This window comes from Solea senegalensis, linkage group LG6 (genome assembly GCF_019176455.1).
Source record: "Solea senegalensis isolate Sse05_10M linkage group LG6, IFAPA_SoseM_1, whole genome shotgun sequence".
NCBI lineage: Eukaryota > Metazoa > Chordata > Actinopteri > Pleuronectiformes > Soleidae > Solea > Solea senegalensis.
The window spans coordinates 1,735,332-1,807,420 of record NC_058026.1 but is presented as its reverse complement, the minus strand read 5'-3'; the positions used below and the strand labels follow the sequence as shown (position 1 = coordinate 1,807,420).

The 72,089-nt window shown below is 38.8% G+C and overlaps 13 non-coding genes across 13 annotated transcripts; 10 read left to right on the top strand and 3 right to left on the bottom strand.

The window, feature by feature from the left end:
* The first annotated feature begins 28,268 nt into the window (after nucleotides 1–28,268).
* Nucleotides 28,269–28,350, top strand: trnas-gcu. Its single transcript has one exon. It is a non-coding gene; the product is annotated as a tRNA-Ser (tRNA).
* Nucleotides 28,351–28,796: 446 nt separating this feature from the next.
* trnas-gcu lies at nucleotides 28,797–28,878 on the top strand. Its single transcript has one exon. It is a non-coding gene; the product is annotated as a tRNA-Ser (tRNA).
* Nucleotides 28,879–29,616: 738 nt separating this feature from the next.
* On the top strand, nucleotides 29,617–29,698 carry trnas-gcu. Its single transcript has one exon. It is a non-coding gene; the product is annotated as a tRNA-Ser (tRNA).
* A 260-nt stretch (nucleotides 29,699–29,958) lies between these two features.
* trnas-gcu lies at nucleotides 29,959–30,040 on the top strand. The gene has a single exon. It is a non-coding gene; the product is annotated as a tRNA-Ser (tRNA).
* Nucleotides 30,041–32,960: 2,920 nt separating this feature from the next.
* On the top strand, nucleotides 32,961–33,042 carry trnas-gcu. The gene has a single exon. It is a non-coding gene; the product is annotated as a tRNA-Ser (tRNA).
* A 251-nt stretch (nucleotides 33,043–33,293) lies between these two features.
* On the top strand, nucleotides 33,294–33,375 carry trnas-gcu. Its single transcript has one exon. It is a non-coding gene; the product is annotated as a tRNA-Ser (tRNA).
* A 288-nt stretch (nucleotides 33,376–33,663) lies between these two features.
* Nucleotides 33,664–33,745, top strand: trnas-gcu. Its single transcript has one exon. It is a non-coding gene; the product is annotated as a tRNA-Ser (tRNA).
* Nucleotides 33,746–34,336: 591 nt separating this feature from the next.
* Nucleotides 34,337–34,418, top strand: trnas-gcu. The gene has a single exon. It is a non-coding gene; the product is annotated as a tRNA-Ser (tRNA).
* A 392-nt stretch (nucleotides 34,419–34,810) lies between these two features.
* Nucleotides 34,811–34,892, top strand: trnas-acu. Its single transcript has one exon. It is a non-coding gene; the product is annotated as a tRNA-Ser (tRNA).
* A 17,172-nt stretch (nucleotides 34,893–52,064) lies between these two features.
* Nucleotides 52,065–52,146, bottom strand: trnas-gcu. Its single transcript has one exon. It is a non-coding gene; the product is annotated as a tRNA-Ser (tRNA).
* A 3,539-nt stretch (nucleotides 52,147–55,685) lies between these two features.
* On the top strand, nucleotides 55,686–55,767 carry trnas-gcu. The gene has a single exon. It is a non-coding gene; the product is annotated as a tRNA-Ser (tRNA).
* Nucleotides 55,768–57,337: 1,570 nt separating this feature from the next.
* trnas-gcu lies at nucleotides 57,338–57,419 on the bottom strand. Its single transcript has one exon. It is a non-coding gene; the product is annotated as a tRNA-Ser (tRNA).
* Nucleotides 57,420–65,132: 7,713 nt separating this feature from the next.
* Nucleotides 65,133–65,213, bottom strand: trnas-gcu. The gene has a single exon. It is a non-coding gene; the product is annotated as a tRNA-Ser (tRNA).
* Between the last annotated feature and the right edge of the window lie 6,876 nt (nucleotides 65,214–72,089).

Here is a 72,089-nt window from a genome sequence, read left to right as displayed (position 1 = left end):
GCAAATCTGAGGCTTGGTGGGTACAAAGGATGCATGGGATTGAGCCAAAGAAAGACACTTCTGACTTTAGAGCAGGACAATCCTGAAACATATGAGCCGTGAAGATCTCAACGCCAACAAGTCATCAAGCAGCCTGATCATGGCAGCCTTAAACAATACCAGGAAAGCGTCACATGTACCCATTCCTTTGCATTTCTCATCCAATGTCAAAGTCGGCTGTGCAGACACTAATATTCTGAGTGAGTCACCTGCCAAGTTTGAAGCCGGTCAAGGAAACTTTTGGACAGATACACGTTTCACAGATAAATACACGGACATCTCTTGCATTTCTTATCCTAACAAAGTCAAAGTCATCACTGCACACACTGGTATGTTCTTTTAACAAAGAGTATTTCTTCTTCTTCTTCTTCTTCTTCCAATAAGTTCTGGCAGGCTGTACACTTAGAGGTGCAATGCTGCCTTCAACAATTTATTAACAAAGGACGGTGAGGACGTCGTTTGTCTCCATTCATTTTTTCAAATGTGAGATGGGGCAGAAGTGGCTCGTTTAGTGATATATCTCTCACAGTTCTACCCGAAAAGTTGGCACTGCACACATTGGTGCCCTTTGTGAGTCACCTGCCAAGTTTGCAGTCTGTCAAGCAAACAATTATCTGATTAACAGATGGGCAGACAATCCTTGCATTAACAGAGAGACGCTGCACTGAATGCTATGTGGTACGATACCATCACAGTGTGTCTTTGCACGGACGAGTGCTGTTATCTTGTTGTTTACAAGGCTGTTACTGTGTGTGTTGTTTGCTGACTATGTGCGGTAGAAATGCATTCCCCCCCCGAAGAGAAAACAGTCCAAGAAAAAAAACAAAAAACCACCAGATTCATACTGTACTTAAAGGAAATCACCTCACTGGCTGCTTTTCCTGTTTGTTTGTCTCGGTTGTGTTTCCCGGCTAATGTCTGCTCCTGCCTTCTGTTTAGTTGCAGAGGAACAACAACAACACAGCTCAGCCACTGGAACGGTGATGTTTTTGCATAACCCATTACTGGCCACGACGATGCCTTCCAGCACGAGACACACATATGACAGCACTTAAGAGTCCTATTTATTTGTACTCACATTTATGAAAACAGAAGAGTAATTTGGTGTATGTATTATGCATGGTGCTGTAAATACACTTTTGCTCGCCTGTTTGTCTGACTCCATTATTTCATTGGCCAGCTGCGGGTTTCATTGGACGCATTCAGGGAGGAGAACGAACAGTTATCTCCCGAATGACTTTGATTTTTCACGACGTACGCGGGCCGTCTGACGCAGGTTAAAAGCACATTTGTGAACACAGCTGAGGCTCCATTCACACATGTCATGGATGTATTAGTTGTGATTTGTGAGGTCATTGCTTGTGTTTCCATACAGGAACATGTATAGCATGTTGCGATGACACAATATTAACTTAATGTACCTCACTTAAGTGACATGTCTTCTGTTGTTCTCTGGTACTTACCAAGATATTTCTCCACTTTTAACTTGTCAACCTTGTTTTATTTATGGTCATTATTTCTTATAAATCACAGTTTTTGCCATGTCTATATTTCACAGTTAAATTTGACATATTTTATCTTTTGCCAATATTGTTATTCTAATTCTAAAAGGAGCAAAAGTAACAATACAATTCTTTATTGTGCTATAGTTACACTGGCTCAACTACACTTGAAATACGTTCTGTAACCAGTTGGAGTACAACCTGTAGGACATTCAGCTAAATGAATACATACCACAAAAGCAAGTTTAAAATAAGCTGTATTAACCTATGCTAACTATAGACTGTATATCCTTTTCTCTCTTTTGAATTGTTGAGAAAATAGTCATCAATCAACTACTAGATGAGGACTTTCAGTCAGGGTTTGGAGGTGATGCAAGATCATTGAGGCAAACCTCAGGTTGAAGCCCACATAGTGTCTACTCAACACGCTTAGAACCTCGCCAGAGCAGGATAAGTCACATTATGATTATATTTGTTCATTTCAATTAAAAACAACTAATGCATGGATAATCTTACATGTAATCGTTTTCCCTGTTGTGTTGCTAATATGAAAACACAAGCTCCTTAGCATAATAAGGCTGCATTCTGCTGTCTTAAGTGTAACGAATGATGCACTGTGAACATTAGTCTTCATTTCCATAAAACATAAACTGTCCACTTTCATTAGAAACACTGACGACACACACACACACTGACCATATTCAGCCGACAGTAAACTGAAGGTTGCATAAGCTCTCCTGCTGTACGAGCACTTGCACTTTTATTTTTTTGTGTGAGAGCAATTATTTCTAAAGAAATGAAGTCGTCATGTTGTTATTTCACCTCTTTTTCTCTTTAGATGATCAGGATTTCCACCTGGGGACCATTATTATCGTCATGAAATGTTCCGGCCAACAAAAGGCTGTGCTTTTCCCCTCCATTTGAAGGCTTTGTAGTTGAGCTAACGTGGGCGTCGCCCAGCCTGAAATAAACCTAAAAGCAACAGGAAGTTGGAGATTTCACTTACTGTTGCCAAATTTCTATCATCTCAGGCCAGTCTGACCTTTCTCCTCTGACCTCTGCTTTAACAAGGCATTTTCTCCTCAGAACTGCAGCTCACGACATATATATATATATATATATATGTATATACACATATATATAAATAAATGATCCTGGTGCTCGATTTTAAATTCTCGTCTACTTTTTTTCTTTTTCAGCCTTGTGTGTGTGTGTGTGTCTGTAACGACATTGCGATGATCCATCTCATGAAGTGTGATGTCCTTCTAAAGAGACCCGAGCCTGTGTAGTGTCAGCGAAACAACTCCATGTTATGAAAGGACACTAATCCCCTCGTGGACACTTTTATTCTGTTAATCTCATCGATCTGTGACCCCTCGTGTTCTCACACACACACACACACACACACACACACACACACACACATGCCGTGTCTCGGCATTTACTACAATTTTCTACTGGATACAAGTGTTTCTGCAGAGAGAGAGAGAGAAATAATGGCAGTAATAGCAGAGAGATGAAACCAGTGCTGCACAGTGTATTTAGAGAGGATTTAGCTCTTAATTCAGACAAGCTGATGAGTTCACTTTGTCTCCTGCTTCAGTGTTTAGCTTCTTTGTTGCTCTGAAATGAGCCTGTGGCGTGTTTGTCTGCAGGCGACAAAACAACATTTTACTTACATTAAACACATCTGACGTATACTCATGATATGAGTAAATACACTGACATAAAGGTCCTTGAATCCTGTCCGTTTTCTCGTTGTCGTTATCTTTGCATGAAATCTGTTTCCTTCTTGTGTGCAGTATTTACTGGACTTGTGTTTTTTTGACTGCGTGAAACACTTTGGGTTCAATTTTGTGCATTCAATTTGCTTTACAAACACAATTATCATTATTATTATCATTATTATTATAATATACTATTATTTTTATTATAGAACCAGAAACATTCCATATGCTATTATATTTAGATTGTGTGCCATATAACACATTGACAATATAAGACTTTAGTGAGATTACATGGGTAAAATCTACATATATATATACAGTATATACAATATTTATTTAGCAGTTTTACTCTCTGATGTGTGGTGGTTCTCTCTGAAGATGAGAAGCCAGAACACAGAGCAAATATAAAGTTTAACCTGCAGATTCTTTCTTTCTTTTTCTCTGCCATGAAAATGAAATGTGATTTTCTGAGAGTGACTGAGGTTCGATGGAAGTGACTTTGGCTTCGTCTCATGCTGTTCTCCTACATTACAGTGTCAGGCTGCTGGACTCCTGTCTGTGTGGCTAATCACATCCATGAGAAACAGCCACATCGTCTGACAGAGCGCGCACACACACACACACACACACACACACGCAGAGTTGGGTCAGCTATTGCATGGTTTGCTTATTACTACCTTACACCCAGGAAGAGAGCAAGAGCCGAAGGCAATACCTACAAGGAGATCACACTGGAAAATGACCACAGGCAACAGAGCTACCAGAAAATATGTGAGTGTGTTTGTGTTTTGTTTTTTTCACCCTGTGAGGACCTTTCCCGGCATAAACACTGACCTTGTCAGGACCTGTAGTCCTCATGGAGATTAAAAAAACCTGGTCCTATTCAAGCAGAACCTCAATTCTGAGGAACTGGAAGAGGTTAGGACTAAGATTTGAATTGTGGTTAAGGATAAGGTTAAGGTTAGGGATGAACTGGTTATGGTTAAGTTAAGTGGTTATGGTTATTTAGTGTCCTACAGCTGTGTTTTTGTTTTGTTAGTTAAACAGCAACACCTGCCAAAAACTACACAATCTAATTGCCTTAAAATGTCCATTGATGATTTAAAGTTTCATTTCTCACAAAATGTTCAGCTTTAGTTGCAGATAAATTAATATAAAACTCAAATATATGCATTTGTTTCTCTCTCTCTCTATATATATATATATAGATAGATAGATACATATATATACACATATATCTATATATCTATATATAGATACATATATATACACATATATATAGATACATATATATATATATACACACATATATATATATATATACACATACATATATATATATATATATATATATATATATATATATATATATATATATATATATATATATATATACACACACACACACATATATATGTACATATACATATTATGGCATGTCATTCATGAAATTAAGTTAAGAATATATTAAATGAAAATCTGAAAGCACATTGAATATATAGAGGAAGTCTAAATGTTTATGTATAAAGAAAGTCTTTATACATGTCCCCCCCCGGGACATCGTCCATAGAAAGTTCAATATCATGCATAAATGTTTGTCCTAATTTAAATGCTCACTCTCTGCATAACAACATTATTATTATTAGTAGTAGTATAATAATAAGTGTATCTCAAGCATGTACACAGTGTGTGAGTGCATGAATACAGCGTGGGCACAGCTTTCAAATGGGGGAGAAAAAAAAAACATGTTACTTTCAATCCAGAAATTGCCAATCACACACACTCGCACTCGCACATTAAAGTGGGCAAACACAGAAGGACCTGCAGCAGGAGTTCATTTATAGGTCCTTCTGCCTCTCAAACCAATCTGCTTTCCTCTTGTACTTTCCTCTCTCTCTGTGTCTGTCTGTCTGTCTGTCTGTGTGGTGGTCAGTGTTGTGTGAAATGAGGAAACATGACAGCTGCTGCTGTATCCTCACCAAAACACAGCGCACACCTGTGCACACACACACGCGCCCGCGCTCTGTCCACCGCGTGTACAGGTAAGTGTAACTCAGCAGTGACAACACTGCAGCAGCAGCAGCACGTCAGACTTTTAAGATCATTAAATCTCAGCGACGTTCCCCTCAGAAAAGAAAGACACAGCAGACTCACATCACAGAGCCCCAATTATGTTTCCCCTGCACTGCTCTGCTTTTTGCTTTACAGTGTGTGTCAAATGTTTGCTTGTTTGTTTTTTCCCCTGCACTTAAAAGGCAGATATTGTTAACTGTGTACGTTCAGTCAATAAAAACATGTGTTAAATTATAAATAAGGGATGTTTTTTTTAAAGAAGGAGTGATGGCAAAATGGATATACATACATATATGCATATATCTGCAACTAAAGGTGAGGATTTTGGAGGAAATGGAAGTCTGAAAGACTTCAGTTGGCCAAATCAAACTTAAATGGACATATATATATATATATATACACACATACATATACATATATACATATACATATATATATATATATATATATATATATATATACATACATATATATACACATTTAAATTCATCATCAATTTGGTTGTAAAAGAGTGAGCTTTACTTAGTCAGGCGAAAAGATAAAGGAAATTAAATTCTTTCACATGCTTCACTTAAAAATATGACATATACGTAGTTTGCTGCTGACTAAGTAACGTCACATTTCTTAGCTTAATCACTTAAATAAAGACACACTGTGGAATTCACAAGATTGGACTTGAAATAATGAAGTTATTTGAAACAGATATTCCTAGAAACCTATCGTCAAGTACACGACTAAAGTAAATCCTAGAGTGGGGTTTACGTGAACAATTAAATTGGACATATGTGTGAGTATATTTCACATAAAAATATGACTTTGAACAATATAAAATAACTTGTTTGCTGTGTATTCAGATTGCTGCTTAAATAAATAAGTCACGTCACATTTGTTTGCAGAACTTAAATTAAAAAGCTCTTTGGAAACTACAACACTATATTTAACGTGTTTGAAATAGTACATTTTGAAGTAAATTGGAGTTGAAGTAACAACACTTTTAACTTAAAAGAAAGTTATTTGAAATAGTAACTCTTAGATATAATGTACCTAAAAAATACAATAATACAATATAATATAATCTGCTGCATAAGTAGACTGGACTTTTTTTAGCCTAATGAGTGATTATATCACTATAAATATTTGTAAATAAAATGCAAATTAACTAATTTGTTTGTTCATTTTTTCCAAGTAAAGTCAATTAATTGATATTTATACTGTACACAGGTTTATAAAAATATGTTCTGAATGTATCTAGCTGCCTGGTTTCTTATTTTCTATTTTAATTCTGTTTTGTTTTTGGTTTTTTTAAATGTACACATATAACATTTTAAAAAGGACACAGTTTGAAAATCAATGTGTTTTTACATCATAAAAAGAAACATCTGTCTTTCCATGGGTTTGAGTTTGATTTCCTGTCATGAGAAAATAATGAGATTGCAGAAATACACATCTCACCATCACAGTCTGGCAGCTTCATGACCTTTGACAGTCACACTAACAAGAACAGTAAGAATAGAAATACTGGAGCAGGAAAGACGACAAATCCTCACAACCAGTGTCTCTCTCTCATTTACTGTCAGTGGAAACCAAACTCATTTTTAATTCCTGCATATTAACGACAACATTTCTAGATTATTTTTCTGCTGAAATTTGGAGGAGGTGGAGACAACAGCATCAGAATCCATGAGAGAAAAAAAACTAGGATAATCTCAAATTCAGTCCATACCAGTGGATCAGGGTTAAAGGTCAGCTGACTTTAATGTTGTAATATGATGAGGTTGGAGACTTTTATGACTGCTTTGCATCTTGTTTCCTTCACAACTGATGCATCAACGATCTTTAGATTCCATAAAAAAAATATCATCTGCCAGAGTTTGGATTAGAAGTTTAGACGATTGACGATGAATCAAACAATATTTTTCTATAATTTCTACGCCGACATAACTGCAGCTCTGAACAAAGCTACAGCAAGATGTTTCATTTCTGTTCAGTGTCTGAGTTAAAACGACATATTTATTAATGTGTTGATGTATTACAACTTCAATAACAAGGATCTGTAGATAGTTTTTGACTAGTTCAGGTTCACATAAGCTACTGTATGGCCCAAACCATGGGGTGGATTCTCCAGAGTGTGCATCTTGAACTGTAAATGTTGGCAAAATGCGTCATGGAGTAGCGGCTTGGGCTGTCCCATTTCAAATTCGGCCAATGAATGCATCCAACATAGTTAAGGATCCACCCAACAAATCCTCGTCACTTCCATCTACTTCTTGGCGAGTGAGGTTCACTACTACTAGCATATACAAGCTATGTGCCAATCAATGGGATGGATCCTCCAGAGTCTGAGTTCTCCATCTGGACGATGAAAAAGTGTGTCACGGTGCTGCGACATGGGCTGTCTCCATTTAATTTTTATTCATCAAATCCTTCATTTGTGGCAAATGAATGAAGCCAACATTTGCCACAAAGGATGCACCCAATGTGTCCTGCCCACCCAACTACTGTATATCCCAGAGCTCTAAGTGCAAGAGAGGAAGAATTGGTGATGTCACTGGACAGTTCTCAGAGGGCAAGACGATCGCATTTAAGAGGAGTTTGATTCCTTGATTCCTTGGATATACGGTTGATGAATGTAGCCGACATCCACCAAAGGTATCCTTCACAGCCAACTACATCCCATAATTCTTTGAGCCCCAGACCCTAGTGTTTGGTGGATTATTGCTTCTTGGTGAAAAATCCGGTCACATTTGTAAGTAAAATGCATTTGTGGGTTGAGCAGCAGGAGTTGAGTATGTGGGTTGCACCCTTAGAAAAAAAAAACCTGAGGAGGCGGAGGTGCCAGGCTGCTGTGACTCTTGTATGGTTGCTCCCCATGAAGAAACAAGAAATATCGGCAGTTTAGCGATTTCATCATTTAACAATCATCAGCAGAATAAGCTGATGATAGAGAGATTTGGCAAGTTTTTCATGGGCACAACCTACACATTCACCTCTGCTGCATGTGACACCATTTGAAAATGGAAATAAACAGGATTTCAGGATGCTAAAGTGGAAATACACAACGCGGACAAAACTAACCTGGTTGTAACAACTTCTGACAACAAATCTGAGCGCTGCATATTCATACAACAAATTCTCAGAAGTTCCGCTTCAAAAATGTTTCATCGTGATGGAAAAAATAAATAAATTGTGCAGCGCAGCAGAAGTGGGAGAGCGTCTGTGGAGAGGATGATCGCACAAAGAGGGAAAAACGAGCGTGTTGAGGATTTGTGCGTCACATGAATAATTCATGAGGGTCCCTTTCTTTCTTTTATTGAACATCGAGATGTGTTTCTTTATGGTTTTTAATATGTTGTCACCTTCGCGAGGCTTTGCATGCAATTACTTAGCGGTGGCGGCGCGATACTTATAAAGCCACTACTTTACATCCCGCTGCGTGGAAGATTCACTCACACACACACACACACACACACACACACGTTTGTGTACATTTACTTAAAGCGCAATACATGACATTTTAAGCGACACTAATGATATAGAGAAGTATTTGCTGGTATGAATATTACATGGTTTACAGAGTATTTTTTCCTGAATTACTGCCTCACAACAGGAGGGAGGAACTGTGTCATTGTGGTTTGGAGTTTCCCCGGGGACAGTAATGTTTGGAGCACAGCCCTGTGAATATGTTTTTTTTTTCTTTCACTCTCTGGAATCATTAAAGACATTTAGATGAGCGTTGTTGTTGTTGTTGTTGTTGTTGTTGTTGCTTTCTTGTGTTTTGAAGGTCAGAACCGAGATGTTTTAATTTTTCTTTTGAAAAATGAAGTGGGTGATTTCATGCTCTGAAATGAAAAAAGGTTGTGGGATATTCACAGAATAGGTGATGGAATTTTAATTTCCCAGGTATTACGTCGTCATTTATGTTCTCTCTTGTTTTAACTTTACTCGCTCATTGTTCCACACAGAATGTCACGAGAGAGACAGTGGACAGTGTCCACAACACGGCGAGTCATTGTGAGTCCACGTTTGTCCTGCGTCGGCCTCGTTACGGACATCAATCAACACAAGGCATGAAACAGTAGGTGGCGCCGTAACAATCAAGGGAGACGTTTACCTAAATATTAACTTTCAATGACCCTATTTAGGGCATTTTGGAAAAACTTTCAAGGGCCTTGAAACTTTGACATGAAATGTATAAACTTGAACTGACCTGTGTCTATTTAGGGCATTCATGTTTTTTTTTTTTAAATCATTCAAGGCCCTTGTAAAACAATGTTCAAATTCACCAACTTTTAATGACCCATGACTATTTAGGGCATTTTGGAAAAACTTAATTTTTCCCAAATTCTCAAACTTTAAATGACCCATGTTTATTTGGGGCATTTTTCAAAAACTTTCTTTTTTCATCTTCAAAGAAATTCAAGGATCTCAAGGACCTGTGGGTATAGATTAATCGACAATAGAAGCCTTTGCAAGTTGTGATCATCCATTTCTGACCTAATGCTATAAGCTCCTTTATATTATTGACAATATTAATAATAAAAGAAGACAAACATTAATCGACTTTTATGTCATTGATTTGTTTGGTTTTCGATGAAAAACAGCAAATCTAATCATATTAATAATTCAATTAGCAAGATTATGATGTGTAATAAAAGACAAACACAGTTTTGTGTTATAATTATATGCATTTGTTTGATTTAATTCTTGTTTTCCTGTGAACGTTGGCAGCGTTGCATTGGTTGCAGCTTCAGTTCTCTGGCGGCGGCAGCGCGTCACAACGCCACTGTCGACACATTTACTCGACTACTTTTTGGACTATTTTCCTCTGTTTTCTTCCTGCACATCATTAATTGAAGCACTCAGCGGCCACAGCACTCAGCAGCCCTCACTCTTTCATCCGTCTCTCAAATCAATATCGGCCACGGTGGGGACAAGACGACTGGAGGACAGAGAGAGTGAGAGTCCAGGCTCTCATTTTCCACAGTTCTGGTTTTCTTTGTGCCTGTAATGGTTTTCCATTAATGTGTCTACCATGTTAGTGTTCATGTGTTCACACGTGTGTGTGAGTGAGTGAACTAAATCATCATTTTTCTCCTCTACTTTAATGTAAATACTCACTTTATAAAGTATTTTCTTGTATTTGCTTAAAAACTTTGCTTTAACTCTCTCGAGAATGGAAATGAAAAAAGTGAATTCTCGTCAGATTTAACATAATATTCACACACACACACTGATCTTTTCCTACAAAAAGTAAAAAAAACTCATCTTATATTAGCGACGGAACAATACACGAATATTTAAAAAGTGGATCACGGTGAATTTCCATCATCGCGATAATTTTGAATGGAGAGAAAATGTCATATTTCATGTATAAATGCTTGAAGTGCAGCACACCAACACACAGTCCTAGTGATTTATTTTAAAATGTAGTCGTGATTTATAAAAATTTTATAACGTTACTAGTAAGATATATAACATGTTATTTTATGCTACAACATGTAATTTCTCCATATTGGTGCACATTTTGCACCACAGACTTGTTACAATCTAACATCCAAGATATTAAAGCAGGTTTTTACAACTATCCCAATAATATATATCTATTTATTATTTTTTTATTATTTTAACTTGTTAGTTCTGCACACACAATCATGTGAGACTCGAGTGTGATAGTCTCGCGTGACCTAAACTCACAGCTAAACTCTACGTTAAAATGTCTGTGGTGTTTCTAAGATGGATAATTTCAATTTAAACAGGTTTTTGTATCATAAACATTCATAATTTTAATGACATACCAGGTTGGAGAGGTCCAAATTTGAAGCATTTTAATAGAAACAAAAGTGAATAGATATCAAAGTGAATCAAAACAGGGACTAATCAACGGATTCATGAAATCAGCAGTGATGAAACGTTAGATCAATAAAAAAAAAAAATCCTGGTGAAAGTTTCATTTCAGAACAACACACAATCCTCGTGATTTATTTGCAATTCCCACAGAAGGAACCATTTCCAGTCAATCCATAATTGTTAATTTTCAAGATTCTCATTTTTTCCACTTTAATATGGATGATATTAATAATAGGTATTGGCTGATTATTATTCATAGATTAAATATGTTTACACATTATGCATTTTTGTTCTCAGAAACTTGATAAATGTCAATATTTTTTTTTAGAATTCAGTTTTTTTTTTCCATCCAAAGGTTTTTTTGTGGTTGCTGTTGATGAATCAGTTTATTGTATTTGATATTTAGTTTATACATTACATTGAAAATACTGAATATAATAGAACGTTGGAGAGACAGACCATTAGTGCTGCTCAGCTCTAAACTCTTATTTTAGATTATTTGTGAAGGGAAAAAAGAAAACCAGCTAAATATGAGCCAAAAATAAGAAATTGGCATCCATTATTGGAAATTGTCTGCCCTGATTTCTAAAAAATCGACATTGGCCACAGAAAAAACAAATTGGACGACCTCTCGTCCTCTAATTGCAACATGTTTTGGTAAAAATCTGTTATGTTTTCTAACAGAAGTAACATTAAATCATCAGTTTCTTTATTTGTGCACAACACGAACAAAAGCCTCGGCCCGTTTGCATTTAAAAATAAAGAAAATCTTTATAAAATCAAGACAATCGAGAAAGGAAATGTTCATATTGTGCCATTCCTCGTTCATACACTCTATTATATGAACTTGTTTTGTGTTACTTTCATGTTACACGTTATGAAATGACGAGTTCTGGTGACGGGATGAATCGCAGCAGCAGAAAAGGCGTCGGTGTGAAACAGTCTGTTACTGTCACGGAGGAAATATGAGCATCAGCATCACAATGTTTTCATACAGTGAATCACATTATGGATTTTTTTTAGGACATAATATGTTCCCTTCTGTTCGATCGAAGAACACGGCAAACTGCAAATGTGCAAACGCCAAGAGGAAACAAGAAAGTCCTGCCCTCCGTCCTCTCTCGGTGTGTGTACACATGTATTTCTGTCTTTGTGAGGACATTTTGTTTGAGCCGCACAACTTTTAAAGGGGCCTTTTTTCAGGGTTAAGACCTGGTTTTAGGGTAAGCTTACGTTAAGGGGCTTAGAGAGGGTATTATGTCGATGATGTGTCCTCACTAAGATATAAAAACAAGTGTGTGTGTGTGTGTGTTTGAGTTTGAGACTTACATTCATTTCTTGGAGACTTACTCTAACCTTAACCACAATTACTACTGGCCTAATCCTAATCCTAACCCTAACCCTAACCCTAACCTAACCTTAAAACATATCTTCACCTTAAAATGTAGTAATTTACGTTATGGGGACTTGCTTTTTGTCCCCACAAGTAAGACAAGTCCCCATAATGTGACTGTGTAAACAGGTTTAGGTCCCCACAACATTAGTAATACCTGGACACACGCACACACACCCACACACACACACAGTGGGAGTTCACTTCAGCTGTGGTCCTTGGATCAAATAAAATGGCACAAGATGCAGCAAGAAAAAGAGAGGAGGAAATTATTGAGAGGAAACATAGACACAAATATATGTGTATATACATACATATATGTGTGTACACACACACACACGTATACATATATAAATTGAAAAAAACAAAACAGTAAAACAAGTAAAACTACTTTGATAACATTATACTTCTATACGTCTAAAAATGTACTCAGAGTAAAAGTTACTTTTTTAACAAGGGGACACAAATGTCACGTGAATTGTTTTTTTAATTAAAGGCAAAAATGTACAAATTTAAGTGCTGACAAAAGAAAATATGTAAACAATATATCAACGCCAATTCACCTTTAACAGGTTTTTTACTCAGTAACGGATGTAAAACGTATTGAGGTACAGTGACTTCCAAAAAAATATACTTACTTTCAAGTAACATTTAAATAATACACAAAAAACATGCTCAATTACTGGTAAAGCCAGTAAATGTAATTCTTTACTTTCCACCTCTGCGTGCACATGAGGGAATTTATTCACCCATTAAACTTAAACGACTTAAGTGATATGAAATGTAAAGGTTCCAAAACAGAGGTTGTTCTAAAAGAGGCAAAATAAATACAGATTATTACCTGAACTTAAGTTTATAAGTTTATTACTGATATGTGATTGAAAATGCTCTTAAAACAGACAGAAAAAATAAAGATATAAGATCATAATTATAGAACATATGGTGACAGACAGTGACAGTATCATGATTTTTAAACGGCTGTAGCTGTGAATTTGTGGTGAGAATCACACACACAGTCAGTGTCTTTAAAACTCACAGCTCTAACTATGTTTACAATGCATTTAATGAGCTGACTGTGGCCCACAGCTGTTTGCAGCATATGTGCGACTGCACAGCTCCAAGCCGATTCATTTTATTTACATACAATATCACGAGGGTTAAACCGCGGCGAGTCGTCCCGGACCAGGTCGCCGCGACACCTGGGCTGCAGGATCTAGGTCCAGTCGCACGGCTGTGATTATCATTATAAGACAAGTAAAGTATCGTCTGTGGGGATGACGCGATACTAAGTTTACGACAAAACACACACACGCGCCTCATATGGATAATGTCTGCCCACAAATCTAATTTTACAATGACTCAATCCCAGTAATAATCCCAGTGATTTCTCAGGATTAACGTGAAGAGTATATTTGATTCAGATCATCACTGTTATCCGACACTGACTGAACTCATGAACTCGTGTTTAGAAAAATGAACACATTAGTCTCCAGGTCGACAGGGTGAAGTCAAAAGTGCCTGAAACCATGTTTTTTCCTCTCAAAGTGCCATCGGGAGCAGCGTGTGCTTTTTTTCCCTGTTATTCTTCAACACAAATAGAGAGCGCTAAATGAAAACACTTTAATACCAAACTATACTCGAACAGAAGCCCTAAAAGCATCATTTCAAACACTTTTCAGAGCAGACATTTATTTCAACAGTAATTTGTCCCTAAAAATAGAGTGTGGGGGATTATTTTTGTAGCAGCAGTTTGTAAGTATTGTAGATTCAGTTTAACGCAGACTAAACACTTTAAATATTACAATTCAATTGTCAATAAAGTAAAAACGAACAGTCATAGCAAACGTTATCTGTTATTATTGTGAGAAAAGTGGTGGATTTTTGCAAAAATAAACCAAAAATAACCAGGCTTTCATCCAAACGAGCATGAGGCTACGATACCATACGAGCGCTAGCTAAGGGACCGTCTACAAATTGCAACAGGGACAAAGCAAACGTTCAATCTCGTTTGATCACATGAGCTTCAATATTCCATCATGATATTGCATTAATGTCATTTTTGACCATATTTAACATCATTTCAAAACAAACAAACAAAAAAAAAAATCATGATGCAAAGAATAGGGCTGAGCTTGTGTCTGGACTACAATTACAAAAATAAAAGAATAAAACAAAACTATTTTGAAAATGACGCTTTTAATGTTGTGATGGTGTTGAACTTCCTGTCCCACCCGTAATCCGGGAAATTAATAAACCACATCTTCACATCTAAACCACAATCTTCTACCATATTGGTCAGAAAAAAGGCCACAGGATTTTTTTTAAAAACCTGTTTTAAAAATAAGTCACTACATCGTCAATAACAGCAGTGTCGGGGGAAGTTTGTAATCACGTATTTTTTGCGAAAGCTTCAAATAAAGAAGGAGCAGCGGCTCCACCCTGTGGAGAGGAACAGGCACTGACGACAGAAACCGTAAAGAACACGTTATTCGTCGTGCATTTATTAAAAGCGCCTGACTGCAGAGGTGCACGGGTGATAAAAACATGTATGTTTTTTTTTGTTATGGCCTTGTTTTGCACTAATGTTCAAAAAGGTGAACGTAATTTGAGTAATTTCACGCGAGGGACATCAAAGAAGCCAAATTTAGTTGGACGTAGAGAATAAGCCTTAGTTCTGTGTGTGTGTGTGTGTGTGTGTGTGTGTTTGCCCTGAGAGGAAACACACACACACACACAAACGAGATTTAAGGCTCCGGATCATTAGAGATCATTTAGCCATTCATCACTGATATTACATAGTGTGTATGTACTTGTATGTGTGTCTTTGTGAGGACCAAAAAAACTGAACTTTAACTTTACAACTTTAAAGGGCTTTTTGAGGACGGGGTTTATTTCTAAGGAACTGGTTATTAAGTTTAAGATAAGTTTAAGATATGAAATTTGAATTGTGGTTAGGTTATGGTTTGGGTTAACTGGTTATGGTTAAGGTTAGGGATTTGTTCTGTCCAAAAGAATGGAAGTCAATAAAGTCCTGGTAAGAATAGCTGTGTTCAAGTATGTGTGTGTGTGTGTGTGCGTGTGTGCAAGAGTGAGTGTGTAAAATGATGCACAGCTGTCAGTTTGAGGGGCAGGAAACAAGCTTTTACCAATGAGTGAGAGAGAGAGAGAGAGAGAGAGGGGGGAGACAGAGACAGGAGGAAAATAAACAGATGGAGGTATGAAGAGATAGAGATTCATACAAAAAGAGAGGGTGGAGAGAATGATAGCGTAAGAAGAAGAGATTAACGGAAATAATCAAGAAGAATGATGTAAACATGTTACGGTAGATAATAAAAAAGGAGAGAAAGAGTGAGGGACAAAGAGAGTGAGACAGAGAGAGAGAGAGAGAGAGAGTGTCCTTAATGACTACTTTAGTAGTTTGGAGGCGGTAATTTGGTTAGCCTCCGGGCTGCAGGTCATGTAACACTATCCTCGCCGAAGCAGATGATTCTGCGGCCTTCTGTGCATGTGGACGCATTTGCATGAGTGTGTGTGTGCGCACGCGTGCGTTCGTGCGCCTGAAAGCCAATCCCGATGTAGCCGGAATCACTTCTCCGTGGGAGACTCGTGGAAATTGCTGCCCAAATAAAATTATGTTGTAATTTAAAAACAATTTATCAAAGACACTTTGGTGTCACTCCCATTGGAGCCATTAGGGCCTTTCCTCACACTCCCAGAAGCCAGGAAGACTCGGCGCTCCAGCAGCACAATAACAGCAGCATCAGCTCCGGCGCTGTCGCTGCACGCTCTCGGCGCGGCTGTTATCCACGTATGGATCCACATAAAAACAACACGCGTGTTCCTGTGAGGCAGGTTTGCTCAGTGGATTCAGCAGCGTGAGCAACTTTTTGTTTTTTTCCACACAAGGTCAAAGTGTTGATGAGAGACGGCCCACGCACTGAATCATGATTACATATCCGTTAAGATATGTTCCATGTTAACTGCAACACACCATCAAGAGAACTATTTTTTATAAATCCAGACTAAGAAGATTTCTGCTCTCTTTTCAAACACTTCAAGTATTAGTATTTTCAGCTTTTTGTTTTTCTTGAGTTTTTATTTTTGAGTTTTTTACATTATTCACAGGACTTTGATAAAACTGAATGAGTTATTCTTATTTATATCGTATTTTCCCGAAATAAATCGACTTCAGGGCCCAGAACAATTCTGCTCACGCGTCAGTCGTGCTGAACATTTGTGCCTGAAAGTGGTTTGGCGAATGTTTGTGCTAAATTTGAAATGGGAGGGGCAAATAATTGTCCTGCCCACATACAAAATGTGGCTTGAACGGGACAAGTGTATCGTACATGTGTAGAAGGTCGGGTTGAACAGAAAATGTCATTATTATTATTATTATTATTATTATTATTATTATTATTATTCCTGGCTATAAACTGCCAATTTGAAGGCCTGAACCTGCAACTGTCTTTTCTGAAGGTTTATTCCACATACACAGTTAAACAGCAGTTAGACAGCAGTCCGTTAGCTACTAACTAGAGTTCGTTAGTTAGTTAGGTTGTAAAACCAACAAGTCGTAGAGGTTCTGATGATAGATAGATTTGCAAAGGCACATACGAAGGTTAATATAAACAAAACATGGCTTTGACAATGCACCTTAAAGGCACCTTAAAGGCACTTTAAAGGCAACGGTGCTTTGATACCAATTACAACAATGAACAGATAAATAAAATGAAAGATAAATAGCTTTGCCTGCTAGAAAGTTCCACAGGCGTAGTACATTGGAAATGGGAGGGGCAAACTAAATTGACTAAACTAAACTAAATCTTCTTATAATTGTCCAATTTGTGTGTGTCCAGATTTTTATTCATGGTAACCGACCGTTTCTTTGAATGACCATGGAGTCTTTACAGACCCTGTTACACAAGCTCAAGGTTCAAAGTTCAAAGTAACTTTATTGTCCAGGAGGACTCACAATTACGTTCCACATGTGCCTACTACTCCGTAAGCATGTCGAAGTCTCGCTTTGGGTCACAGATCAATCATTTGACAGGAAAACACTGCTCTGCCGTTCAGGCTCCGCCCCTCACCACACCCGAGTTGAACACAAACGCCCCGAACGTGATTTACAAAAGCAAAGCAATAAATGACGGAGCACTGAGGACCGAGGACCCGTCCATACGTACCTGGCAGCAGCGAGATACTGTATGTATAAAACATCTATCACAGAGAGCAGCCAGAGAGACATGAAAGCAGCCGGGGGGAAAGAGAAGAAGAAGAAAAGAGAGAGAGAAAAGACACCCATGAGCATGAATTGACGATGAGCTACTGCATGAAAGTGTGTGTGCTGGTCTGGTCGAGGCTGGACTCAGAACAAAAGTATTGATCAGGAATAGAAACTTCCTGCAGGAGTGCTCCTCTTAAAAGTGATGGCAGGTGTGTGTGTGTCTGTGGGCTGTTTGGCGAGGTATAAGGCAGAACAAAGGAAAGCCGTATACACACATATATATATATATATATATATATACACATATACACATATATATGACTTCCAGTCGTATTTTCTGGTTGTGTTTAGATTTAGTACAATTTAGCTGAGCTTCCCTGGAAGTTTTTACCACATTTGTCCAATCTCACCGCAGTGAAATCATCACATCGAGAACAGTTGAAGCTGAGCTTCAAGCGGTTTTAATGCGAAGGCTGCTACTGCAATACGAAAAGTCGCATAAAAGGCGATCCGTCATCCGTGACGAGCGGCTGATTCTGAACGAACTAAAGACTGTCTCAGAGAAATCGGCTCTGGTTTGAAACGTAATAGGTCGACCGAAAATCCTAAAACTAATAGGCACATTACAGGAGGCGTATTCCCACCTAGTGTAGCGTTAAGTGAAAAAACGTCCCTGCTTTAAAGATTCCTTTGCTCGTGGCTCATGTTACAACCATAGCTCGACTTAACTGGGCTTCAAAACATATTGAGTGTAAACTGACAGAGGTGAAGGTGCGTCACAAATACCAAAAAGTATTGAGCGACAGGATGTTTATCGGGTTTAACTGCTCGATACTGTCTGTCTGTCTGTCTCCCTGAGTGAGTGAAAACAGCTGTTTCTGCAGCTGATAACGACCGAAAAAATTAGCAACTCCTCATAGATTTCTGCTCCTCACGTCAGTGAAGGCAAAAAAAAGTCCACGGGCCAACATGTCGACGATTAGCATCATTTAAACACAACAGAAAGCAGTAAAACACGTCTGCGAGAGGCTGCACCGCTTCCACAACACACATGTGCTTCACACACACACACACACACACACACACACACACAGACTAATGTGTGTGACCTATGGTGCTAGCTCACGGCACTGGGAACATTAGTGGCTCAGATTGAAACAAATGAAGACAACTCTTCACTTAGTCACAGTCAGATGGAGCCTGGCAACAATAACCCAGCGAGAGAGAGAGAGCGAGAGAGAGAGCGGTGGGGTGTGTGTGTGTGTGTGTGTGTGTGTGTGTGTGACTCTTAATACGAGTTTGTGCTTGGTTATTTAATACGACAGTTAGTGAGCTTTCCTGGTCTTAGTTCATGTGTGAATCTGCTGGTATGTGATGGATAATTGTCTAACGTACAAGGACTGTGCATACAAGAGAAGCCTACGATGTGTTTGTGTATGTGTGTGTGTGTGTGTGCGTGCATGGTTTAGTCGTAGTGAAGAACTCATTTGCATGGAGATTTCGTGGAACCTTCCGGGCTCTTTCTGATCACAGCCATGCGAATTAAAAAGTGACAATAGCCTCCTTACCTAAGACAAATGTCTTCTCCGCGCCTCCCGTTATTATTTGGGGTAAGTGCTGGCGCACATGTAAAACTCGCATTAGCGTGAGTAAAGTGCGTCGTCTCAGATGACTTCAGTTAACCCGTACACAAGGTAAAAACCGGATCCTGTCCAGGACCAAAAACCTCGCCGGTGATGGACAAAGTCACAGTTTTCTTTCATCCAGCGACAATAAACTGAGCTTCTCTCAGGCATGCACTTTATTAGCAGCATTCTGAACCATTAGCTACATCAAACGGTGACAATTAGCATCCACCGGGGGCAAGGGGCAATTTTTAGGCCTTTACTGGCAGTAATTTCCCATGCACAGTCAACCATAGCTCAGATACGAGGTTCAATTGGGCGACTGTCCTGGAGTATGTCTCTGTCTCGGTGTGTGGGGGGGGGGCAAACGCACCCAATCCAGCTGGTTAGCATGGGTGGTTTCACGTTGCAGCTAGTTGTTAGCATGTCAAACATCATTCCCGACCAACCATTAACCTTAAAAATATCCGATTCTTTAAGTTGACAGAGCATAAAATCGATCTCTTCAGTCCCAACCAGAGTCTTCTTACATTTATTATTTCCACTATTAGCCTCTGCATTTCTGTCCATGTGTCTCTACAACAGGGCTGCTCTTACTTTTTTCCCGTAAAGAGCCCAAATTCAAACTTGATGGTGGGTCACGGGCCAAAAGTGAACACTTGCTCCCAAAATACACTGGCCGCGCAACGGTTGTGTGTGTTCTGTTTAAATTCAGCACAGTAGGAAGTAGGAAAATAAAACATCCGGTTTACTTTTCAGAATAAAACATCCCGTGTTGACACCCCATCGTATTTGACTTCACAACATCATAGAACGAATCCTCGCAGGCTCAGCGTGCTCCTGCTCCGGCGGTCGATAGAAATACTCCTCCGTTTGTTGCGTTTACAACATATACAGTGAGAAAAGTGGCCGGACGTGAGACACAAGCGGTGGAAATTAGCGGCGCTGTTCTTGTATTGTCTAACTAAGCGAGAAAGTACTAGGATTCCAGGTGCCTTACTTTGTTTTTACTTATTTAAAACAACTTTGCAGTCTTTGTTTCTGTGACAAAACTTTTTCTTTTACATACTCGTTTTCTGGATAGCGGCAAGGATTAGAGTAAATAACGTGCTCCAAGGATCTGAGTAAACAAAAACCAAGGTGCCCGAAATCGTGTTAGTGTCTTCTCTTAACTCCTAACCCCTTTAGCAAAAGTACAGAAACCAAGAGCAGGAAATGAGATAAGACATCGTAAGTGGCCCTGTAGGCTCTGGAGACTGTTAGAGAGAAATAAGTGTCAGACACATTGTTATCACCTCTCTTTATGCCATTACACCGGGGACAGTACGTGCATGTGTATGCACGTACGTATGCGCGTTGGAGTCAGTGTGTGTGTGTGTGTGTGTGCGCTTAAAATCAATGCCTAAGAATGATAAAGGCTATATATGGCTTTGAGGCAATTATCACACTTGGATGAACACCTGTGCAGACGTATAGATTGAGCAGGAGTCAATTACCACTGTGTGACCACTTCATTTTCACTCTTTGTCTGACTTAGCGCCTGACATTTCACAATGTTGGGAGGAATGAAAGACAGCGGGGATGAAGTATTTATTTCCTTTGTGTAGTTAACCTTTACTTATGCAGGCGATCTTATTGAGATAAAGGTTTTAATTTGAAAGAGACCTGATTAAAACACACCTTTTTACGCAATATTACAGTTTCTTTAGATTAGACTATATAAAAACTGTATTAATCAACTTTGTATTTTTATCTCTTATATGTGATGTATTGCATGGATTGATTAGTGCCTGATACCATACTGTTGTAACACAAGACAATAAAATGCATGCGTCTTTCTATCCATCTGTAAATTAAACAAGAGTCATTTCCATTAAAGATCATTTTCTGACTGAACCTTTGTCATTTTGTCACTATAATTCCATCCTTAAAGGTTTGAGACTTGTTTTTATACATAAAACACAGATAAAACAAGTGCAATGCAAGAATCTCATGATTTTCCTAATTCATTTAGAAGATAGTTGGATGTTTCAGCCACTGTAAGTACAGTATACGCCCCCCCTTAGCTGAAGTATCTGTTAGCAAAATAAGTACGACGTCATGGTTTGAAACCTTTATGGATCGGTGTATTATGTGTATTGTAGTGTAAAATATCGCACAAAAACCCGACATGAAAAGTTGGCTTCATGTGACTCTACCACAGTCAGAACTAAGTGGTGAAAAACATCCTGAGAGATTCTGAAAACGCACAAGTTTGCACAGCGATTCTATTGCACTGACCTCCATTCATCACAGACAAATTAACTCCAACCACAATCATCTCTCGCCCGACCTTAACCAAACTTCAACCTCACCCCGTAAGAAAATACCAGGACCGAGGAAATGACAGTTTGTTTTTGTCTGAACAAGGTCAATATTTCCTCGAGCTCCCAACAAAAAAGAGATACATGAACACACACATGTACACACATTTTTTTCTTTTAGATTGTCAGCAGAGAGGAATGAGACACGGCAACAGGGTTATTGATTTCTGCCTCTCGTTGTTCGGAAGGCAATGGGGTTGTCATAGCAGCTCTCCAGACGATGTGGACAAAACACAGCAACGGAGCACGTCATCTAATCTGAAGGGCAACGGAGCGCATGTCACAAAGAGTGTGCTCAAAAGGTAACACTTTCAAAAAAGTGTCTGCCCTCATAGATTCCATCAGGCAGCAGTTTTTGGACTGGGATTATTGTGTGTGTGTGGTTTCACTCTTTATCCATGAACTGTATCATCAGCATAAAGTAAAATCACTCACTGGGTAAACAGCAGCATTTTATGGACACAAGCAACTGTCGTCAACTAAACTGGACTGGTTATCATTTCAACTTAGAATTACTCACCCATGGTCTTGACTCGATCATGAATTTTGGGGTGAATAAGTGTCAAACGTTCAAATAAATCACATTCAGGACTTAAAATGTAGAAAATGTGATGTTAAGGCAACTGCACTTTTGCAATAGATAGATAGATAGATAGATAGATAGATAGATAGATAGATAGATAGATAGATAGATAGATAGATAGATAGATAGATAATCACATTGTTGTATGGTGATATTATTGGTATCGTGAATCATGTATCGTATCGCAATGGATAGATAGCTATAAAAAAAAAGGAAAGTAATAAAGTTTACTTTTATAGTTTAGTTTTAAAATAAGTTGAAAAGTGTGAAAATACAAGGACACAAGTCACAACTGTACAGAGAATAAGAAAAATGCCAGAATGCATGTGAATTAACTTGACGAACAACTAACAATGATGGATTATATGTATATATATGTATATATAATATGTATATAGTGCAAATGTGCAGTTTGTGCTAAGACTTCTATGCTAAGTTACATAACAGCGTTCTGTCAGACAGCAGATGTCAAATATGGGAACAAATGCATATTTTACAGGATTTTTAATGTTTGACCTTTTACCACGAGTGAAGAGAACAAGTTAATGTGATGGAATTATTACATATTGTGAAGAATGATTTATATTTTTGACTTTCAGGTTGCAGTGCGGGTTTCTACTTTTAAGTTTAATCATTTAACATTTAAAATTAAAGACATATTGTAAAGAAGGGATAGGATTACACTTCTTTCCATCTCCTTTCGAACAAGCAGAATCAGTGCAATAAGACTGAGAGGAATGTACATATTTAAATTGACTGAATATTATTCACTGCAGAAAATTTAAATATAACATTTTATTGGCAGGTGTAAAGGCTGTGGATATTTTTGTGTCCCCGAAATAAAAAAAATGCACTTATTATCTTCTCACCTGTCAGGAGGAAATGGACCCCATCATGTCCGAGAGCAGAAGGCAGCGCAGAGCCACTAATGGCTGCGAGTTCCACAAAAGAAAAAAGATCTCAATCTCAATATTTGGACTGGATTTTTTTGACAGTGCTCTGCCGTGTGACCGTCCTGCACAGGTCTGCTCTGGCAGAACGGTGTCCTTTCTCGTGCATGTCAATGGACAACTGACAGTAGAAAAAAAAAAATTTACTTACGAAGAACAAAACTTACTTACTTACTTTTTGACAAGTACATTTTGTTCTTTCTTAAAAGACTAAATAAATACCACTGACTAATCAATAAAATGAAGAGATCCCTTGTTAATTATTCACAATTTCCTCCAGTTAATGTCCTATTCTGTATATTTTTTGATAACTCTTTTTTTACATTTAAATACCAGAAGAGAATAAACTTTGAGCAGCACCTGATTCTTCACTCTATACCCACAAAACTGACAAGCTGACAAGCTGACATGTCATTCATTCGTGCTGAGGAGGACCTATGGCCTTTATGTGGATGTTTTAATGGTTTAAGCCAGGTTTGGAACAGTTCAGTATGGTACATATATTTCTGGCACACTTCCCTTGGTGCACCAGAGTAAATGGTATGGTCCGCAGTCTATTTTCATACAAAGTTTGACGCCTCGTCGTCGCCACAAACCGAGCAGAAAAAAACGCGAGCCTGACCCAAGGCTTTGCCTTTCCAAAGATTCAACACACATTCAATGTCTTCTTCAAGCTCTGCTAAGGTGGTGTTTTAAATGTAAACAAATGTCCGTTTCATTCAAACTACCGCCGAGTGAGACGACTGCAAAGTGGTTGGAGTTTGACTGAAAACACAAAAACTAAGCGGTGAATTCACCATTTGAAAAACTCACACTCGCCCTGCTCTGCTGCTGTATACACACAAGCACTCCCCCAGTCAGGTCTAATAGTTTTCCTTGACAAAGAGGCAGCAAACAAATAATGTTACATTGCTACTAATCCACAAAGGCCATACGGAGGCAGAGTAATCTCACCAACAACAAAACTAATTCAAGCAAAATCAGTCACTGTAGCTTTAACTGTAACACATTTTAAAAACTTTAAATATGTAAAAAGGACGTACCCGGTCCTACTTTGCAATGGTGGTGAGTCATTGTGTTTTTACAAGTTACAAAAGTCACTCATATTAGTTAAATGAGGTCATTTTCTTGGGTCCAAGTGGTAGAGATTAAAAGAGCGTGAAGTGTGAAGAACACAGCGTGAATATACAGCACTGAGTAAACATAATGTTTATCTGCTCCTGACTTGTTGGTCTCATGGCGATGTCTTTCCCGAGGCTGTGAATTCACCTTGTAGAGCCCATAAATACCCAAACTAAACTTAAATAAAAGGGGAAATGCCAATTCTTTCGAGGGATGTTAAAATCACCTTGAGCTGTGTAAATGTTAACCTGACAGTAGTGCTTCATGAAAGGTCATGTTGTCATTAAAGTCATTATGATTCACTGTGTGGACAACACACAAACGTAGCACGGTAATTAGTCACATTGGAGTAATATAATTATTTTACATCGTATATTAATTTATATGTACATGTGAATTAATAAAGTTGTCAAAACCATGTTGTAATATATAAAAAAAAACAACATCACGAGCATTAAAATGACACCAAAGTATTTAAAATGGACTTTCTCTGGACAGATACATCAACAACATTAGCGGTTCAGCTAACCCTAACATACAGCACAAACTGGAACAAGCTTCAAATCAGCATTATTCTAACAGTGTTTTTTATTAGCATGTTAGCGAGCTGTTGACGTCGCTAATGTTTAACAAATGACTCATTAGCAAGTCTTGTCCCCCGTCTTCACGACGACTAATAACAGCTCTGTCACTTATGATGCCAAACGCTCCAGGTGAGCGAGAGAGTTGTTAATTATATGAATAGTAACTTCATCAAGGCTTCTTTTGCTCATAACTGCTGCTTATTATTAGTCTGGGTCTCCCAGAAATGACTTTTCTGAAAGTTAAATTTATACATTCTATACCGATAAAAAAAAAATAGTTGTTGAATTGTCATGTATGGAGCTGTAAATAGAAACACTGCAGTAGAAACAAGGCCATCGTAGAAGAGGATAACCACACACTTCAGACAAAGCAAAGTGGAATAATTCAGTTTGGTTCAGTACGGTACGGTGTTTCTTCAACACCCGCAGTCTAACCTAACACATAGTTTGATGTCTTGTCCTCCATTGTGTTGTTGTCATTATTTATCGTCTCACCTGTGCAACGTCGTCTCACCTGTGTATCTCGCTGACGCGGTCATCGGGCGCAGCTCAAACCCCGCCTACCAAGTAAAAATGTACTGTTCCCAGTCGAAACGCTAGCCGGACTCAGGGTTTTTCATTCCATGCCGTATCGAACTGTACCGTGACGCAAACACGGCACAACAGCAGCAGTGACAGATAAGCTAACGCACTGTGACGACATAACGTTTGTCTTTTCAATTTGTGCCACTTTTAACTACTTTGACCAAACAATCCACTCGGCACCAACTAATATTGTTAAATTGATACGCCCCTCTGTTTGCGACACCTTTTTTTTTTTAATCCAAGCCCAGCAGCTAGCAGCTAACAGCCAGCCATAGCTACTCACTCTAAGCTAGGAAGAAATCTTACATCTTACAGCAACAAAATGTCACACTGAAGAGAGCAGATATTGGAGAGGGACGATGGATAAAGCAAATAAATAAATAAAGATGCACGTCAACAAAGTAGTAAATCTGCAATTCTCTAACAATGACACCTAAAACAGCAGTGAGAATTCCTTAATTGTGACCTGTGTCATATCAATGTTTCTAGAGGCAAAAATCTCACCTGGAGGCACAGGAGAGGTGGTTGTTGGTGGTGGTGGTTCCACGTAACACGAAGCAAGTAAGCAGAATATCCAAAAAAAACTTCCATGATGTTTTCTTTTCCAAACCCTAATCTTTTTAAGTTATTCACTGAGCCTAAACCTAACTATTTTCTAACCAAGAAGTGTTTATCATCATCACACTTGTGTCTTTATTTCACCCACAAACACTACAAGTGGTTAAATTGCGATCACTGCACTGAGACAACCCTCTGAGAAGGTCTGTCCCTGCAGGAACTGGGTGGGAGGAGTTGGATCGTTAGGAAAACTCCTCTCACCTGGTCTGGCTGCAATTAAGTGGCAAGCAGTCGTCAGCCAGTCTTACAACCACAGCGTTTGATTTTGACTTGGATGTCATTTATATATCTTCAGAGTTTGTTCACCCAAAATAGCTCCTGGAGTTTGAAACACAGTGTGGAAACACTTTGTCCCTTGTGTTTTCTGAAATGAGTACATTTAATACTTAATCATTTTCACCTACCCATCGCAGAACATTTTGAATGATTAGTCAAAAACTCTAGAGAGGAAGTTGCTAAAAGAAGAACAAACGTACAGATAAACCCACGCCAACGAAAACACAACCTCCTGAACGAAGGTCATAATAGAAGCACTGACTATAGATGTTCTGTATCAATTTGGAGTGAATGGGTGTGAATGGGTGAATGGAAAAACTGTAGTGCAAAGCCATCAAGATTAGGAAAGCACTACACAAATACACTCCACAGATCAATGTAACCTGTCCTTGACTAGGTTGATTTCTATAAAAAAGCATTGGTGTTCGTCTCTGTACTGGTGCTACTGTGTATTGAGATGTAGGCCATTGCATTTAGTGCAAGAGCGCCACACACAATGACTGTAGCAACGTGCACAGGAAACCATTCAAAAGTGTTAAAAATAAAACTTTTTAGTTGCAAATATATGGGTGCTGTGGAAAATGTTATTCCAAAAGAAGAGAATGTGACCTTCTACTGAAAATGATTTTTGGTAGAAGACCAAACAAATTCTCTTCCGGAACTGATTTTCTTCCTCCAATAAACATAGAATATGTTTGCTGCTTTACCTCGTGGTTAGACAGACTCTTCCAACTGAAAACATCGCGTACACTCCCGCAGCACAGCGACACCAGCTACTGATCTCCCACTGCCTCGTTTAGTTTGTTAGAATCTTTGAACTGACTGATGGAGGCAGCAGTGGATCAATAGTTTCTGTGTGCAGTGATTTCCATATTTTTTCCATGGACTTTGGTGCGGGAATGTAAGCTTTTGAGTGTAATGGTGATAAAACTACACATTCTTAAGGTGACAACAACATGTGGTCCACAAGAAATGGGAGAGAATGGAAAAAATCTGCAAAAATCAATCATTCCTTCAGCAGCAGCATTCTCAGCTAAAGAATGGTTTGCTGAATCTCAATGGGATATAACCGACATTTCTACAATCATTGTCTGAATGTATGTGGGCACACCGACGTGTCAATAACCCCGATGTCAAATGTTTTCCTTAAGTTAAAAGTCGCCTTTCACGCGACCCATCACATTCGAGGCTCACCTGAAGGTTTTTAAGCAAAGTCTGTAAAGGATTTTTCTTCAGCATGTGTTGAAGAGTTGAGACATGAATGGGTGTGTGTGTGTGTGTGTGTGTGTGTGTGAGAGAGAGAGAGAGAGAGAGAGAGAGAGAGAGAGAGAGAGAGAGAAAGAGAGAAGCCAAGGATGGAAATCAATAACCAGCCTGGAGGAGCATCTAATGCCTGTGAACTGGACATGAATTCAGACACTGGGGAACATGTGTGGATGTTGAAGCAGACTGAGAAAGACAGGGAGTGACATACGGTTCCGCAATGTGTTCAATATTAAACACGACAATAAGTTATATAAAGTAAAGTAATTACAATGTGACCTCCACCAAGGCTGCAACACTTTATCACCTGTGTTTACATGCTTTGCATGAACAGCTTGGGATCCCACTCACTCTCACTGAGGGTTACAATCTAACCCTACCCCCAAGCCAACTTTAATCCAGATTGCAATAAAGATGCCCAACGTATACCGTTAATATCCATCACAATGCATTAGGTTTTCCACAATTTTCCCTTAAAATGCAGCCGTAAAGGGGACGAGGTGACCGAGTGGTTAAGGTGATGGACTGCTAATCCATTGTGCTCTGCACGCGTGGGTTCGAATCCCATCCTCGTCGTTGACTTAATGTTATATCATGCAAATGAACTCCTTACATCTCACAATGTAATGAATAAATGAATTAATTTATTCCTCCCCCAGGGGTGGAAACACACATTTACAACAGCTCAGTTAAAGTGACAAGAGGTGCTGAAATGTGCAAGGTTTATGTGATGCTGTGCCTTTCATGATCACACCCAAATGTGATTGCCGAAACTATCTAAGAACAACACCTGAATAACAAACACCCCTGATAATCATCACATGAAAGGCAGTTTGTCCTATTGGACACATTCTCTGAGAGTCCAGCTAATGAATCAAATCCAGATTGTAATGTAAGTGCCAAATGTATACCTATTGGAAACATTTAATCCAAACAAATATAAAAAGCGACAATTATCTCTGACGTTTTGCACAATGCATTCATCTTTCCACAATTATCCCGAGAAAAACGACATAAACATTGACGAGGTGACCGAGTGGTTAAGGTGATGGACTGCTAATCCATTGTGCTCTGCACGCATGGGTTCGAATCCCATCCTCGTCGTTTATGTGATGCTGTGCCTTTCATAACCACACCTAATTTTGATGGTAAAAAAACAACACCTGAGTAATGAACATATGGTGTTGATCCTATTGGACACATTCGCTGATAGTTCGAGTCAAGCTAATGAATGTAAGAGTTGCCAATTGTATAGCTATGGAAAACACTTTATCAAAACAAATATAAAAAGTCACGTTTATCTCCAACAGTTATCACAATACATTCATCTTTCCACAGAAAAAAAACATAAACATTGACAAGGTGACCGAGTGGTTAAGGTGATGCACTGCTAAAACATTGTGCTCTGCACGCATCGGTTCAAATCCCATCCTTGTTGTTGACTTAATGTTATGTCTTTCATATCATGCAAATCAACTCCATACATCTAACAATCAAAAGGTGAAAAAACAAATTATGGACACCCCCAACAGTCATCAAATCCTTTAAACTGTGGGATAGTTTATAAGATTGGACGATGTCTCAGTATAACAGAATTACTCATTATTACTCACTCGTTGTTTACTCACACGTGTTTGTTATTCTCAGAATAACAAACACCCCTGATAATCGTCACATGAGAGTCCAGCTAATGAATCAAATCCAGATTATAATATAACTGCCAAATGTATAGCTATTGGAAAAATTTAATCCAAACAAATATAAAAAGGGACAATTATCCATGATGTTTATCACAATACATTAATCTTTCCACAATTATGCCAAGAAAAAGATACAAATGTTGACGAGGTGACCGAGTGGTTAAGGTGATGGACTGCTAATCCATTGTGCTCTGCACGCATGGGTTCAAATCCCATCCTCGTCGCTCACTTAATCTTATGTCTTTCAAATCATGCAAATCAACTCCATACATTTAACAATCAAAAGGTGAAATAAGGGCATTAAATTATGGACACCCCCAACAATCATCAAATCCTGTAAACTGTGGGACAGTTTATCAGATTGGACGATGTCTCAGTGAGTTGTAATGACCTTACCCTCACCAATGTATCACCTTTAATGCTAATTGGCGATAAAGCTGCCCAATTGATTCACGATCTTGCCTTGAAAACTGCAGAAGATATGGACGAGGTGACCGAGTGGTTAAGGTGATGGACTGCTAATCCATTGTGCTCTGCACGCATGGGTTCGAATCCCATCCTCGTCGTTGACTTACTGTTATATCATGCAAATGAACTCCATACATCTCACAATTATGAATAAATGAATGACTTTATTCCTCCACCAGGGGGGGAAACACACACTTACAACAGCTCAGTTAAAGTGACAAGAGGTGCTGAAATGTGCAAAAAAAACGTAAGAATAAGAGTAAGAATAGAATAAAATAAAATACAATATAGTAAACAATTACACTCTAATATAGAGTAAGTAATAAAAGGTCACATCAGGGCATTAAATGCCCAGTTTATCCACAATTTCCCCTTTAAAAACCCTGTACGCATGGAAGAGGTGACCGAGTGGTTAAGGTGATAGACTGCTAATCCATTGTGGGGTTCGAATCCCATCCTCGTCGTTGACTTAATGTTATGTCAAATCATGCAAATCAACTCCATACATCTAACAATCAGATTGGACGATGTCTCAGTGAGTTGTAATGACCTTACCCTCACCATTGTATCACCTTTAATGCTATATGGAGATAAAGCTGCCCAATTTATTCACAATCTTGCAGAAGATGTCGATGAGGTGACCGAGTGCTTAAGGTGAGGGACTGCTCTGCCCGCATGGGTTTGAATCCCATCCTTGTCATTTACACAATGTTGTGCCTTACAAAACATGAGAAATTCACTATTTCTGACTATTAGCCATTGATGCTTGTAGTGAACCAGACTTTTTTACAGCGCTCAGTAATCAACTGAATGATTGACTGAACGTGTGACCAAAGATCAAATTAAGTGAAAATAGTAGCTGTCACTGAGCCTCATGTTCTCCCTCTGACTTATGTTGTCATTGGTGCATTCATGATTTCACAAACTACGCACAGATGAAAAAAAAAATATTGATTATTAAAATGTATCACCAACTATTTGGATAATTAATTAATTTTGACATTTTTTTTTAAGTTAAAGCTTCTTTAATGTGAATATTTTCTAGTTTCTTTGCTCCATGTAACAAAGGTTTTGGTTTGTGGAGGAGAGGGCATGATATTTTTGAGGTTTGTCAAACACCGATCAACATTTTTCTAATATTTTCAGGACCAAACGACTCATTGAATAAGATAACCAGATTAAGAAAAATAATGAATACAAACAGACATGGGTTGCAGCTCTCGTCTTAAGGCTGCACGTCTTTAAAAAAACTGCAAAAAAACAAGTGTATCCACTGATTCGTGGAATTGACTGTTGAGCTCTCGTCTGACAGTTTACATGACATGTAACTGATGGGGGGGGGTTTGTTTGTGTCCACAGTGGATTTGGCTCGAAGCACTTTCGACTGTCAGCTGAATGAGTGGAAGGCACGAGAGAAAATAAAGAAACTATTTGTTTTTGAGAGAAATTACCATTCATGTTACTCCCACAGATATCACATATTCACTGTCTCTGCACTCGCCATGTTGGACATTCATTGCAGTGTGTGTGTGTGTGTGTGTGTGTGTGCCACGTCCTCTTCCATCTCTGTATTCTTCATAATTTAACAGTGCAAGTCCCAAAGCCAGTGACCTATAACAATGAATAAGACATGGATGCCAGGACCTTTTCTCTCCTTCACTCTCTCTCTCACACACACACACACACATACACTCGCCTTATTCTCTCTCGGTATTTATTCTTTCCATCCACACTGACACATCTTAGTTTTCCTAACTCTTCACTGGGCTTCTTTCCTTTTCTTACTCTCATTTGACATCAGTGTATTATATATCTATATAGTGTATAATCTTCAAATACAAACAGATGTTACATTGTCATTTCCTGATGACCGAGCATTAATAATCATGTGTTTGCAGTCAGACACGTGTGTGTTACGTGTGTCAGGCTGCAACTCAAGTCCATCAAGTCTCTCTTTCAGCAAGCAGACAGAATTCTGGACAGGAAACATTTAATTTTTAATAACTGCAATATCATAAGCAAGTAAAACCTTTGAGACACTCACACGTATCAGCGACTCTAACAGAATTAATTTCACACCAATTCCACTTGACTATATACACAGTCTCATGCATGCATATACTTAATTAGGACCAAAAGTCTGTTATATCCTTGAAATGAACGATTTTGTTGTTAGTTTTACACTAAAAGATTTAAATTCTCCCTGGAATTGAATCCTGGAGTTAATGAACTCTTGCAATGTTAATTAAACACCTTATACGGACTCTTGTCGTGTTTCTTTAACACTACAAAATGTAGCGTGCACTAATCAGTGGCGCTTGAAAGGATGAACTGACCACACAACACTGCTGTTTTTCCCTGTTCTCTGTTTATCTCTCTCTCTCTCTGTGGTGTCACAGCCTTATGACTCCAGGGTTCACCGTCTGAACTCCCTCCACAACAGGAAATGAATAAGATGCTCCTGCTGCAGCATTTATATTAATAACTTTATCGGTATTCACTAATCGCCCCAGCCATCTCTCAATTTCTCCTCAAACGGTGCTTTGCATCGCCGTCGTCGTGCACCGAATGTCAACAGCCTCGAAAGAAAGGGTTTGGGAAGTTCAAAGACCTTCAAGGATTGAGTTTCAAAACAATGACAGAGACTGAGAGAGTAAAATGATGGACTCTTAATCCATTGTGCTCTGCACGAATGGGGTCCAATCCCATTCTTCTTGATGACCTTTGTGTTGTCTTTCAAATTGAGCAAATTAATTCCATCAAGGAATTCCACCGAATTAACCAGAAAATCATTGCATCCAATAGACTGAAGGAACCTTGATTGATTGAGATTGAGAAAACCTTTATCAAGTTGGGCAAATTCTCTGAGAGTTAGAGTGAAGCTAGTTTTAGCACAGCCCTTTGTAAGATTAACGGATGACAAACATTTCATCAAAATCAAAATGTGAAAAAGAAAATCTGTTTATCACAATACGTTCACCTTTTCACAAGTTTCCCTTAAAATTCAACAACAAAAGTGACGAGGTGACCGAGTGGTTAAGGTGATAGACTGCTAATTCATTGTGCTCTGCACGCATGGGTTCAAATCCCATCCTCGTCGGTTAACTTTGACTTATGCCTTTCAGGTTTCACAAATTTATTCTGAACGTCTTACAGCTCAAGCAACAATCAAAAGACCGAATAAGAGCAGTCAATGACGTAAACACCCAAGGATTATTGCATCCCATTAAATCAGGGAAACTTTATTTATGTTGGATAACGTCTCCAACAGTTAACCTAACCAATTTAGCACTTTTAATACAGATTGGAATAAATTTGCCCAGTTTATCCACAACTTCTCCAAAATAGAAGGACGAGGTGACCGAGTGGTTAAGGTGATGGACTGCTAATCCATTGTGCTCTGCATGCATGGGTTCAAATCCCATCCTCGTCGATAACCTTTGCCTTCTCTTTCAAAAGGAGCACACTGACATCTAAAGTCTCAAAATGAAATCCCTGAATAACAAATGCACCAGAAAATAATCTCATCCAATATACTGACAGAATCTCTTTCACACTGGCCAAATTCTCTGAGAGTTAGAGTGAAGCCATTTTTAGCACAGCCCTTTGTAAGATTAACGGATAACAAACATTTAATCAAAACAAATGTGAAAAAGAAAATCTGTTTATCACAATATGTTCACTTTTCCACAAGTTTCCCTTGAAATTCAACAGAAGCAGTGACGAGGTGACCGAGTGGTTAAGGTGATGGACTGCTAATCCATTGTGCTCTGCACGCATGGGTTCAAATCCCATCCTCGTCGGTTAAAGTTGAGTTATGCCTTTCAGGTTTTCCCAAATTAACTCTGACATCTTACAGCTCAAGGAACAATCAATCATCATCAAAAGATGAAATAAGAGCATTCAATGACATACACACTCGAGAATCAACACATCCCATAAAATCATGGAAACATAATCAAATTGGACAATGATTCCAACAGTTAACCCAACCGATTTATCACTTTTAATCCAGAGTGGACTAAAACTTCCCAGTTTATCCACAATTTCTCCTTACACATGAACAAGGAGACTGAGTGGTTAAGGTGATAGACTGCCAATCTGTTGTTCTTTGCACGCGTGGGTTCAAATCCCAATCTTGTTGTAGAACTTTGACTTATGCCTTTCAGGTTTCACAAATTTATTCTGAACATTTTACAGCTCAAGCAACAATCAAAAGACCGAATAAGAGCAGTCAGTGACGTAAACACCCGAGGATTATTGCATCCCATTAAATCAGGGAAACTTTATTTATGTTGGATAACGTCTCCAACAGTTAACCTAACCAATTTAGCACTTTTAATACAGATTGGAATAAATTTGGCCAGTTTATCCACAACTTCTCCTTATAGAAGGACGAGGTGACCGAGTGGTTAAGGTGATGGACTGCTAATCCATTGTGCTCTGCACGCATGGGTTCAAATCCCATCCTCGTCGATAACCTTTGCCTTCTCTTGCAAATGGAGGACACTGACATCTCAGGTCTCAAAATGAAATCCCTGAATAACAAATACACCAGAAAATCATCTCATCCAATAGACTGACAGAATCTCTTTCACACTGGCCAAATTCTCTGAGAGTTAGAGTCAAACTAGTGTTAGCACAGCCTTTTGTAAGATTAATCGATGACAAACATTTAAACAAAACAAATGTGAAAAAGAAAATCTGTTTATCACAATATGTTCACCCTCGAGAATCAACACATCACATACGATCAGCGAAACTTTGTCAGATTGGACAATGCGTCAGACACTTATCCCAACCAAGTTATCACTTTTAAAGCTGCCCAATTAATCCACAATATCCCCTTGAAAAATCTAATATACATGGACGAGGTGACCGAGTGGTTAAGGTGATGGACTACTAATCCATTGTGCTCCGCACGCATGGGTTCGAATCCCATCCTTGTCACTGACTTAATGAATTTCATATGTCTCACGATCAACAGATGAGAATCATCAAATCTTAGAAAATAATGGACAGATTATCAGATTGGACAATGTCTCAGAGAGTTACCTTACCCTAAACAGTGTATCACATTGGTAGTTTAGCTGGAGATACTTAACCACAATCTCCCTTTGAAAAACGATTGAACCGGGTGGTTAAGGTGAATCCCATCCTTGTCGCTTATGTGATGCTATACCTTCTGTAACACGCCAATTAACTATGTATGTCTTACACATCAAGGAGTACTCTGAAAGGCCAACAATTATGAGGACTTTAAGTGGTGAACACTCATCAAATGAAAGTAATTCTCAGAGATCTACCTTAAAGTTAAAGACCTTACCCCAAACCAACTTTCCCCCATTAATTCAGATTGGAATAAAGCACAATTTTCCAATTTCCCAGATCATGGAATTAACAATCAAGGTAAATAAGCACAATCAAACTTTTACTTAAATTTAATCTTATTTTTTTTTTATCGTTTTGTGCATCCTTCGTCCGACATCACCATCAATTCAGCCAGTGCAATGCTATGTTACGCTACATCCTCTAATCTCAATCCTGTTAAGTGCATTCAAGAGCCTGACAATTAAGTTTTTCCCATAGACCTTAATTTTTTCATTTGCTTCACAGTGGGAGGTTGTTTGCAACCGGACGATTTTATTTGTTTGTTGTAAAGTCTATGGTTTAACAGAGGCCAAGGTCAGTCTGTGAGTGTATGAAAAAACAAAACACCTGCCTACGTGTGGACCAGTAACATCACTGGATCGGACATCGCACAGATAAAAATGTAAAATCCATTACATTTACAGCTGTTTACTTCTTCTTCTTTATGGGAGAAGAATATTTGTGAATAAATGTGTCTGTTAACATTATGTCTCATTGTTTTAAATGGTCTAAAGTGACTGTACCAGACAGATACTTGAGTATCAGACATGAAAAACTGGTATCATATCATCCTTCGTGTGGACTAAATTTGCAGTTTTTAAGATTTTCTCTCTTGTAGCAGAGTCAAAGCCTTATTTATCACATTTGTTAAAATATATAAAAACAGGTTTTACGTGCACTAACAGTTCCCTTTTTAGACTGAATCACAGCTTCAAAATACAAATTTGAAAAAGTGCCCGAATTACTGATTAGAGAGTCAGATTTAATGAGGGGTGGGGGGGAAAAAACAAAAAGCTTAAATGAATGTTACTGTAAAGGTCCGCAGTGTTTCCTGAACGACCAACTTTTGAAAATCCCAGAGAAACAAAGACATTGTAAACACACACTTTATTGCTAATCCCAGAACTTCTTAATGTGGGAACGTAATCACCATGTGAACAAATCCTGGCTGATCAGGCTGCTCGGGAGGTTTTCAGTCCATATTCAGGCTGCGATCACTCGTATAATCCTTCCCAAGGCCAATGTACACATTAAACAAATCTCACGTCAGTTCTTTTCTGTTGTTTTTCACAGTAGAAACATCCTCAGCAGCTCTGTGTTGTTTTTGTTGTTGTCAGGCAGGGAAAAAGCACGGATGCAGCGAAGCGACAACAATCAACTGAGAATCAAAAAGAAAGTTCTTGACCTGATGAGAGATTTGACTCCAGTGTGTCTCTCCCCGTATGACCCGATTTCTAACTCCAGGAAGGCGTTTTACTGTAAACTCCCATGATCTGGAACTGAACTATGAGTTCTCCTGTTTTTACTGCCTTTGATTTGAGATAAATTACAAATAATTCAAACTATTGGAATTCCTGTAATTTATTTTTCTTCTCCACAAGGATCTAATTTTGGAGGCACTGCACGTTGGTGGATGAAATGGATGAAAATTGGCGAGCAAATCAGAAAGAACTGGCGAAATATGTAAAAGTGGTGCAAAATGGCTCAGTAGCGCCTCTAAAGGTGAACCCGGTAGGACAAAGCTAAAAATAAGTTACACCAAATTCCACAAGACTTGGTGGAAACATGTCAAAGCCCAAGACAAACAAAAAAGTAAATTAGGACCATGGTCTCAACTCAACAGGAAGTTGGCCATTTTGAATTTGGCATCCATCTTGGTGGTTTGCACGTTTCTCAAATTAACAAACTCATCTGAGTGCGTTAATCGTACTGACATAAAGAATATGGTGATTTGTACGACACACACCAAAGATGAAAAGGTATCAAAAGGTCACGGCAACCATCAGAATTTTGGCCATTCACCACTAAACAGGAAGTGGCCTGTAACTTTGCCGTACATTGACCGATCAGCTTGAAACGTCACACGAGAGACTCGGCCAGAAAAGATCAGCACATGAAAACTGAGGCTGAGGTTGGCTGCAGCATTTTGTGTTTGTAATTTATGTGAAGTATAAACTGCACATTTTGTAAATTTTTCTTTTTTTTTTCATTTTTCTGTGAACAAAATGTATTTTTTGTCATTATTGTTTATTTTTAAATATTTTTCAATCCACATTATAAACAACAGTTGATCATTTAGAATCACTGTCAGTTCTTAATTTATCTTTTGGCATTTGTATGCATTTCTATATACATTTTAATATTTTTTCATCGCTCTATCCGTCTGTCTGTCTGTAATTACATAACTTAACCTCTATCTTTCGTCCATTGACTCTTCATTACTCAATGAGGGCCTTTTTTTGTTCAGCTACACAGACCTGGACCGTATACAGTCGTGGTGATGTGTTGTATATGATCATTATGGAGGCGTAACTTTCCTCCATGTTAGTGAACCTGTGGTGAAAAACAGAATCCTCCTTTAGCTGTGTGGAGCTGAGTGAGTCTCAGTCTAACACTTATTCTCTCTCTCTCTCTGCCATATTCCGTGAGGAGGACGAGGACATGTCTCAAGCTGGTGTGAAAATAAAGAGCACAAAGTAGACGTTAAGACACAAAGGACAAGAAAAAAACAATTACAGAGACGACAGAAACATCGAACTCCTTAAAAACAATTCAAAAATTCAATAATTGAAAACACTATGAAAATATGTTGGTGAAGATGCCTGAGATCAAACTCACCATTCATTCATTCATTCATTCATTCGATTAACAAATTAACTTCAAGCTGCGTTAAACTTTATACGTCTATAATAACACATACCGATGTTTATGATCATTAATAATTATCTGTTACTCAATTCCACGTCAACTCGTTGAGAGAAATCACCTCGAATAAGCCAAGCGTCGGTCAAAGTCCAAAATATTTATCACAAATATGTTTGCTTGTTTTTTGAAACATGAAAATTATAATAATTACACATCAAAAGTAAATAAAAGACCTGACTTCCATATTTATCTCCAAACGTCTGTCTTACCTGCAGAGAAGCAGCCATTTATATTTTATTATAATATATTATACTACACATTACTGCATAAAACATCTGTGCCTCTCCAGAGGTACGATTCCTTTTATTCATTCATTTTCTTTTTTGCTTCAGTATTATAAAATTAGAGCTGCTTGTTTATCATTCAGTGTTGCGTGTGTTCATGAAAATGATATTCGGCCGCGTCCAACCTCCTCGAAGCCGGAGCCGCTGCGTGTTTGCTTGAGTTCCCTTCAGCAAAACGTTGCGCGTTCACATCGACACGACATCCGTGGAATTTTGGTGAAACTAATGTGTGTGTTACTGACTCTTCGCATGAGAGAAAACATGTTGTGCTTGTTGACGCGTCTCCAATCGTCATAACACTCACCCGCGACAATTATGGAGCGTAATTATTTGGATCTAATCCCATTTAACAGTAACATGACAGAACTGAGATTAACGCAGAAACTCGCTGACCTCGTGAAACACGTGTCATTCCTCTGATACAACAACACATCGGCCCTTTAGTGTCTTCCGTCTTTGCCGCTGCCACGTCTCTACATGGAAACCCTCTTGTGTCTCAGGTTGAATTAGAGAGGATATTATTCACGCTTTTATATCCTGACGTCTGGATAATTGTTCTTTACAAAAGGTTTCAGGTCACGCCTGTCTGAGCCTCCGTTCACTGGACACCAGTGAAATCTTAGAATAGATTTTAAAAGTCTTGACTCTAACTTTTAGAGCCTTGCGTGGTCAAACTCCTCCTTTACGTCTCTGACCTGCGGCAGCTTCACACCACGACCCGGAGTCTGAGGTCAGTGTGAGGTCAGCAGGTCAGATGTTAGGTGATCGCTCGTTTGAAGCAGAAGAACCGAGGCTGTGGATGATTTACTGTTGATATTCAAAAAGCAGTTAAAGAATTTCCTTTTTAAACGGCCTTTTCGTTAGACTTGTGCTATGCTTTTATTCTCCATGTCTGTGAAAGTTGTTTTATCAATAATATTTACTCACTGACTCACATCTCCACCATGTTATGTTTAAATTGCCGCCATTGGTAGATTGATTTAGTCCATTATAAGAGATAATGGGCAAGGTATAGTCATCAGTGCGTAGATTTTTACCAAATTTGAATGAGAACATACTTGGCTGATCACCTATCAACATTCTGATTGATCCCTATGAAGAAACTGTAGACAGGAAGTTGCTAAAAGAAGGAAACACTCACTTAGATAAAAACATATCATATTTGACTGTATGTGAAGCTCAATTTGAGACAATTTTGTTCTTGATCTAATACTTGCATTTGACTATATTTAATATTTCCAATATTTCCATATTTTGAATTTGACACTCACTCTAAGGTTAAAATGTTAAAAATGTTGTTTTTCAACCCGTATCCAGATCTGTGTTCAGAACTAATCATTTCCTGCATGTGTCATAAATTACAAACACAAATCAAATGGCCCGTCTGTCCAATCTGCGTTTCGTATTTGCACTTTGTCAAATTTTGAATATTGCAAAAATGAAACGGTTGATCCAAAAACACAAAAGAAATAATAACAATAATAACTGACTGCTTTGGCAAATATAATCTGCTGATGCTGATTATTAAAAACAACAAAACAACCATTTACTTAAAATAATAATCTGCCAGAAATAACTGAACAAAGTTAACGAACAAAGTTACGATTGCACCAAATATAACTACGGAGTCAAAAGATCAAACAATCTCAATTATGAACTGAAAATATCAGATTCATGTTCAGAAACAAGATTACATGTATTTACAGGATGTGCTCTTAGTTTTCCTTTATTTGTTTGAATAATATATTTTAAAAACATTATTGTTTTACATTAATCCGATCTGTTATTTATGTGCTGCAGCAAACGTTCATCATTTCTTCATATCATTGATTTTTAAAGATTCTTACACTTTCTTTCCATATTTTGGCCTAATAAAAATTCACTTTTTCATTCTTTGCTCCGTGCCTGGAAAATTCAACTCAAATCCAGCTTTTAAATGTTTGAAATGTTTAAAAATATGCTGCTCAAAAACAGAACACAGTAACCTCACTGGTGTGAAACGCTCGTTTAAATCAGCCGTCCGTGAACGCGAGTCCACTCACAAACCTCATTTTCCACTTTCTCACTCGAAACTCCATAACTTTTACCCATTAAAGCAGAATGAAGACAGTGATGACAGCTGACGCGATGAAGACCAAACATCTGCTCGCTGACTCTTCTAATGATGTCAGTGTCGTTGGAAAACACTGCGTTAGCGCGACACCTTCATATATATATACCACGTAAAAGAAAACTGTGTACGGTATACGGTCGATGTGGCTTCACGCATCTTTGGAAGAAACTTGTGCTAATGAGCCAAAGTGACGCTTCAGAGAGCTACGGGAACACACACACACACACACACAAGAGTACGGGTGGCCATTTTGAACTTATAGAGACATATTATTACGACACTTGTTTCATACACAGTGCTGTGCAAAAGTCTTAGGCCACCAGCGCAACACTTTGATGGCCATAGAGTGTAATTGTTTCAAAGTCGTCGTGTTGGAACACATGAGAAACATGTATGCGGTTTAAAAAACAACAACAAAAAAAGCAGAGTATTTCACGTTGAGTTAGACTCATTGACAACTTACAAAGACCATCATTCCAATCCTAACTCTAATGATCACAGACTATGACAGTGTTAAAAACAACAACAAAGCTTGGCGTGTGGGAACGTGGGAAATGAAAACCGTGTCATAGCAGCGACACGTCATGAAAGCATTTTGGGCCGCAGCGACTATTCAGCGAGGACTCCATTAAAGTTTCTACTTCTTAAAGGTGAATATTTTCTGGTTTCTTTGCTCGTTTTAGCACCCCGCGTCCTCCAACATCTGCACTGTCAAACATCACAAACCCTCCTCCTCACTCTCAAGGCCTCCTCAGATCTTCACACCCAGCCACGCATCTGTCTCCCTCTTCATCCTCACTTCACCTTTAATTGACGTCCACATGGTCCAGAGCTTCTGGACTCCATGAAAACTCACCTTGTCTTTTTATATCTATTTTTTTTGATGATCCATTTGTTACATTTGGTGATTCTGTTTCTTTTTGAGCCCTAACTAATGATTATTTCTCACATCCTATCAACTCGCTGATTATTTTCTCCATTCATCAGTTTGGTCAGGTCAATTAAAAATCATGCTTTTATTAAAATAATTAGTTGATTATTAAAATTGCCTTTTTTTGTCTTTATTGTTGCCTGAAATTCATATTTGCTATTGTGATTGTTTTTTTCTAATAATATTTAAGCCTTTTTGCTGCTAAAACAAGTTTATTCCCCTGGTGTGGGATCCATAAAGTCTAATCTAATCTAATCTAATCTAATATGCTTTTGCCTGCATTATTATTTATGATTATTTTAATTCACCTATTGTTCAATTTAAACTCAAACTCATTAATGTCCTTTCATTAAAAAAAAAAGTTCCACTTCTATTTTGACTTTTGTTGTTTTTCTCCCGCGTGCCTGCACCTGCGCCACCTGAGCTGCTGCACGTGCAGCACCTGAACTCTAACCTCTGACCTGCAGCGATTAATCAGCCAACCGGTGTGCGCCAACCCACAGTCCATCCGCGTCCACAGTCACTCGACAACTTTGCGCACACACGCACGCGCACGCGCACACATCATCAAACAAAACAAAGCAGCGCACGTGTGAAAGAGCAGCGGCGGCAGAAGAAGAAGAGGAAGCGGCAGCAGCAGCGTCCCGCTGACGCCGGTCATCTCTTACCTGGAGCGGCAGAGGCGGCGGCGACGGAAGCGGCGACTGCTTCTCTCCGCGTCTGTGCGCGTCAACAGCTGCTGCGCTCTGATGTTCTTCTCCTCCAGCAGGTGTGTGTGTGAGAGAGAGAGAGAGAGAGAGAGAGAGCGAGAGAGAGAGAGAGTGTGTTTGAGTAAAAGTGTGTGTGTGTTACTGAGGGAGCGCGAGCCTGTCGGTATCTGACTGTTGTCTGGAGGGAAACAGGGAGGGAGGGTCGTGTCATTATGAAGGCAGCTCTCTCTCTCTCTCTCTCTCTCTCTCTCTCTTAACCCTTGTTCAACCAAAGATGAGACACACTGTTACAGTGTGCGCGTGTGTGTGCAGACGTTACATTAACATCACATTTATTGTTGTTATTCATTCAAAAGGTTTTAATAATAAAAGCATTCATATCTACTTTTGTCTATTATGTCAATCAATCTATTTATTAAACAATTTAATAATTGAGTTGTGAATATTTTCTTGTTTTCTTTGCTCCGTATCACATATAACAAACAAACTGTAGTAATAATAATAATAATAATAATAATTTTGGTTTGTGGATAAAAACAACATCATCATTTCCAGGTTTGGGAAACACTGATTTTTTTTTTTTTACTTTTTCCTGACACTTTATTGACCGAAGAATTACTCAATAAATCAAGAAAAAGAATCTCAAGAGATGAATTAACTGTGGGAAATAATCGTCAGTTGCACAGTTTTGCATGGTTATAATTTCCTCCTTGAATCATCAAATAAATCTGTCGTAAAAAGTAAGAAAGTCTAATTCCGCAGATTGATTTGATGAAAATAAACATGTCCCATTGGCCGTCATCGTCTTCTTCTTCTTCTTCTGAATTTCAGAAAGTCAGAGTGTGAACGCCTCAACAACAAGCGAAAGTTTTCTTTTTAATAAGTTTGAGACGTGAGATCTAATCTCAGGACTTTGATTACCAGCGTGATTTACTCACATTCCACCACATATTGCACTTTCTCATTAGAGGAACTATAATTGGTGAAAGGGTAATAATGGCAAAGTTAATAGAGTTCAACCACTAAATATTTCCAATGGAGTTTCTGTTTTAATCTAAAGCAATAAATGATCATTATTATTATATTTTATTTGAGAATTTTACCTACAGTAATTGAGTAAATGCTTAATCCCATTTGGACACTTGTCCAATAATGTTGAATAAAAGTAATTTATACAACACGTTTATCATTGAGGGGCACAGAAGACAGAAAACTTTATTTATCCTCAAGCTCTTACAAATAGGCAATAAATGCACAATAATACAAGTTATGGGTAAAATGAGGCAGGGTCCTGTTTTAGTCTACGAAGTTAAAAATGTATGTATATATACATATATATATATATATATATATATACATACACATATATATATATATATACATACACATATATATATCAGTATACATTCAGAAAGAAGTAGTGGGAGACCAAAAAACAAAGATGTCTAAAGAAATAAAGACATTTACAGTATTATCCTTGGTGATGTTGCTGTTCAGAATGAAATATAAAGCACTGACACGTTATTCCACAGCCTCTTGTCTGTGACTGAGGCAGCAGATTCTCAACCGTTCAAAGGAAAATTCAAAAGTTCCATTTCATCTTAATTCCTCGTAATAGATGCTTTTATGCTGCACACAGAGCAGTTGGACACATACGACTGCCTATTTACCACTTTTAAGAAGACTCAAAATAACCATTGCACATCAATGGGTAAGACTATAGGTGCATGTAACAGATGAAAAACATTCACCGATTCCACATCACCACGAATCCAAACTCACCAATGCACGAGTGCAGTTGTAACACACGATACCATTTCCCAGATTTGTGTTGTTTTAAAAGCCGTTTTCAGCAGTTTCACCTGGGTACAAACATCCACACATGTGTAACAGACCAAGTTAACTCCTGCCAAGAATAAACCCGGGTATAGTTTGGCCCAGGCCAGAGTATACCCGGGAGAATAAACTGTCCTAGGCCAAACTATACCTGGGCCAGCGTATACCCCTCTTGTGTAAAGAGATTTGGATTGTATTTACACAGCATAGTCACTCACTAATATTTAAAAAGAGGAACAGGAAAATGTATTTACTATGGTGTCTTACTATGGTGTCTGCTAAATCACATGTAATGTGGGCCATAATATACCTGGGGTATAATCTAGCATAGGCTGCTTTAACACCAGGTTTTCTGGACTGGGGTTATACTATTACTCGCACATGTACCAAATTTAAAGTATAACTAAATCCCCTCTCCTGGTACTTCTCTCGCCAAATGGCTGATTTTGAAAAATGCCCAAAAAAAAAAAGGTGGCAGATGGAGAAAGGTAACAGAGCAACAGCTCCGGCTTTTTAAAAAAGGGGAGGAGTCTGGGACAAAGAAAGTGGACACAAATATTTGTTAAAAAAATTGTACGCAGGAGCTGGTGTTTGACCAGCGCGGGCAGCAGATACACTTAACACAACATGTGTCATTTCAAGACTTTACACCAGGAGTATTCAATTACAAACTTTTCAGACAAAGAAACTTAGCAGGGCCGGACAGTGAGCAGTAGATGATAACATTTAATACGAACATCAAAAAGTAAAAAAAAAAAAACTAATACTAAAATTATTTTGGTCACATCTGTCCTTTGTACACCTAAACGTGTTTTGACTCAGGTGCAACTTAAAGTGTATATAAAATCAAAATGGTGCACAATATTAGCAACAACATTGGATAATCTTTAAAATAATATGAACTTGAATTATGTCATATACGACCCACAAAACACCTCAAACTGTAAGAATTAATGTAGTAATCTTTGAGGAACAGTGAAATGTGTTTCTCTAGTTATTTCTTCAGTTAATTCTGGTGGAACCACAGGCTGAGCCACTATGAAGTTGGTAATGTGCTGCATTTGAATTAACCGGCTTTACCTGGATTAACAAATAACATTATTAGATGCACATAACTCACTTGTTTACACCTAAAAAAATGTGGTTTAGTTCCACTTTAAGGTGTCTTAGTTGTGTGGAACAACTAACACAACTTTGATACTAACAAATGATATGGTAGTTACATAAGTTTCTCTAATGTTGTGCTCAAATGCACAACATGAACCTTATTACCCTCTTGTGTTAATTTAAAAGCAATAAAAATTCAGTGGTCACATTAGACCATGAACACTGAAATAAGGGCGGGTAAGTTGGAACACTGAGTGTAAAAATCACGATGTAGTGAAAGTTCGAGTAAAATAATAGTAATAAATAAAATACTAATGCAGGGCTTCAGTTTAAACACACAATTATCAAAAACTGAACATGAGAATCATCCTGTCATTCCTCGCTCACACTGAGCTGCAGAAGGGTTTTATTGTACTGAAGCTGATGGAATCAGTTCATTTTGTAAATGTGCGGTGAACATTACTGACTTTGCTGTGTTAACGGCAGGATGGTGACTCTGACCGTGGATTGTTTTGGGGATTAGTGAGGACAAGAGACTTTAACACAGACAGTGTGATAATTATGTCTGCAGGATGTTCAGATTGTTGTGTCTGATTAAAAATTATTCTTTATGTAACGTCATCATCATCATCAACTGGAGTTTTGTGTCTGTTTCAATCAACGTTTGAGTTTAACAAGAACAATAATAATAATAATAACAAAGCATTAAAAACAGTAATACATTTTCTTAAGGCACATTTCAAAAGTAAAATCAAGGCTCCCATTCAAATACAGCAAATAAAAACCTCAGAAATGACAAAATTGTGCAAAACAAAATTGGTAAACAATCAATAATTCTTATTGATTACATATGTTATGTTATTGTATGGAAACAATGGAAACTTTAACATTTTTTAATACTTTAGACTTTAAAGAGATACAGGTAACGATCACTGATTGATTCCAATTAGGAAATTCAAGAGTTACAGTAGCTCTGTGTGTAGAATTAAATTATAATAATTCACCAAATTAATAATAGCCCTGTAAAGCTAATAATTAAGAAAAAGACATACAAACAGAAGTAGAAGACCAAATATATACAGTAATAAAATATGACAAGTATTGCCCAACAATATTAAAATAAGTGTACACAGTAATAATTGTTAATTAATATACATATATATATATATATATATATATATATATATACATATATATATTAAAAAACAAATAATAACACAATAAACAGATACAAATAATAACAGTGATGAAAATGAGGGGTGAGAGTTAGTTTAGTTAGTTTGAAATTAGTTCTATTCAAATGCAACAATAAAAAATATATTTATCTCAGTTTGAAAGTAATTAAACATCTAATTTTTATCAAAGAAATATGAGGACTCACTAATGCAAAGTTTGAAGAAATTAGTTCATTATGATTCAAATGAGGACTGTGATGTTATCAGCATTAATTAAATTAAAGGAAGTGATGAGCTGATGAAAAATGGAGCTTGAAATTAATCACATAATGTTCCTTTAAATGAGGTCAGGAAAAATGTTAATGTCACGTGTCATTCTAACTCACCTATCATACACAGCACAAATATATGTTTGTTATTTAATTACTGACACACTAGGAGACATTCAAATGCAAGTGTATCTTAACTGCATTTGTATAGAAACTAATGTGAAAAATATGTGTATATATTGAACATTTATACCTTTTGTAAAAAACAATTTTGCTCAAAGTAGTTGACGATAATTACTTAATAAAAGAAATGAGAAACAAAAATACTATTTCCACCTGCAATCTTTTAAAAAAAATGTAGTTTACTGCATATAAAATTACAGTTATATAAGAAAGAAAATGTCTTTATTTTTCAATAATGATAACAATGATGATAAAATATTCAGCTAAATGGTTATTTTAAGAAATAAATATTCAGATAACACACTGTGTTGATTACTTTACACGTGGTATAAATTATATATGACAAATAGTATTTACTCATTTTATTTTTAGAAACATCGAAAGATATATTTATATATATATACATATATATGTATATATATATATACACACATATATATATGTCCAATATAACAATCTACAGTTAAAAAGTTTGTGACTTATGTAAATGAGTTTGTTTGTTTCCAGCTCTCTGCTGCAATAATTAAATAATACATCATCAGTACTATATGAATATAAATATAAATATGGACACATTTGGAGCACATTATGAGAATGAGAACACTAGTTCAATTTTCTGCAACTGTTTTACTTTATGAAGCAGGTCGGAGTGACTTGGTAATTAGAATCCACGCCATATTAAATTCTGGAGATTTTAATATAACTTGATTAAGAAAGGAAACTTATTGATCACTGAAAAGAAACAACAACTCTCCTTTATGTCTCCCTGGTCCGTCTTCATAATGTGCTCTGCTGGAAAACAATAGAGGCAAAAACACTCCCCCAACTTCAACGCTTTGATCGTATATGTTACACCTGAGACGCCGCCTGATATTGTTTGACAGACATAAAGACGTCACGCAGACGGGGAGGAGAAGGAAAAAAAAACATGTGTGAAGAAGGGCGAGTCGGTGAGCTTCGAGCAGGAGACGGTTTTTTAATATTGTGTGGGGAGCAGTGGGACAGTGAATGGGTGCTGAGGAGGAGAAACTGCTAAGACTGCCTTTGATTTAGTCAACACACGCACACACACACACATTCTTGTACAGTGTTCTGAATTAGGACACTCATTGGCATAATAATGCATTCCTTACCCTAATCTGAACCATTACAATTATCCCTAACCCCTGACATAAACCTAATTCTACCTAAAATCAAGTCCTAACCATAAAAAGCCCCTTAAAATGTGAGGAAGAGCCAAAATGTCCCCACAAAGGTGTAAAACACATTCACCTCACAGACATGCACACACACATGCAGGTTTGCACTGCTATTCTTGTGAGGACACTTCACTGATTTCCATTCATTTTGACAGCAGAAACAAAACTGTTTCACTAACCATAACCATAACTAGTTAATATCTAACTCTAGCCATAACTGTTTCCTTCATAGACGTTTGGATATTCCCTTCCCCCGCCAACCCACACACACAAACATGACAACATTGTTTTTTAATTGTCCACTCATGCACAGTTTAACTTGTGTGTTCTGTTCCATGCTACCTTCACTGCGCCCTCTGCGGGAACCATTTGGTACTTACTTTAAACTATCTGTTGTGCTTCCAGGCTGCATATTTTGAGCTCTTCGTCCAGGTTTGAACATTTACATTTAAATACTTTCAATACAAAGTGACGGCCCTAACCCCTAATGGTGAGAGTGCAGATTACATCAAACAGGATTCCGACATTCTTCCCTTTCCCGAGCACATTAAAGAACTATGGTGGCCTTCACACACCGGAAAAAATGTGAATTCTCTATCATTTCTTCCTTCTTCAGTGTTTTGTGCATCAGATTTATGTGAACAGAGCTGCTCCTACTTAAAAAGGCTTATTCTAAGGATACAGAAACCAAAAAAAAATACATTATTCACTCACACAAACATACGTTTATATTACATTTCAGGCAAAAAAAAATAACCCTCTCAAGGTCAGTATTTATATCAGAGAAAGTCCTCAGGATGTAACAAAAATGAGCACACACACACACGTGTACTCTGTCTGAATGCACGACATAGAAATTTGGATGAGAAGGTGTATTTGCACACTCATGTAGACGCGCCATTATTTGTGTGCTAATGAAAAACTGTAACTCAAAAGTGTCCATAAAAAGTATTTTGTGTAAGTACACACACACACCCGCACACGCAGTAGATGCACACATCCTGTATGTGCACTGACACACACATATGCACACACAAGTGCAGCGTTTCTGTAATCAGCAGTAAGTGTACCACGGTGACTCATTGACCATCTCTCTATCCACTTAGCTACGAGCCTCAGCAGACTGCAGCTGCCTGCTGTGTTTATTAAAAATATAACTGCCCTATTAAACTCATTAGGTTATTGTTCGCACCGACACACACTCTTAAAAGCCAAATACTCTCTGAGCAGACAAAAAAAATGGAAGTAGCTCATCTCGGAAATGAAGAAACTGTCTGCTCCATTACTTTGCTATCCCGTGATTTCACACAAAAAATCAGATGTGGTCGAGTCGTTGCGCTTTTATGTCGCAGACCACAGAAATCCAATATGGCCGTATGATTATTACACACATGATATCGGACCTAAGGGTGGAGGGGGAATCTAATTTAATTCTCTTTAAAAACCTGGCAGGGCACGGCAGCGTCTCATCAGGGGTTTCTTCTTCTCACAAAGACTCGTGGTTTACAGTTGGGTTTTCTGTAAGAAGAATCAAACGTTCTCATTGGTCGCCATCAACCAATGGAAATTACTACGTTGAATATCACAACAGTTTGACTTGACAGTGTCCCGGGGATGATCTGTTGAAGTTAGGACACTCTTCTGCCTAAACATGTTTCTGTAGGCTGGCTTTCTTTTTTATAATGATAAATACATGATACACAATTGCTCTTTTTTAATATCTATATCTACATCTATATATATATGAATATATATATAAAATATTCACTCTACAGCATAGCCTTTAAAACAATAAATAAATAAAATAATTTTTTATATTCCATCATTTTGTCTGCATTAAATATAAATAAAAATCCTGCTAGATGTTTAGACAATAATGATGCAGTCAGGGACGTTTACATTGTATGCATTTATATTTCTTAATTGCGTATCAATGTTCTTATGCTGAAGTTCTTATTAAGTTATTTTATTTAGTATTTATCAAAACAAATTTTGCTTTTTTAAGATATTGCACAGAAACTGTGGTTGTACATTTTATAGCAATAAAAATTACACAGTAATGATCGGGCAGTTAATTAAATAACAATTAGCTGACACCAATTGTTTATAAAAATGGTGTAGGGCTTTTGCTCCTGCAGCACCATTTCTGCAGTGTCACTCTAAATTGAAATATACATATAAAAGTAATAAATGTATAACTTGCAGACTTCAAATCCGTTTTTATGGCCAAGTTGGTTTGTGAATTAGTGATTTTCAAAATTCCACATTGTTACTTTAGCAAAATATTCAGGACTGAGAAGAGAAAATAGTCTTTTCATAACAACAGAAATGGAAAAAACAAAAAAGGAGAAAAACAATGCAATTCAGCAAGAAAAGGTAACAAACTACATGAACAGAAAAATTAAAAAGAAAAAAAGCAGAAATAGAGACCAGAACTTGATAAGATATTATACAAAATCTGCAAACACTAACTCAATTATTTATCTAAAATCATTGAGCTAATTCCATATCTTTCTTTCTTTTTTTTTTACTTTTGTAAAACAAACTTCTTTTCTCATCTTAATGCATTTATATAGTTTTACATTCATCACAAGCATCGATGTTTGTGCTGCTTCTCTCGAACATCTAACCACTTCAGTGCCTTGCCCAAGAACAATTCTGCAAATTGACTGCAGGAGCTCAAACTGCCAACCAGCTCTCACTTCTGGGCCAAAGCCTCTATGTATAAACGCAATGATTTATTGGACATTTATATTATCATTACATTATTAATTCTTTTTTTATGATTACTCTCATATTGGGGACTACACTTTTTTATAATTTATTGTTGTGTTAACATACAGTGATAATAAAGGCAGTTCTGCACATCCCAGAATCCTGGTGCAGTCTGGGAAGTAAGTCTTCAAATGAAAAAAGAAATGAGAATATTGAGAGTGATGGTAGAATTATGGTGTAACCCAAACTCAAGAGCAAAGTTTCAGCCTTTGCACGTGGGAGACAAAATGACACAAGCTCTGAACATGTCTTTTATATTCATCTATGAAAGCCTTAATAAACCCATTTTCTCCTCCTTCACGACCGTGATGATGCATTCACGGCCCAGGATGAAATCGATAAGTGCATTAGGGATCGGTCAGGCCTTTAATCTGGGTTCACCTGATAAATTACCTCTTCGAAAATATACATCACCTGACTGACTGCTCTTCATGGACATCTATCACAGAGGTCCACTCAGTATGTCTTGCTTTCATTGATCCCGGTCAGCCGGGGTTTTAACATGCAATCACGTCAAGATCAGGTCTGATCCTGTTCTGATGACAGAAACCATACTGGGAGGTGGATTTAGGATGCAGTGTTCCCATATTCCTGAGATACATGAATGCAATTTGTCCTAGAGACCGCCTCCTTGGCCGAGGTCGTCTGATCTCACTCATTTTAACACTTATGCAGCATGAATTTCTTTTTTTGCTAATGCTTAAATCTTATGTCTTGCTACAGCAGCTCTAGCTGGGCTTTGTATTGCGGACGTTCCTCTGCTCGTGTGGCTTTTCCCTCCACAAGCAAACACAAGTGTGCATCAGCATTTTTATTCTTGCAAACAATCGTGACGTGTGAGTATTTGACTAAGGAGCAGGGGGATTGAGATTAGATCGTTGAGATAGCATTAATCTGCACCAGTTAATGCCTAATATTAATCTAGTCATTGTTAAGGTAGATACTTTGGGCCTTTTACTAAACTTGCTGTGTACGTACATAATGACATATTCATTATTGAATTGATCTCGCATTGTTGTATATCATAAGATTAGCACGATTAGCAGTCCATGATGTTGTCTGTGTGCAATGCTTTGAGATAATGTATGTTATCATTTGGCGATATACAAATACAATTTAATTGAATTAAGGTTGGCAGGTTAGTTGGTGGGTAATGTCGTTACAAAAAGCTGCGTTAAAATTAACTCGACAGTAATTTTCTGAGTGTCTGGTGAACTTTTCCCTCATTCTGCTCTGGAGAACATTTGTGTCTCAATGAGACACAAATAGTTGTAGAATAAACAAACCATTCAGGTTGGATCCACTGTGTAATGTGAAGTCAGAGGAGGTCTTTTCATATTTGCCAGGACTAAATGTGAGACTTTGTTCTGGTTAGAGTTATTGTTCCGGTTAGAGTTATTGTTCCATTATTTCTCAGGTGGGTCGTCACGTTACACAAATTGAAATAAATAAATCACAGTTTCACGACGAGGATGGGATTCGAACCCACGCGTGCAGAGCACAATGGATTAGCAGTCCATCGCCTTAACCACTCGGCCACCTCGTCCCTATAAGCTACTGTTATCTACAGAGAACTTTGGAAAAGCAAACAGTTCGTGTTTGCATTTGTTTTTTTTGTCTCTCACAGCTGTAAAATGGACGGCTTCATTCCAATCCAAGGGTAGGACGATAACACTTTCATGTGTCCACTACCAGACCATTTATGAGCGTATGACACCGTAAACGACACATTTGTGCCTAGTCATTTTAAAGACATAATTTTCCAACTGTGTAACAAATATTATTCTCCCAGGAAAGTAGAGAAAAAAAACAGCCCAGACATGACTCGGCTATTTTTACAGCCTGTGCAGAGTGAAGCATGAGATGTACAGTACAGGATTGTTTTGGATTTTATCGGATTTGACATTTATATCCGATATCCGATCCAGTGATTTTGTCCAGTATCAGACCGATACCGATACTGACCGGTATCATCCCTGTTCCATCTGTTGCTAAGTTGGTTGGGGTTTAATGTTCTTTACATTTTACTTGACTGTCGCTCTGTAAGAAACGTGTCTAACCCTGACCTTAACCTAACCAACACAGCCTCAAACTTAACTCTACCACTAATCCTCAGAAATGAGGTTCTGCCTCATTGGGACCAGGTTTTGGTCTCAATGAGGACTGCTGGTCCTGACAAGGTTAGTGTGTATGCCAGAAAAGGTCCCAAAGAACACACACACACATTCACCTGCTGTGTTTATTAAATTGTTGGTTTTGTTAAGTAGTGTGGGACCCAGTGGCCTTTTCTGCTGATATAAAGACACACACACACACACAGCGTAAGTTGCTGTCTATGCTAAGTACTGAGGGACTGTGTGAGGCTCAAAGCTCATAAAGTGAAAATATAACGAGGCAGACAACAATCTGTGTAATAACTGTGACGATCGCCAGAGCTCACAAAACGGCACATGAGAGGGCGTGTGTGAGTGTGTGTGTGCGTGTGTGTGGGTGTATGTACGTACAGGTCTGTAATAGACTAGACAATTTGTCTGGTCCTCACCCTCACAGTTTTAAAGGGCTTTTTGTGGGTTAAGGCTTGTTTAAGGGTTATTGAGTTTTGGTTAGGCATTTAGTTTTGATGGCGCATTGGGGGTTTTAGTGTTGGAATTCCCTATTCTTCTTCTACTAAGGCTAAATAAGTGTGACACACACGCACACAATACTGATTTACTTGAAGCATGAACATTTGACACACACACACTGCTTCACTATACACTCACACACACACACACACACTGACACAGTTTAATATTTCCAGTGTAAATGAGCACAACTTATGACAAACACACAAGACACACTGGTCTTTCACTGTAAACCAACCTATCTATGTGTGTGTGTGTGTGAGAGAGAGAGAACTAGAGAGAGGGATGCACGCACACACACACACACACACACACACACACACACATGCCTCAATATTTTGAGTGTAAATGAGTATAGCTTATGACAAGCGGAGAAAACATTCCCTGGAGACAATTACCATTCCTTAGTGTGCAACGAAAGCAACACACACACAATATAAATACAGTTGCCCAACCAGAACTAACAAAGGCCCACAATGGACAGTCCTGTCAGAACAGCAAGGGAGATACATGCATGTGTGTGTGTGTGTATAGCCTAGCAACGACTGTGTGGATCTCTGTGTGTTTTCACTGTGGCCATTTTTCTTTTTATCATTTATCCACATCGTCATGCTAATTAATTTAGTTTTAAATAGCAATTTCACAATGTGTACGTTCACTCTGAAGATAAATGTATGTTTAATGAAATCACCTTTTTTTTCTTTCCTTTTACATTTTCCATGTACACACACACACACACATTCAACACAGACAGAGTCTGGTTTCCATCACTTCAAAGGACACGACATTAACTTCATCCTAACCATAAAACATGAACAAAATACCTGACAACACACACACACACACACATCCTTGTGCAGAAAACTTACTGAGGACACTTAGCCTAATCCTAAAAAGAAGTCCAAAATGTCCTCACTCTCTATGGTTTACACATTTTTTGAGTCTTCACAAAGATACAAGAACACGCGCACACACACACACACAGACGAGTTGTGAGTTGACATCACCTCTCTTACCTAATTGTGTTTGGAACACTGTGTCAGGAAATGATAGCAGATTTAAAAGACATTTGCATTATCCTCTTCTCTACTCACACACACACCAAAAGCCACTTTTGGCCAACAAAACACCGCCTTTCAGTCACGCTCAGTACTGTGAATAAATCCATAGCAATGAGACACTCGGTCAAATTAATGTGTTGACTATTACTGCAACAGACTGCATGGATGACAGAACTGCAGCATTTCCAATCTGTTCAAATAACTGGGAGTTTATATAAAAGTTGAAATGTATTTGGTAGAGGGGAAAATAACAAGGTTAATATGTTCTTCTTTTTTTTCCCAGCCAAGATTTCAAGCTCCTGGAATACATTTTTCATACGCAGAGGAAGCCGTTTGTGGAGCCTCAGTTTATGGTTTGTCTGCGATGTTTGGGATTATCATACATGTTAATGGAGATATTTCGTGGTAGATTAGGTTTTCTGTTGATACTGCAAGCTTGCGAGTCGCACTTGATCTATCATCTATCAGCTGCTGTGTTAGGTTACCTTACATTGCTTCCTCCGGTGGGTGTGGCTCACACCGGATTTTGGGACATAAGCATGACAAAGAGACAAGTTTCACCCGGGAAGGAGAGAAGTAGAGGACACAAAGCAGGAGAAACAGACAAGTCCCTACAACTGTAAGTGTCTGGAAATACCCTAAAAGGTGTCGTTCCTATTGCACCTAAGCATGAGAAAGACGTGTGGATTGGTGGGGGGAGGGGGTTTGTGAATGTAGGACTGAGGGAACACACACACACAGTTTTCTACAAAAGTTTTGTATCTATTTTTTTTATCCACTCTAAAATGACAAATAAAAACTTCTCTAACTTCTCTTACCATAGCATTTGAATATGTTGGATAAAAAGTCCCACATTTTGTTTAATTCTATAAAGGAGTGGCATAATGCAGCTTGTGTGTCTCTACATGACAGAAGTAAGATTTGAGGACAGGTCTTAGTTGGTCGTCAGGACTTTTAAGTGTCTTTGTCAGGATTAAGACTTGGCCTTGGGTTCTGAATCGGGTTTATGTGAGGGTTAGGTTTATACATATAGTTGTAATGTTTAGGGTTAGGGAGTAGGGAAGTGCCCTCAATAGGAACGCTGTAAAGCTTTTATGACATTGACGAGGTGGTTATTGTGTCTGTCTGTCTATTGTGCAAATTAAGTACATGGATGAAGGTTTAATCAAACTCAGTTAAACAAATGCTCTCAGTGGAATAAAGCCCTGCAGAATTAGGTAGAGTTTATGAAACTCTCAAGAGTTACAGCCAAGTTTGTGGCAGGACAGTCTTTCTTTTTTAATCCAGGTTGCGATGAAGCTGCTAAATTTATAGCTGTGACACAAGGATTTTTTTCCGAAATATTTATTACAGTGTAGCCGCACATCGTCAATTATCCCTTGAAAACACATGGAAATGTGGACGAGGTGGCCGAGTGGTGAAGGCGATGGACTGCTAATCCATTGTGCTCTGCACGCGTGGGTTCGAATCCCATCCTCGTCGTTAATATTGTTGATTTCATGTAGTGCAACTTGGAAAATATGATATCTAACAAACTCTCTGTCATATTCTCACAAAGTATGGATAAGAACATTACATAACTTCACAGCAAAATTGGCAACGGGCCGTTTTAAACGGAGACCCTAAAAATATCTAATAATAAACTTATTATTAGCCCAGTCCATAGCAAGGTCATTAACCCTAAACAATCTTCCAACTTTAAAACTGCTCAATTTATTGCTTTGAGAAATCACGTAAAACATTAAATCATAAAAAATAACCTATCATGATATTTTCACTTTCAAAACAGTAACTAAGAATGAGCAACCATTTATATAAGTCCCCTACTTTCAAGTTAGGGGACTAACTTAAAATTAAGCCCCCTAATAAAAGGTTTGTTTAAAGTAACTTATTCCTTGGGTGGAAATCTCATACCCGTCCTGTACTCGGAACCTTCCAAGGAAACCACTGAGCAGAGCACGGGTACCGATATCAGTGCACTGTGAGAAAACACACACAGAACATGCAAACTCAGCATAGAAAGGACCGGAGGTTGGAATACAGGACCCACTCGCTGTGAGGCAATAGTGCTAACCACTGGGCCACTGTGCCATTTTTGTGGATTAGGGGTTAAGACTGAAGGTCAGGGTTAGACATTAACCGCATGTGGTTACAGTCAGGGCTAAAAGCTTTGTTTAGACTGTCCAAATGAATGGAAGTCAATGCAAAGACCTTGAAAGGATAGCGGCACAAACCTCTGTGTGTGTGTGTGTGTGTGGTCAGGAGCACTTGTTATATTCTGACAGGGCAAGACTGTACGAGTGAAATGCATGATGGTATTGTGTGATGAGCAGACAGAGTTTGAATAAACATGGTTCATAACCACTCATGCCACTGTGTGTGTGTGTGTGTGAGACTCTGTTTCTGCTGTGTTCACTGAAGCTTTTTATTGAAGCCCTCATGAATCTTCTCTTGTCAGATATGCAGTCCTGCCCTCGCGCTGCGATCCCTCTTCCTCACTTTCCTGACTTCTCAGCTTCATCTTTTACTCCTTCGCTGAGTCTCTCTTCAGACTTCATCACTCATCCCCTCTCGTTTTCACCCCCCTGCCCCCCTCGTCCAAAACTCTCCATCAGTCTCTCACTCTGTCACTTCTTTCTCTGAGATTGTTTGAGCACCGTCAGAGTTGCTGCTGGAGCCTGTTTATGAAGAAGCTGCGTTCAGAACGGATAGTTTGTCTGTCCTTTCTCTGAAGACTCAGGGTTCAGGATGCTCTGGTCATGACTTCCCATGATGTAATTAAGAGTTCAGGAGTTGCACCTGATTGCTTCAATAAACTCAGTGAGTAGTGAGGTTGAAAGTGCCCGACTGTGTCACAGGTAAGGTCCTTAACACACCACACCACTCTTTTTCACCATATGAAAGACAGGTTTCAAACCCACGCCTAGAAGGACATCACCTTCACCACTCAGCCACCTTGTTACATTTGTACCTGTGCGCTTAATTTGACTGACAGTCAACTGTTTTTCACATAACATGTGAATTTGGGTTAGAAAAGTGAGACTTTCCTGTGCGACGAGGATGGGATTCGAACCCACGCGTGCAGAGCACAATGGATTAGCAATCCATCGCCTTAACCACTCGGCCACCTCGTCCACACCTGTCTTACATTTTGAAGAAAAAATAGCAAAAACAATTGTATTGTGATGTATGAACATTGAAAGGAAAAATATTTACAACCAGTTCGGATTAGACCACCTGTCCACCTGTCCAGGGTGTAACCCCGAATTTCACCCTATGTCAGCTGGGATTGGCACCAGCATCCCCCGCCACTGTCATTTGGACAATATAGTGGTTGAAGATGAGCGAGTGAGTGAGAGTGAAGCGTATCCCAATCCTGGTCCTTGGGCACCCACTGCCCTGCAAGCTCCAAATGAACGGATCGTTATCAGGGTTTTGCAGAGCTTCATGATGAGCTGGACGTTTGAATCAGGTTTGTTGGAGCAGTGGCTGCCCAAGGACCAAGGAAATACTGAGAGACCAAACTCTGCTGTTATGACAAGGACGGGCTTCAAACCTACATTTCAGAGTTGTGATGTCGACCAGTTGGTTGTCTGTTTCCATGATTTACCTTGTTTTTCTTGAGTGAAGTGTATGTTTAGCTAAGAGTTACTGAGTTACTGATACAGTCTTCACTTGGCTGTATGTTTGGATAATTTGGTTGATTCTGTCTTTTTTTGCCTACTAAAATTGCTGATTTTAGATACAGTCACATGTAATGTGGAGAGTTACAAGAATGGGGCAAAAGGGACTGCTACAGGGGCCAAGGGAAAAAAAAGAAAGAGGGGAAAAGGGGAAGAGAGAAAAGGAAAAGGAAAAAAAAGAATCCTAGAAAAAAGTACCTTGAATCTTCCACCCAAAGGATTGCTGTGTTGCCTCTCTTTTACTTGCAACTGCTTGCACTTTTTTTGCAAATGAATTAACACTTAAAATAAATGATTTAACACATTTTTTAACAACAAATACTGTAAGTTCTATAATTTATTTACATTTTTTACAAGGTGTTTTACCACCTCAGAATGAATGAATGAGTGTCAAAAGTTTCAAATGCAGTTGACAACACTGTAGCCACCCAATCCCACCCATGCAGTTTTCTCAGAATCTGATTGGCTCTTTTGCCCCTCTGGTTAAGAACTTCTTTTCTGTGTTTGGAGGAGGTGTTAGGACTTTGTTAGGACCTTGTTAGGACTTTGTTAGGATTGTGTTAGGACTTTGTTAGGACCTTGTTAGGACTTTGTTAGGACTTTGTTAGGACCTTGTTAGGACTTGTTAGGACCTTGTTAGGACTTGTAAGGACTTTGTTAGGACTTGTTAGGACCTGTTAGGATTGTGTTAGGACCTGTTAGGAATGTGTTAGATCAGGGTTTCTCAATCCTGGTGTTGGGAACCCATGACTGTCCTGCATGTTTCCCTGCTCCAAAACATTATAAATATCAATTAAATCCAATATTCATCAGGCATCTGCAGAGATTGCTGATGAGCTGACCATTTGATCATCAGATCATCAGGTGTGTTGGAGCAGGGAAACATCTGGATCAACCACTCAGCCACCTTGTCAACCCTGAAGGAAAACCATGGAAAAACTTTTTTTTAAAGTTTTGATGAACTCAATTGTGTTTGTAACGGATGTCTATTGCACATGAGCTGTGGTGAATGTCATGTACTTTCAATTTAGGCTAGATCAGAAGACATAGTTTCGCTCATGGAGGATATAATTAATTGAAAGTACAATAAGTCCAAAAATAAAGTCAACCGTCCAGATAAGTCAGTGTCCACAGTTTGTCCGAAATAAGTGTGTGTATTAGTCCTTTAATGTACTTGTTCATCTACCCAGGTAGTGTGATTTTGTTTCTTATCTGTATGATGTAATAGACGTACTTTCTCCAGATGCTCCAAGAAGCTGCGTTCGACGTCACACTCTCCACACATGTAAGCCGGTGCTCTGCTCCACGTTCCTCGGGTCTGGGCTCTAGCTCGCCATCAGAATCATTCATACACAGACAAAAAAAAAAAGAACCTGCATAGAGCAGGTGTTTTCCTTTAGATCTAGCATTTATATTTTTAACATTAATCTAAATAAGCTGTACAGAATTTATGTTTTTTAACTTAAATCAATGAACGTAAACCATTCACATTACAATATATCACATACGGCTATAACATACATTTTTAACAGCCCACACACAAACTAGTGTATATATGAAATATTTTTAAATGTTCTTAACTTTACCACCGCTAGCCTATAGCTATAGCACAGGTCATATATATACACACACCAGTACACTTGTATAGCAATAGGTTAACTGCTAACACATAGCACTAGTTCGATTAGCAGAGATAATTATCCACACAGAAATACAAAATTAACCACATTCTCAAATTCAACACACTCATATATATACCTCCGGTTGGTTTTAAACATTTTCTCAGAAGTGTAACAGCACATAAGATTGATATATTAATGAAATAAGTGAGTAATTAGCCGAGGTCGGCAGCCGTTAGCATGCTATGCTAAGCGCTAATGAAGACTACTCACCGGAGTTTTCCCTCAACAAAACACGATAAAATGACGATGTCCGGCAACCCAAAACACCTTCTCCTGTGTGTGGATACCTTTGAGAACTAATAACTAGAAACAAAATAATGTTTTATCCACTCTTTATCTAATTATCAGCATTAACTTGCTCTCGAGCATGACGTTAAAAAACTGACAAGCCCGGGAAGAAAAACAAAGGAAGTGCGAACGTGACGAAAAACAAAGGAAGTGCGAACGTGACTAATGCGCACCCTGCTGGTAAAAACAAGGAACTACATCAAAATACAACTCATTCAAACTGTATAGCTCAACATTGTTGAACTCTAAAAATGTGGATTTACACTATGTGTAATTCATAGTTCGTATGTTATATGTTTGTGTGAGGGAAACTCACTTTACTGGAATGGCGTTAGGTAAACAAGAGGTTATTTGGTGGAGAACAAGTCAACATTGATAAATTCATCAGACATTATTCTGGTCCTAACAATGACCACAGCAACAGTCGGTTATTCTATGCATCTGTCAGGAAAGACCGTGTCTTTAAATGTACACTCACAATCACACTGTTTAATCTCTGGCTGTCACTGAGGTTAAGCGTCACATAATCCTTTTTAATAAGCAGGTTATTGGCCTTTTCCTTTACCAAGTATAATATTACAGAAAAGAAATGTAATTTCATATATACAGTCAAATGCATAGACACACACACACAGTATAGAGATAAGCAGTCAAAGGTTATTGCTCTTTTGACACTCCTGCCATGATTTCAATAATGGTGAAATTTCCTCTCACTCCTAAAGAAACACCCATTAAATGCAGTGAATAATAAGCTTCATTATTCCTCCCAGTCGTTCCCACGTGGGGCAAAGATGCAAAGTTATTCCTCCAGTTGCTTTGTTGATCTCAGGCTCTGTGAATTAATTTCACTGCTCTGGATTTAACGTGTCAGTATCGCTCGCCTGACAAAGCAGTTTGTAACAGCTCTGGTGAATACTGAACACAAAGCTTTGGGAACTTTCCTCACAAAATATTTGTCCTTACTTTTTTCCATCTCACAATACGATACGTGTTTTTTTTTTTTTTTTTAACATAACCACTGTCCCTCTTCTGCACGCGACCAAACCACCTCGACCTTGACTTTATCTCTGAATGCTGTCTCAACCAAACCCTCAGCATCTTCAGCTCTGCTGTCTCACTATTGTCTTAGACCTTCCCTTTCACTTTCATTGCTGTCATTCTGTCACACACTCGTCTCCACTTACTCCACCCTGCCTGCACTGCCTCCTTCACCTCTCCTGTGCACGGTCCATTGCTTGACCTCAGCTATTTCCACTCATCCACCTTCTCCACCTCTACTCCTTACGTCTTCACCGTGACTGTCTCACTGTCGTGATTCACACACAGGTGTTGTGTCTTTGCTCCTAATAACTTCATATGGATTTGTTAAATATGAAGAAAAATCAAATGGGACACGAGACAGGTGACCGAAACACTCGGATAATGGTCGTTGTCCTGTGACGCCAAAAGAGAGAAGTTTGAAGCTGCAGTCGAGACATGCAAGTGTGTGTGTGTGTGTGTGTGTGTGTGTGTGTGTGTGTGTAACAGCAGAAGATGTTGACTGATCCTGACACTGATCCACCATTTTGACTGGGACTCTCCCACTGACACAGAGCAGACAAACAGAGCACATCTGATTCAAACATAACAAGAGTAATCCCATCACTCTTCTGTGGCTCTCTCACACACACACACACAGACAGACACAGACAGACACAGACAGACACACAGACACTTGGCTATCTCTGTAAGTATTGGAAGAGGCGCAGTCAGAGGGCGTTTGAGGTCGTTTGCACTGCAACCAAATAAAGTCAACATGAATAAATCACCAAATCAAACCACATTCACAAACAAGGAGAGGACGTCCTCGCTGTCCACGCTGTCCACGCTGTCTCACTCTTGGTTTCTCTTTAATTACCTCTTCAGCTCCTCCCAGCAGCGTCTCTGTGTGTCTCTTCGTCTCTTGTTTTACTTCCCTTCCCTCTCTTCTCTCCCGTCTTCGCTGCCAAAGTTCACTCCACACACTGTTATTTATGGCATCAAAGGAAAAAGAAAGGATCATTAGTGTTTTGAGCTCGTAAACTATCACAGCCTGCAGTGACGAAAAAGAAAATAGCGGCACGTTTTTGTATTTGTATTTGTAAAATAAAGACATCTGTGTAGGTGTTTGAGTTTTGCAGAAGGTGAATTATTTTGAAAAGAAAGTTTTTTCACTTTCTTTTCTTTCAGCTTAACTGAGCGGTTTCTCAATCCTGCTTATTTTGGATGTTTCTCCTGCTCCAACACACCTGATTTAAATGGTCAGATAATCGGCGAGCGTAACCGTAACGACACACTTATATGAATCAGGTGTGTTTAACGTGTAAAAAGTTAAAAGTAACTCATTGTTTAACTCATTCTTTCTTTCACGGTCAAATAAAACGACTTATTCCTCGGTAGAAAATTGCCATAAATACAAATTGAGATGCACACAAACGTTTGTGTGTCTGCGTGTGTGTGAATGAACGGTGTCCTCTCTTTACTGATTTGTCAAAGGTGTGAAATACAACAAACACACGTGATTATATCAGATACATCAGTTTCCATCTTTTCTTCACCTCGTGTTCGATAAACGATCAAATGTGACCTGGAAACACACTGAGATCTTACAAAGATCTTTGAATAAGTGAAGATCTGAACATAAATCACTTCAATGCATTTGAGAATTGATTGAGTGTCTTTAGTTTTCTTTCGTCCTCTGTCCTCGTGCTTTGTCCACCTCTTCCCTTTACGCCACCGTAGTCTTTTCTTTCATCAACACTTGAGTGAGCGATGCCTCTCGAAAACCTTTGTCTTTTTCTTCTCACTTTAGTGTCAACAACGACCAAGTATCCTTTTCTGTCTCCCTCTATCATTTCCCTCGCTCTCCCTCCGCCGCCCTCTTACCATCGATTGTCTTTCTTCCCCGGGTCTTGCTGGGCAGCCGATGAGTGCTTTTCATGGCCTAAATGACAAAAACACAGGAGGGGGGTTCATTCCACTCCCAAACAATGATCTGTGAAGGAACACTGGATGAGATGTAAAACAAGCACTCGGCACAGACCGCCCGTGTGGACCTGGAAGAGGCAATTCAACGCACCACTTACCGACACATTCAGCCAATTTGTGGTGGGATGAAATATGCACAAGGTGGCGGGACTATAATCAAAAAGCACTAGCAACAAAAGCGTTCAGTGTAGCAGGAGGAAATTGTTCCCCAGCCTTTAATCAGCTTGGATCACGATGGGGCTGTAAAAGAGTTGTTTGACCTGTGGAAAATAAGAGGTTCGTCATCGCAAGTTCAAAAGTGAACAACAAGAACTCACACGGTGCCGGGAGTCCAGTGACAGGAAGTCAGTGTCCTCGTTTATGAGTTGCATGAGTGTCAGTGAACAGACAATTCCACAGTAGTAATAATTGTTTTTATTTTCACCTTTACACAAAGACTCCAGAACCTTCCATTGCACAAGTCAAAGTAAAACATTATTTGAAGCAGTGGTCACATGTGCTAAAAGATGCTTCATCTGTAAAGAGCTAATTCCAATAAGCAGGATGTAGTGTGAACGGACGACTTTTAATTTGACAACTTCCTGAAGATCATTGTTCCCATTTCAGATCTCGCTCTACATCAGGGTTTCTCAATCCTGGACCCGGGGAGCCTCCGCCCTGAAAGTCCCCCTGCTCCAACACACCTGACTCAAAGCACTGATTACGACCCGTGTATGTGAATCAGGCTGCTCGTCTCCAGATGTCTGCTCTGTGATTGGCTGGCGACCTGTCCAGGGTGTACCCCACCATTCACCCTCATGTGGAGGATAAAGCCGTGGAAAATGGATGAATTGCACACTAGACACGTGATTTATTTGCATATTGATCATTTTCAAACCAGCGTCCCGTCAGTTTGACAACATGACCACGTGACATTCAATTTCAATTTAAATAAATGAAGAAAATGTGCCACAGCTGAGGTGCAGTTCACAGGGCTGTCGTCAAACCTACAAACGCATCACAATTCATCCACAAATGATTACACGTCATTTATCCAGTGTTGCATTTATGCTTTGTGGTCACAGATGTTGAAACAGATTGTTTCATCTTGAGCAGATGTTCTTCTTCTGTCAACAAACACCTGCTCCTGCAGGATGGAACAATCTGTGTGAACATCTGCTCCGACAGGGAACATCAGCTGTGACAGATCTGGGTGAAAGACTCATGAGGGCAAAGGAGTCGTGAACAATCACGGATATCTCTCTTTTATTTTCATTCTTTAAAACTCAGTGATTCCCAAGCTGGGGCACTCGTACGCCCGGGGGAACGCAACGTCACGTAGAGGGCACGCAAAAAGATGTGATAAAGAAGTTAAACCTCTGGATGTTAAACAACAACAAATCTGAGGGGTTTGTTTTTTCCTTTTTATATCATTGTCTGTGCTGAAATGAACTCTGTTTGACAGATAATGTGAAACTTGACATAACTTCACTTCACTTCACAGTTGGTTACGTAGACGGACACAGCTGTTCTTACGTGGCTGGAGGTCAAGAATCTGAAGGGGTTTGTGGTTTGGTAACCACTCTGTATATATATATATGTATATACAGTATTTTTTTTTTTTTCAGGGCCTGAATGAGTTTAGAATAATCTGCTAAATCTGCTTTTGTATTGTATCTACTTTATTATTCCCATGGATTCGGTGGATTTCGTCGTACGATGCTATTTTAGGAAAACCGGTTCCCATCTCAATGATTATGTCATAGCCCCATCTCTCTCTGTTGCATTGACTGTCACCAATTGTATTGTTCTTGTGTTTGGAGTTGGTACACAGCGTCTTTTTATGCACATGGTGCATTTCTGTATGAAGCGCTCCAGAGTTCACTCACGTGAAGTGGTCTGGAACCAGCTCTTTAAAGCGGACCAGAGTTTGGTTGTTTGGTCTCAAACGACAGTACGTTCACACTGAGCTCTAAGGAAGTTCGATTTAACTGCGATTAACGAGGCTGGTGTGAACACGCTCTTAGTGTGAGAGCGAATGTTTTATTATCTCCGGTCTTTGAAGAGATCTATGTTCATCTCTCATTATTTGCCAGTGAGAGATCGCGGGCAGAAAAACGTTTGAGTCAGCGGTCGAAGAGAAAACGAGGACTAGAGTGACACGTGCTTCGCTGAAACGTGGCTGTGACAGGTCTTATCCTGCTTTCATCGACGAGGATGGGATTCGAACCCCGCGTGCAGAGCACAACGGATTAGCAGTCCATCGCCTTCACCACTCGGCCACCTCGTCCCTTATTAAGGTTTTTTTTTGGAAAAAAACTGTGCAAAAAAGTGTATTTTAGGATGTTGAGAGGAAACATTGACTTTAACAGCTATTTTAAAGTCTTTCTTAAAGCAATAACTTGCACATTTTAAATCTTCAACCTTTAACTGAAATCGCTGTGCATTAAAACACAATGTCAAAAGAAAAGTGTTATCACTTTTTACGTCACGTGTGTGTCAGTCAGAGCCAAAGTTGGGTCGTACCATTATTTGCGGCCTGTATTGTGACGTGTGACGGTATGACCAGGCAATTCCTTTCACTCTCACTTTATTAAACAGGCATTTTTATTTGTTACTTTAATCAGTCTCCGCCTCTGCCCTCCCTCCTCCTCGAGAGCCCACTCCATCTCTCTTTCCTGCTCAACACAGCATGTATTAATGACTGTGCTCTCGGATCTGACTAAGCTGCTCTTACACCACAATATTTCACATATTGCTATTTACCTACCGTTTCTTTTTACATATCACATATCATGCATTTGCTTTGGCAGCTGTTTCACCACTTTTGGAAAAAGTAAAGTGCTGACTTGTCGTCGTCGTCGTGGTGCCCCTCCATCCCCCACCAGGGGCGAGGGTGTCAGCTAAATGACGACACTGCAAACTGTTCAGGTGCAAACTGTGTCTACGCTGTTTTCATTATTAAAAATAGACGTTGTTTTGACACACTGGTCACACTGTCTTGGCAACAGAAAATATGGAGGGTATGGAGTTGCACCTTTAGGGTATAATGGCTTGTTACTGAGGTGGTATCATGTTAGGTACAGGTTGATATTGGGCATTTATTTGTATATTTGTGGTTTGTACCTTATTGTTTTCCCCCTTGAGACAATTGTGTACCTTAATAAAGATTGTGCATGAATATATGTAGATTTCACAGCAAAATAAAAACAGTAACACTGTGAAAATGATCTTTGACAAGCCTTATCTGTCAAACACAGGTTCCCTGAATGTATTACATGAATGCTTTTATTGTGAAATATTTAAAGGTGAATGTACGGCCGCATGCTCTTCAGACGCTGCTCTTAATTGTAACATCCGTGTGATCAGTCACAGTTAAATCAGTTTATTATTTAGTATGTCACTTTTGGACATTGTCACAATCATCACCACCGTGCAGTTCCTGAAACAGTCTTTGGTTTGGAGAGTCACAGTCTCTGTGAACCAGACAGGTACAGCAGATGGTTAACGTCCATTTTTAGATGATTACTCTCAGTCATTGCACAGGCACTTGAAAACTACTTCCCTTCAGATTGAGGTCTTCAGTCCCGAGGTTCAGGACATGACTGCACGAAAATAACTGTTTCTGCTGCTGCTGTGGCTGAACTGAACCAAACGCAGCGATATATTGCACAGTGACTTTAGTTTTACCCTTTGGCTTTGATTGTCCTTATGCACAATAGCAAAATAAAGAATCTTATTTAGAATTGTCTTTATATTGTCACATTTCTGTTAAATTGAACGTTTTATCACCTTATTGATATTTAAATTCCCTTGCTTCTGTTCTGAATTAGGGGCCACGTGGCAGATTAGTGGCTCGTCCGACCGAGGGCTTTTCTGCATGGAGTGTTCGTGCAGAAAATGTTGCTCTATGTGTAAATGTTTACTTTGCTGCACAACAAATCTACCTACTGGTACCAACTAAAGTAACCGGACCCTGAACGTGATTCCTGATTTGCCGCTGCTGCCTAACGCGATGAGTCTGACTCGCCCTTCGCGTGTGATCCTGGCAATATGTGATTAAGCAAAAACAGAGTTGCAATCCTGGTCAATGGACCAGGATTGAGCCTCAGGCTGAAAGGTTAAAGCTGAGTGAAAAAGAGTCTCCTCCTCTTCACACACGGCTCCCTGTGATGGTCCCCAGCGTTCAAAAACACTGGAATGGTCTTTTCAAGATGAAAAAAAGTGCATGATGACATCTACATTTAGAGACAAATACCCAGTAAATGTCACATTCCTTTGCTGCTTTATAAAATCTAATAGCCACATTTCTCTATGACGCTGGTCTTTGGGGAAGACATTGCGACAATTTCTCATCTCTGTTCCTATTTTGCTCCCTTTTGTTAAGCAGGGTGGAAAATATAGTGTCTGCATGCATGTCATTTAAGGCCCAACATTTGTGGGAATAGTGAAATGCTGTCATTATGTGGTGTTATGGCCACGGGTAATGATGCACAGTAAATGTTCTGGCACTGTTGGAGAATAATGGCTGACTGCACAAAGAATCCATTTCTCCACATGGTGGAATATTGTTTAGAGAGCCTAATATGTATTACTTTTTCTTTCTCCTGTGATGCCATGTGAGTTTCCCCAGACATCTTTACATTTTGCCTCAAAGTAAAGCGCACGACTTCATGAAACATGGAAATATATCTGGGCCAATTCATCAGCACATGGCAGCAGAAAATGTTCTCATCCAAAGCAGTCCATCGCCTTAACATATGTTAGTATGTTGAGGTTTTGAGCCATTTGAAAGTCTTTCTTAAATAATCTGGATTAGATTTAGAAAAAAAAGAAACCCAGTAGCAATTTCCTTGTTTGTCATATCTGGGCCAACGCATCGCCACATGTCAGCCGAAAGTGAATCAGACATGTTTTAGGATAGCCGGGTTACACATGTTTTATTCCCATTTGCCAACACCTAATGTGCCACAGTGTTGTTGCCAAACGTGGCCCAGATTTGCTTTTATGCTAGCATCCAGATTAGCCGTTTTAGCCAAGACCGCAGCATGGTTGCCAAAATGGGAACATTTTTTCTTATGGTTATTTGACCTGAGACTGATGAAAGCTGGCAGAGCCATACTGCCACTGCCAGACGTGGCCCACATCTGCATGCTAACTGCAGGGAACTGAGGAAAACAGGTGATTCCAGTGACTTTGACTTTGGTTTGGCGGTTGTTCTGAGTACGTCTGCTGATCCAGTGAGATTTTAAAGCCCAGACATCGCTCAGGTTCACATAGAATGGTCAGAAAATGAGAGAATATCCGATAAACAGCAGGTCTTTGGGTGAAAATGTTGTGTTGATGTCACAGACGAGCCATGAAATAATCACTTATTACAACAAGGGATGGGATGAGTATCCCTTTCAAATACCGATCTACCGATACCGATATTACTCCCATACAGACCATTATGAACGTATGACGCTATTAACAACACATTTGTGTCAAAGGCATTACTCTGTGTAACAAATATTGTTCTCCCAAAAAGAAGAAATAAACAGTCCAAACATGACTCAGCTAAAATGGTTTTGTGATGCTTATTTGCATTTTTTTCAGTGTGTGCATAGTGAAGCATAATGATTTTGACCAGTATCGGACCAATACCGATACTGACCGATACCGATTCCCATCCCTAATTGCTACCATGTAGCGGACCATCTCTAAATACTTAAAATGTTGAACCAAGAAGCAGAAGACCATACTAGGTGCTGCCTCTGACACTTTACTGGGCGTACCTAATAAAATGGCAGGTGAGTGCATGTAATATATCCGGCAGAACAGAGACAGACAAAGAAATGTACACAGACAAATTTAAAGTCAACCAAAGACAATGTCGGCATGGAACGGGAACAAATCCCGACGCCAGTGAAAGAACCAAAGAGTTCACAAAGACAATCAGACAAAGAACAAAGACAAACACGTGGGTGTGCGACAGCTTGAATGTGTGGACACTGCAGGAGAGAGTTCATCAGCCGAGGAGACGCAACAGTGAGCAAGAACTGACGACGCGATGGAGGTAAATATTTCAAAATAAAAACAGGAATCCATGAACACGACGCAGCGAACCATGACGGCCGTGATTGCATCGGTATCACTGACACACATTATGGTTCATTTAATGTGCTGCGGAACTCGCCACTCACGCATTCCTGTCGTTTCGGCTCGAGGCATTAAAAATGCAGAGCCTAAAATGCATAATAACCACCTGTAATAATACTTTATACACCCTGTTATTAGTCATCGCGCATAATTATAGGGCTGTACCTGACTAAGAGTTTTGTCAGTTGAATTAGGTTTGGCATTTTAATATCAACACTCCACAGTTTGTTCCAATTTTTCACAGTTAATTATGAGTAAAAACCTGCTGGAGTCACCAGACGTGGTCAAATCTGTTTTTCCCATGTTTCTAGATAAGGCGAGAGTCACTGGGCACTAATCTAGGATTGTGACGGTGTGATTAACTTATATAATAATAATAACATCGCAGGGTCACAATTTTGTAATTACACTAGCCGTACTATAATAAAACGATCATATAAATATATTGTTTAAATTAGTGTAATTCAATGCTGCTGTTTGTATTGTATAAGAATACAATCAAAAAGCGCTAATAGTTCATTCTGGATGCACACACATGCAAAGAGGGAGAGTAAAATAGTGTATTAACTTGTGTGTTTACACACACACGCCTCGCTTTGCTGTCAAGGCAGGAAGTAGCTAATGTTAGCTCGATGAATAGCCATGTCATTCACTTTGATAGCAATCATATAGTAGCAGCTCACCAAAGCTAAACATGCTAAACTCTTGGAACTGGTTGTGAAAAGCTAATTACAAAGGAGTCTTACCTGGAATTGAGTTTAAGACGACAGGTAGAAATGAACGGACTTTTCATCACACACACACACACACAGCTCGTACTTCAGGAACGATATGACGGAAAAATACTAGCGATGTTTTTTTTTTAAAAAAACCCAAAACGTAGCATATCTTGAAACCGGCCCAGTACTTCCTTCCAAGTCAGTTCCTACAAAAATGAGGCAAGACTCAGAAGAAAGCTAGCTGATCAAGTGAGTTGCTCGAGAAATGTCAACTGTCATGTTTATTTCACGTTTATGCTAAATAGCATTGTCAGCTAACAAACATGGCCGTTACAGCTTAGTTACGAAGAATTATACAGCGCTTTTCCATTACACAGTTCTGGCTTGACTCGGTTAGATATCAGTCACGTCGTTTTCCATGACTTCATAGCTCCTCCTCCTCAACGTGGGCGGAGCCGTGACGTGGCTTTATACTTGACACAAACAAACAAACTAGTGACTTTTAAAGCAGTTGTTTTGGATGTAACTGAATCATTAGAATCAGTTGACTAAGAAGAATTGTTCTGACATGGTCACTGAACTCAAATACCACTGAATGTTGGCAATGAACGCATGATTTCAGGGATTTTTTTTGCGTCATGACTCTTCACTGGCGGCACTCTCTGACCAATCAGTGGCCGGCAGTCTGTCACATTTTTAGTATGGGCTCAGCTCGGGTACCAGGTACCAGGTACGATCCAGTTGTTCCACTCAAAAAGATGAAAGAGGTCTGTCACTTATGGAAAAACAATCCAGGAAATCACATTGGATGATTTTCAAACAATTTATTTGTATATTCTTGCGGAAAATAAATATTTGGACACCTACAAACAAGCAGGAATTCTGTGTAAGTTCTTCTTTAAGAAGCTCTTCTATCTCTTCCACTCGTTGCCTGTATTAGTGACACCTGTTTGAACTCGTTATCTGTATAAAAGACACCTGTCCACACCTTCAAACTGTCAGACTCCAACCTCCACGATGGCCAAGACCAGAGAGCTCTTTAAAGACACCAGAGACAGAATTGTAGACCTGCACAAGGCTGGGATGAGCTATAGAACAAAAGGCAAGCAGCTTGGTGAGAAGAAAATCAACTGTTTTCACTGTTGACATACAAGGTCACGAACAATCTTCCTCGGTCTGGGGCTCCATGCAAGATCTCACCTCGTGGGGTACAAATGATCATGAGAACAGTGAAGAATCAGCCCAGAACTACATGGAGGGACCTGGTCGATGACCTGCAGAGAGCTGGGACCACACCATACCCACTGTGAAGCGTGGGGGTGGAAACGTCATGCTTTGGGGCTGCTTTTCTGCAAAGGGGACAGGACGACTGATCCGTATTGCAGAGAGGACATTTTAAGCTGTAAGAGCATTGAAGATGAAACGTGGCTGGGTTTTACAGCATGACAATGATCCCAAACACACTGCCCGGGCAACCAAGGAGTGGCTCTGTAAGAAGCATTTCATGGTCCTGGAGTGGCCAAGTCAGTCTCCAGACCTCAACCCAATAGAAAATCTGTGGAGGGAGTTGAAAGAATCACAGATCTGGAGATGATCTGCATGGAAGAATGGGACAAAATTCCAGCCACAGTGTGTGCAAACCTGGTCAGGAACTACAGGAAATGTATTGAGTTGATGTTTTGTTCGTGTCCAGTTATTTATTTTTAAGTATACAAATAAATTGTTTAAAAATCCTCCAATGTGATTTCCTGGATTTTTTTGTACCTACTGTATGATGTACGTCATTATTGTCAGCTGATACTGGTATTAACATGTCGTGCATTATTTTGACATAAATGCCGAAATACCAAAACAAACGCACGGGGAGCTGAAATGAAAGCAATGGTAAAATAAAAAAACAGAAATTGAATAGACGCAGAATGTGATTACAGGCAGTAAACAGCAATAACTCTGCAGAATGTGACTGAGACCTTCATGCACCGCGTCCCTCCGGCTGAACATATTTTTAATGTATTGCCTGAAACCATCATAAAGCTACAGGTGCTGAGAGATGGATCATAATTAAGTAGCAAGAAATATGAAGAAAGGCGGCGCATTGTGTTAAATTAGGTTGCGGGGACAGCGGGGGCTGCGGGTGATTACAGGGAAGACATGTCGTTTTTCAGTGTTTGTCCAGGATCTTTGTCTCTGCACAGCATGTTTCTACTGTCAGTCATAGGGAGTATTCGTGTGTGTGTGTGTGTGTGTGTGTGTGCTGTCCTAAGCTCAGGGACTAATCATTAAAATGACATAAACCAGGTTGTCAT